Consider the following 69,650-nt stretch of genomic DNA (forward strand, 5'->3'; position numbering starts at 1 on the left):
TATACATATACATGTGTGTATATGTATATATAATATATAGATGTGTATATATACATATATTTTTATATTTATATATATATATATATAAATATATAAAATATATGCATTATATGTGTGTATATATATATAATATGCATCTTTAAGGTCCCTCCTAAACCAAGCCACTCTATGATTAATTCTGTGACTCTGTGATTCCACAGCTCCATGATTCTGTGGTTCTGTGACCTGTGGCTGTGCTCCCCTCAGGTCACATGGGGAGCTCCCCAGGACTGGGCTCTGCCTTGTTTCCTTGTTTGTTTTTACACTAAATGTGGAGAAAATGGGAAGAGTTGTGGCTTGGTGAGGGCTGTTGCTGGTTCTGCCCTGCCATGGACACTCTGCCTGCTCCCAACACACAATATTGGTACTGGGACTGGAATGTGGCCATGACAACTTTGTTTTTTTCATTAAACTAAACAAATTAGTCTCAAAAGACACATTGTGAGCCAAAAGGGGCATTACCATTTTTTTGCCAACTTTCTTACTGCTACTGTAAAAGTATGAGGAAATGCAATATAGGCTTATAGTTTAAAACCATGCCAGCAGAGGAATTGAGATGTTGTCCAAAATTAACAAATCCAAGTGTTATTTCTCCCAGAGGTTAGATGGTATAATTTTTAATTTTTTCCATCATATTTAGGTAGCTTTTCCCATAAACTCTGCAGCCAAGGAAACTTTTGAATCACTTTAGCCATTATTAGATTCAATTTTAAAGACAATTATCCAAGCATGGCTGGCACATATAGCAGGGTGAGGGTTTATGCACTTTTATTGGACAGGTAGGAGGGGATGTTTATATTTCCCAGATTACAAGGAGTCTGGGTTTCAAGACATGTCCACAAACACCATTGTTCCTGGGGACAGTCAGCTGTGCATGTCCATGGATTTAGCATCCTCAGAGGCTGCTGCAGCCTGCAGAGAAAGGCACTGGAGGCTCCATCAAGATTAGGGATCAAGCCACGTGGCACCAAAACTATCTAAAGAAAGGAGCAAAGGAAAATGAGAATAAACACCTTGGTAAAGCTGTTCTCACGTGTGAAGAAACAGATGATGATGCGTGATGCCACCTGTGCTGTTCACAGCTCTGTTTTCATTTAAAGTTTTCACTTAGATAGGTGGAGCAGTGTCTCCACTTCTCCAATAAATAATAAAAAAAAAAAGGTTAATCTCAAACTTTATTGCATCTCCAGCCTCAAAATGCTGCCTTGTGTCAGCGTGTGCATGACCAGAGCATTACTTCTTGTCACAGTGCCAGAAGGGCAGGGGAATGTTAAATTGAAATTTGGTTTGTGACTGCCACAGTGTTTTCCCCTCTGCTCACCCTGTGTTGACAATGGGTGTTTATGTCAGGAGAAAAGAGTCTGCAGATAGGCCAGCATCTCACTTTTCTCTGTCCATCCAAATGTGTTGGCAAGTCAATTTATGAAAGCTAAATTATAAGCAGTACACGAGAGACGGGAAAGTCTTTATTGGGTAAAACAGGCAGTGCAGGGCACGGCTCTGCCTGAGAATTTATCTGATGCCAGGCTGACAGTGTTCCTGCCCGCCGGAAATTACAAATCTTTAAAGGGGGACGTAGTGAAACAGGTGAAAAAGGCAGCACAAAAGACATGCTGCCTGCTCCAGAGTTATCACAGGTAGCTGCACCACGCTGTGACAGCAGTGCAGGAAACCCACGCCGGGCTGGAGGTGTGCCAGCCTCCAGGACAGAGCACAGAGCCGTGTCTGCTGCGCGTGGGTGTGACTGAGCACAAAAACAGCCATGCTGGGGGACACCAGCACCATTCGTTTCCAAAACTCTCAGGGTGTACGTGCACAATTGTATCCAATTAACTAAAATTAGTTTTGTACATTGCGTGCCAGCGGTGTTTCTGAGGCTCTGGGATGATCACTCTGGTTCAGCAGACTGTTAGGGTCTGAAGCCCTGGTTTAACAAGGCACTTCAACACATGCATAAATTTAAACATTTGAGAAGTCCTGTTGCTGACAGTGGAACTACTTAGGTGCTTCAAGCTGAATAACTGCTTAATTTTATTTCTTTAAATGTCAATGTTGAGTAAAGTGGCACAGATCTGGAGCTTTTACACATCCTGTCAGGCAGAGCAAACACCATTAATGAACACCATCCCTGTCAAAAGGGTACCCCGCTCCTCCAGGGCAAGGGAAATTTTGAAGTGGTGCTGCTGTGTGGGAGCAAAGTCAGATCTGACTGTAATTCACTGCACACTTTGCTTGCTGCAGAGACTGCCTCCCATCTCCTCTTTGGTAGCAGCTTTTTAGTAGAAACAAAACCCAAAAAAAGTCACTCATAATCTAAGATCAAATTCTTCCAATTCTTGTGCAATTTCATTCAAATTAGGGGCCACTGTGTGTTTGATCCCACTTAAGAGTTGGACTGGTGATCCTGTCCCTTCCACCTCAAAATATTCTGTGATTCTTAAGCTTTTGTGATTCTTAGAACACGTCCAAGATGTATTGATCTGCTGAGGAACCTCAGAGGCTGAAAATCCAATGACAATTCATTTTTTGTTTGAACAGATTGAGTAAGAAGCCAGGGAGGGGCAGGGGTGGAACATTTCCATGGCTGATATTGCATCCATGAATCCAGCCCTTTGTTCAGCTGGGGGCTGAGTGCTGACAAATGTGCTGTTTCCTGAAAGCCATAACATCTCTGTCCTGTGTCCAGGTGTGGGAAGTGGGATCAGACTGGGGCAGCCTGTTTCTAAAAAAGGTTTGAGGGGTTTTTTTTTAATCATTTTGAGATTAAGAAAGCAACCCAAAATCTCAAGACACGCATAAGATCAAAAGCAGTCCAGCTCAAGAAAATGTTAGAGCCTCTTTTCATCCCCCAGCTAGCCATCGTTCTCCCCCACTGAAGCCTGCTTCAATCAGCTATTATCTATCCTTTTTCACAGACACTGCCTTGTTTATTCTTTCTGCAATCTTCGTGAGCATTAGGTCCCCTGCAAGCTACAGATTAGGTAGCTGTGTGTGTACTGAGATGTGTGTCAGCCTTCTCCTTGGCCGGACACTCAGTTCGTCAGGAATGGTAATACCCTGAGTGCTGACTTCTCACATATTGTCATTTTACATCATTTCACCCTTGGGTTGCCTCAAGGCACAGGATAACACCCAGTCAGCCTCTCAGTTTCATACAGTTCCCAGTTTCAAAATCAATAGGAGGTAAGGAGAGGGTAGCTGTGTCCCATGGAATTTGACAGCTTGCATTGAAGCACAGCACACATCTCTTAGCAAGAAAATGTGGTACTTGGCTTGAAATAAACATCTTTTTTTCTTTTTTAATGTAGTGGCAGAGCTCAAAAAATTGAAGAAAAGAGACCTAGTAGGGTTTTTTTTAGAGAACAAAAGATTCTTTGAGGGTATTTTAAACAAGAATGGAGGAGCTTAGAAACAAAATACTGGATCACAAGTCTTAGACATGAGCTTAGACACTGTTCACAAATTATTGAGGAAAAGCTGTTCGTGTCTCTCCAGCTTGGTCTGATCATCCACACTGCAGAAAGCCACTTGCCTGCCTTCCCTCCTGATTCAAACCTCATGGGCACTGCCCACAGCAGTCTAGCAGGGAACCCAGCTGATGTTTGAGATCTCCAGCACTTGGACCAATGAGTCTCTTCATTACTGACTTATAAAGAAATTTATTTTTTTCTCCTGTTATAATGGATGTTCAGGTGTTTCCTTCTGCTGAGTGCCATAGCTCTGCCAGGACATGAGAGCACAACCCTCTGGACCACTTGGTGGCCAGAAGCTGCACCTGGCAGGGACCAACCAGATCCTGGTTATAATTTTTATCCTAAATAAGCAGACAAAACTTGCAATATACCAAGTGTGCCATGCTCTGTATCTGTTGAGCCATCATGGACCAAAGGCTACTCCAGGAAAAATAACAAGATGGCTTGGATACGTCAAAATGTTGAGCCATCATGGACCAAAGGCTACTCCACGAAAAATAACAAGATGGCTTGGATATGTCAAAATTTCAACATTTCCTCTGCCAGCCTTGTGTCACCAGAGAACTCGCTCAGGAGGCATCTGCCCTCAGCAAGTCCAGGTAGGTGACACCAGTTTCTCTTCCCTCAGCCACGAACACCATAACCCCATCACAGAAAGCCACTGAATTAGTCAGGCATTACCATGCTCCCAGGGAAGCCACACTGGCTGTCACCAATCCCCTCCTTACCTCCCATGTGTCTTACCAGTGCTCCCAGGAGGATCTGCTCCATGATCCTTCCAGCCACAGCAGTGACTCTGACTGCTGTGCATCACTCATTTTCCCTTCAGGAAGGTTGCCAAGGCTCCTTACGCCCGCGCAGCCCTTGTCATTTCACTGGTCTGGTGCACATAGGGTTCCGAGGTACACTGAGAGTTAAATGCTGGCATTTCAGGACAGGACAGCTGCAGGGGGGGAGGATGATCTGCTATGCAGGCACTTGCCATTAGATGTCTCCAGCCCCCTGGCCTTGGAAACAGAGGGAGCCAAGAGAGGCAATCAGCGGCAGCAGAAGGTGGAATTGGAAAGTTGGTCACTTATCCTCCCAGTGAGCGAGCAAGGGCTGGTGTGAAGAGTCCACTTGCATGGGAAGGAGCTCTTGGACTGCAAACTAAACTTTAAATCAAGATTCTCTTTGACCTCTGGTGGACATGGACTTTCTGAATGAAGCAGTCCAGTGGAAACAGAGAGTGGTGGAACACATTCTGAGGTCAGAATGCTCTGCAAGTTATGAACAGCCGCCTACAGAATTTGCTTCTCAATGGTTCAGAAGGCTGCAGTTATTTTTCTCAATTTAGTTTACTTATTTAAACAACACAATGGATTTTCCTTGTGTAATTAACAGGGATTTTTCAAAATAATAAAGCTCCCACTCTCAAAGATACTTACCAAGCCAAGCAAAGCAAAGCAAAGCCAAGCTTTATCTTAGTTTGGGCTGGAATAGGATTTCAATATGGATCAGTTTGCTATTTCTATTTTCTATATGAGTAAAACAGCCCAAAGTGAAATGACTTGCAATGGACACTGTGCAAGTTAGTGGCAGAGTTGGAATTTGACTAAATGCTCAGTCTGATCAGTCTTTTTCTAATATTTCCAGGCAGCTGATCACAGAAGAGAATGACAAATCTCTTCTTTGTGGTGGGCTCACTGAAAGTAATTTAGAATGGCAACGTGTTTTAAGATTAATTAAGATCTCAAAGGTAGCAACACAGGTAGGAAAAACTGCAAAGCAGTGATTGCATTAATTGTGATCAGTTAGAGAAAACTCCTCTGGGCAGAAAGGTTTTGGTGAATTTGCCTCATGCACTTGCCTCAGGTGCTCAGCAAAACCTTGAGGGCCCAAATCTGAGTGGAAGAGCCAAAACAGCAGAACTAGACCAGCAGCAGACATTGGAAGGGCTCCACCACCTCAAACCACAAGTCTGTTTCCCCGAGAATGCCTGAAATTAGAGGTCTGGGAGTGGGAATAAGCCCATGGCAAAGGTCTGCTCCTTCCAGAAGGCTCTCGTGCTGCTCTGGCTGTGCCCAGGCAAAGGGAATTCTCACCCTGGGCATTCACACTATGATGTGTCTGTACCATCTGCCTGGGCACCCCAGCACAGAGGAGCCACAGGCACCATCAATGCTCCTAAGGGCAGGTCCCTCACGGGCAGGCTCAGGCCAGTCCTGCTCTGCTGGGCTGCACCAGACTTTAAATCACCAGCCATGATCAGCTGAAAGGCCACACAAATAAAGAACTTCAAAATTTTCTGATAGTTGCTGAACTCCTTGCAAAAAAAGTCAACAAAGACGAACGAAGCAAATGCTAAATGTTTGAGATTTATGGTCTACATGATGACCTCCCTTTGAAAGAGTGCCAGTGTCATTCCCCTTGCTGGCTGAGGGCACACACACTGCCTCTGCAGCCACTTCTTTCTGGTTTCACTTTTTCTCCACCCTGATTTATAAGGATGTGTCCTGTCCTCCTGTCTCAGGGAACACACTGGACTTTTCAGTAAACATACACAATGCAGTTCCTTTTTTCCCAAGAGCCAAAAGGAAAAGGCTCCTCCAGACAAGATAAACAACCCACCCACCCATTCCCTCAGGGAAAGGATGACCAGCTTTGCGTTGTGCCCTGGAGGTTTCCAGCCTGTCTCCTAGGAGAGCTCTATCAGTGGGGGCTGTCTCTTGAGAGTGCCCTGCCTTGGGCCACCCCAGGCTGGGTCTGGGACCCTCAGACCCAGCAGTGTGTGATGCCTGGCTCCTCCCTTACCCCCTCACCACGGAGACAGATGTTTTCCACCAGGGCAGTATAATGCCCAAGGAGCCAGGCATTACAGACTGCTCTCCATGGCCAGTTCCTGTTGCACTGGTATCAAGTGATTTCTTTGGCTGATGGCTGAAATGTCTTTTAGACTAATAGCGTGGCATGGTTTTGATTTAAAAAAAAATATATCCATTGACCTAGGGACCTTGAAACTTGTCAAATTTGTCTTACAACCTGACCCCAAGACCATTAAAGTCAGTTTAAAGTCCCCCTTTGATTCCATCGAACTTTAGATTGGCCCTTGGCAAATGTTTCAATTAACCTTTGCCAGGTTCCATGTTTGTAATGAAATCTAAATTCATGTTAGTTTTGTGCAGTTCCCATTTCTATAACAAATGTCTTCCCTGCCTTGTTTCCAATAAAGAGATGTCCTCAGGCCCTACAGACCAAGAACAGCCTTAGATAAGAGATAAATCAGTGGCCACGTGGGACCTGGGTTTAGAAGGATGCCATAGCAGTGTCAGAAACAAGGTGGTTATTTATCAGAAGATACCAAAACCACTTTCCACCTCATCTGCTTATCCCTTTACCTCTGTAGAGGAACAGTCCAGTTATTGGAGAGCACTGGCCTCACTGGCTGGGTTACCTGAGGAGGGAGAAAGAATTGCTTGGAAGTAAGAAATGCCTCTAAGGCCAAAAACCAAGCAGTGAGACACTCATCCAGGCTCAGACAGAGAAACAAGAGAGCACAGGAGAGCCAGGTGCCACCAGTCAAGGGGTAGAAGACAGCTCTCTACATGGCAGCTCTTGAGCTGCAGAAAATGTGAGGTCATTCACACCAGCACAGACCTCCCTCATCTTCCAGAAGGATGCAGAGATCTCAAATTATCCCACATTTGCCACCTTGCAAATCATCAGGACAGTTGCCATGGATCAGCAGACACCTGATAACTTGTTACCCAGCAGTGAGTTCTTCATGTGTTCAAACTCGTGATCTCCCTTGAGACTGAAAGGTGCTCTGCAATGTTTTGGAGTGTGCAAAGCTTTCTGTCTAGCACTCAAATGCTGTTTACCTCTCTATGATGCCCCTTTATTGCTATTTATTTCTAAGAATACCTTCAAAATTGCAGTTCCTGCTATTTTTTTATTAACTGGAATTTCTTGTTATTCACCTGCTGAGTGGAGTGATTATTTCAGAATACCCTTAGTGCTTGCCCCTCTCCTCACTGCAGCTTAAGGACTATCTTTTTGGAGGCTACTTTTTTCCTGGGATGGCTGTGTTTGGTGGTACCTCTGAGTGGGAATAAATTACTTCCAGATGGGCTGTGAAAACTGGTCCTTCAAAACACCAATATTAATCAGGCTCCAGCACTTATCTTTTGTATTGCAGCTGCTTGTCTCCCTCATCCCACCAGAACCAAGAGAGCTTAAATTAGCTTTCAAGGACACAAGTCCTACATCATTTTCACTTCCATTCAATTTTGTTTACTTTCTGAATAGTGTTGGCTCAATAGCACCCTGGTATTCCCATCCAGTGCTTGCTCAAGATCAGTCTGCAGAGCACATCTTCTGATGATAACTTGGATTTTCGATTTGTTGTCCGCAAAAGGCCACAACATGAAAGTGGTGACAAGCTTTGGTGCCTTCTAGAATAAAACCTTGCACAGGCAGAAGCCACAGGATGTGCCAGAGCAGAAAGGCAGGCTGGAGAGCACAGAGCATGTGGGAGACCTGGAGAAATGGATTTGGAGCAAATCTAGCTTCCACGGCAGCCAGAAGCAGTGTCGGGTCCTTGGGGTGTGTTCTGCCAAGGAAGCCTCTGATGATGATGGAGCTCAGATCTTACTATCACAGAAGAGTTTCCCAAGGGCTGAAAGAGTGTGGCACTTCTGTTGCCATCCTCACCCTTCTGCTTCTGAGTGCTCTTGTATTTACGGGTTCCCAGAAGAAGGAAGAAATTATGCATCTGACTCCATGTTCTTAGAAGTATATTTTATTATTTTATTATACTATATTATATTAAAGAATACTGTACTAAACTATACTAAAGAATACTAAAAGGATACTTACAGAGGGCTAAAAGATACTGAAGAAACTCGTGACTCTCTCTTCAGAGTCTGACACAGCCTGACTGTGATTGGCCATTGAATCAGAACAATTTACAGCAGAAACCAATAAAACAATCACCTGTGGGTAAACAATCTCCAACCACATTCCAAAGCAGCAAAACACAGGAGAAACAAATGAGATAATATTGTTTTCCTTTTTCTCTGAGGCTTCTCAGCTTCCCAGGAGAAGAATCCTGGGCAAAGGGATTTTTCCAGAAAATATGACTGCCACAGAGTGCCATTTCAGTCCTGTGTGCCACGTTCAGTGCACATTTCCACAGAAGCAATTGCACATGCTAATAGTAGTTCATGCTTATAGTAAAGGCTTTGTGTTCTGGAGAAGGATGACTGAACACACTGAAATCCCTTCCTGAGGTGCACTTTTGGGTGCCTTTCTTTACCTGGCAGTCAACTAGTAAACTTGCACAGATATCAGCTGAACAAAAATTCCTTTCATTCATGGTTTATTGCCTCACTTCTTGAGGAGTGTGACAAATGTGGACTAAAAAGCCATCTTAGCCAGTAACACACTGCAAAAGATGGATTTAAGAAAAATATGGTATTCTTTACCAATCCCAAGATAATTGTGTTTTGTTAGAGAACTCCTTTCAATAAAAAAAAGGCTTGATATAAGGCAAACCCTTATGTCTGACTCAGGGTGGTTAAAATAACAACAACAAAACCCCTATAAAGCAAGAACTGAACTAGAAGGACAAACTGGAGCAAAGGGCAAAAGCAAATGCAAAACATACAGAGCCTTGGAAAGGCAGAAAAAGGCCATAAATACTTATGTCAATAAAACAAGCCACTGGTCCTCATTTAATTAGCAATTTTTATTAACAGTGGTTTGTTGACTTGTGCAGTGTTTACCTAGGGCCCACATAAAAAGCATTACAATCAGGAGACAGTGGCATTCTAATCCCCCTACTCCCAGGGTGGAAATGAAAGTGCTAAACTGGTCATTTGTGTCCATCAATAGATCAGGGGCAGAGAGATCACCAATCTTTGTGTTTTCCTCAGGAGTCAGGGGGGTATAGCCATGGGCCCAGCTGAGCTGCAGCTTGCAGAGAGGCAAGAGGTAAAATAGCTTTGGCAGATGTCATTTCATCTGTTGCACATGGATTCATAAGAGCACAACCAGCAGAACAACTGCTGGTTCCCAGACCCTTCTCTTCCTGCTAGTGGTGCAGCAGGATACAAGCCTGAGGTCACATATTTTATTTCCAGTCTTTGAACTCAAAACCTATTAAAGTTGTGTCTATATTTAAAATTTAGAATTCCATTCCAGTAGAGCAAATCTGCTGGAGGTAAGGGGCCAGGACCCACCTCACCTGGTTTGTTTACCAGTGTGCTGAGTAGTAGCGTGATGTCTCTTTCTCTCTCTGTTGGCAAAACAGGAAACACGATGGTCCATGATCATTTATTTCAGCAGGTCCTTTCTAGAATTCACAAAACATTGCTCTCTGCCCTATTTCTGCTCCCCTTAATCTGAGGTCAGGCAGGGGCTGAGCCACATCCAGAGCTGTCTTTGAAGGTCAAACAGAAGTGTTGGATGAGGCTGCTGAGGGTGACCCGAGGCATCAGTGCACTTGCTGGTCCCTTCACTCTTGCTAAGGGTGCTGTGCCTGCCCAGAAAGGTCACCAGGGGCAGGGGCCCGGTGACAGGACCTTGTGGCACTGGCCGTGGGTGCAGGGCTTCCCCTCCATCCTCTGTGCCAGGTGAGCTGTGTGGGAGGTCAGCCACGGCCACCTGTCCGGATGGTGTGGGAAGGGACCAGGATGTTGTGTGCAGTCCTGGCCTGCCCCCAGCAGTGGATCATCCCCGTCGCTGCTGCATCCTCAGCCAGCTGGGGACTGCAGGAATGAGTGCACTGGGGTGGCAGGAATGCAGCCTGTCTGGGCTGCAGTACCTGCAACCCGTAATTAGTCAGATATTTCCAAGTCAGACGCTGCTGACTAAGTGGGTGTGGACTGAAATGCTCTTCCTGGTGAATGGGCTGGGCTGAAGGGGCTGGCATGTGTCTGGGACGGCAGCCAGTCCCCTGCCTGGTGTGGGACAGCTCACTGGCAGGTCTGCTGACCCCTCACAGGGGCTTCTTGTGCTGCCCCATCCCAGCTCTCCTCCCTCAGCATGGCAAGCTCAGCCAAACCCAGCAAGGCTCCCCTTGACACCTGCCTGGCCCCCTGTGGCTGCTGGCCCTGCCCCAGGCTCGCCGTGGCACAGCCCTGGGATCTGTGCCCCTGGAGCCTCCAGCCAGCCCAGAGCAGGCACCCATCCTCCAAAGGATGCCTGATGCTGACATCTTTCCACTCCCTCAAATAGCTCAGCTCTCACACCTCAGCCCACTGCAGTGGGCAATGAAAACACAACTTTTTTTCCATCTTATGGTTTCCTCAAGAATGGAGGAGGCTTGAGCTGTCCCTGGCTGCAGAAGCCAGTCAGGATTTCTGACGTGCTGCTGGGTGTGAGGCATACCTGGTGGCTGATGGCATCCATGACCTTTACCTGCAGGAGCAGGGAGAGGAGGGGTAACTCAGAAGTGGCTTTAAGGGTGACCATAAATATAATAGGAGATTTGCAATCACATAATTATCTGTCTAATCCATCCATCCGTTGTACAGACACTTCACTACACACACACACATATAACATATATCTGCAATATGTATATATATTCGTAAAATGCTCCACAAATCATCCATGGATTGGAAGATTTATCCCACTTGTCACAGCTGTTCAGCCTGCTGTTTCCATTACAGCTATTCTTTTCCAGTTTGTCTAACTTTCTTCAATGTGGTGCTTTTATGCTGGCATTTAAATGTTGTGTTTCAGCAGAGTCCAAATAGGAAAAATAGGAAGAGACCTGATTTAACCATTTTACATTCACTAAAAGTGAAAAATCACTTTTCCCATGTTTTTGTGGTAATAATAAACTCCTGTGCTCTGTGTGACTGATGATGAGGCAATTTACCTGGGAGGCATTGTGATTCTCTCAAAATAAAGCAAGAAACTTCTGTAACTCTCCCTGGTCCTAGCTGCCTCAGGGGAAAGGGAAAAAAAGCAAATAAGACTATTTCCTTCCAAGGGAAGGAAAGAAAATGTATGCAAAAGAAAGAAACCTTTATGTCTGGTTTATTAGCACTATTTGTAAATATTCTCCAAGCTTGAAGCCTTTTCCTTCCTTCTTTTCAATAAGAAAAAATGTGGGGAGGGATTTTGTCTCATTCCATGAGAAGACTGGAGCTGTTCCATTGTGGGTGGGGGTGCCATTGCCCTGCTGCAGTGCAGCATTGCCAGACAAACAGGAGAGCTGTGAGGGGTGCGAGGGCAGGGTGAAAGTTTGAGACAGCACAGTTTCAGAAGGTTCATCTGTACATAAAAGGAAATAAGCATTGATTTGGGTGGTGTGTTTCTTTTCTGTTACCAATACTAACAGAAATACGTGTAAGTAGGGGTGCAGAGAGTGCCCCTCCCTCAGTGTGTGAGCTGGGTGCTCTGCTGTGCTGCCTTGTGCAGGAGCTCAGAGGGATGCTCAGGCAGGCTGCCTACTCTGCAGAGCTTTAGGTCCAAAAATTGTTCATGGGAAAAAACTACAGGTGTGCCCATGGCCAAGATAACATTGCCTTAGAGCCTTAACTCTTACATTCCCCTCTCCTGTAGCCAAAAGCCACATATGTCAGGACAATAGCTGCAAGGCAGGAGATGTTGAGCCAAAGTTTGCTGAGGCTGAGCAAATATTTCTAACTCTGGGATCACTGTGTGCATGTCCTGGGCTTTGCAATCCTCCCTGTGCAGCTGTGGCCAGTTGCTGATGGAGACAAGAGAATGGGTTAGAACACAGCAGAATAGAATATAATTTAATATATTTCAATTGGAAGGGACCTGCAATGATGTGATGGTCTGGCCCAATTGCCTGACCAATTCAGATCTCTGATATGACCTGACACAGCTGATCTTATTTTCTGACACGATATCTGTCAAATCTGGTCCCTCTCTGTTTAGGTATATTACAGTACACAGAGTGCCTGCCCAGTCCTTTTTAAACTGCCTTGGAAAGGTGTGAAATTCCCCAAACTCCTCTGGGAAAAACAAGGTGATGTTACTGCTGCTGCCCCCTGTAGCAGGCAGTGCCTCCAGGACCCAGCTGGTGGCTGGGATCAGGAGGTTGGTCATCCCACAAGGCTGCAGATGCTGGAACCAGGCTGAGGAAGAGGAGATCTGGGGCTTGGAAGGCAGCATGGTATCAATGCAGAAGGTATGTGAGAGCTCAGGGTGGATAGATAGTGAATTTGGGCTTTGCTGTTGATTGCAATTGCTGAAGGATTGCCCTGATAAGAAAGATGTTTCTGGTGAGCAGGAACAGATTGGATTTTTAAAATTTTTTTTAATAATTGGGCTTTCCTGACTTGAGCACATATATCAATCTTTCTGTGGTGTGAATTAGCCTTAGGTGGTGATTTAGACCTGCCGAAGGTCCCGTGCTGGAACAGTGCAGCCGAGGTGCAGTGATCACACAGTCCGGTGTGGCTGGATGGGATGGAGCAGCTGCGTGGTCCTGGGGCTGAGATGGGCTGGAACAGAAGGGAAGAGGGCCAGCACTGGGCTTTTCTCCCCCCTGTGACACTGCAGCTGTGAACCCCCGCGGTGAGAGAGAGGTGTCTGCCCAAACAGCTGGCACTGCTTGTGTCTCTGTCATAGCAGCAGCATCACACGGGAGAGTGCCACAGTCCCAAACTGCGACCCTCTTCTGAAACGCTGAGCTGTGGGCTATCAACCAGCCCTGCCAGTCCCGCAACACGCTCTGGCAGCTCCTGCGGGCTCCATGCGCTGGGGATGGGCAGGGAGAGCCGGGCAGGGGCAGGGAGAGCCGGGCAGGGACAGCCGGGCAGGGAGAGCCGGGCAGGGGCAGGGACAGCCGGGCAGGGGCAGGGAGAGCCGGGCAGGGGCAGGGACAGCCGGGCAGGGGCAGGGAGGCTCCGGGGCGTGCGGGAGCCTGATGCCCGCAGCCCCCCTGGCTGGCTGCGGGGTCTGGGAGCGCCCAGCAGCTCGCCTGGCATGCCCCGGTGCTGGGCACGTAGATAATCCGCGGGCAGGAGCCGTGCTTGAACTGCACGTGAACCGTAAATCCCCGCTCCCAAAGGCCAGGGCAGCTCCCGCTGGCTCGCCCAGCCTGGAGCCCGCACCGCCGCCCCCGGCAGCCGGCTCGTTTAAATTGCTTTATAAATGGGCCAAAGAACTCTGGCTCCAGCCTTCATCTGAGTAATAAATACACAATAAAGCAGCCTCGGCGGCTGAGGGAGGCCAAACAATCAACACTTCCAAAACGGGGAGGATGCTCGTACTGAAAAGAGGTGGTCTTTTGTAATGTTTTAGCCCTTTTCTGCCCCTTTTAGGGATTTCTCCCAGAGGAGATGGAGTAGAGGCTATGTTTAGCCAGCTGTATGCCCAGATGGTCACAACACTTATGAACAACATCCCCTAGGAATAATTGTATTAAGTCTTCTATGGATTTTATACTCTTGAGGGTTTTGGTTTTGGTGGGGTTTTTTTGGTATTTTGGGTTTTGGTTTTTTTTTTAAAAAAAAACCTCTAGAATTAATGGTTTGGCACTTCTGCATTTGATTACTGTATTAAGAAACCAGCCAGGCTTTTGTAACCACCTCCAAACACGAGACATCACAGAGAGCCATGACTTCTTAATGAAAAGCTGCAAAGTGTACCATTGAGGCTGAGGTAGGATGTGCTGACTTGCCAGAAAGGACATTTGAACCCTGCTATACCAGTATGCCCACATGGATTTGCCTCCATACTCACCAGCCAGGTGGGGAGCTCCTCTCACAGGGACAAGAAGAGCCACTGGAGAGTTTCCCTCCTCCCGTTAAGCAGCGCACAAGGGAATGAACGTGTGCTCTATTTGGCTTGCAAATTTTACACCACTTATTGCATTTCCACTCACTTCTTTCTTTGGGGAGAGAGAAAGGAAAGCAACCAGAGGAAAGAAAGCAAGCAAAGAAAAGAAAGCAACAAACAAGAGAGATCAATGGACCATGGCAGAGCACTCTGCTGCACACACACTTTGCACCTGCGCTGGGAGAAGGAAGGGAAGGGTGGGGGGAATGAGGGATTAACGAAGGCAAAGCCACACAGTTCAGTTAAGGAACGTGCTGAGGGATGAGAGTGGTGGTGGGAATTAGTTAAAAACTTTCCAGGGAGACCATTTGTAAGGTAGGTAAGTTTTAAAAGCTAGCATGCCTTTTCCTGGTGCATCCCAGTGGATCACGAAGTGCTTGGCCAGATAAAGCACTGCCCTCTTGTTAGCAAACTCCTGTCTGATGACACCCATTTTACACACAGGGACATTGAGGCACAGAGAGGTTATTGCAAGGAGAAATTAACTTCCATTAGGGAAAGATAGATAACACCTGTGATTGCAGAGATCTGACCATAACAGCCAGGAGGCCCTTGCCCAAAGCCTTACATTTCTGTTTGTTGTTGCAGTGTCAGAAAAGCCATGAATAGAGACACAAAAAGATCTGCAAAACATCCACCCCACACCGGGATCACCAATTCTTCTCTGCAACCCATCACAAACTGTCGTCAGTGACCTGAAGCCACAAGAGTTATATTCAGCAAAAAGCAGCTGAAAAGGGCATGACTGGTGGTCTGGGTCCTTGTGATAGCAGGGAATGTATAAAATTGCTAAAACAGATGTGAACACTGCCTATTGCTCCAGTGAGATCCTGGACACCAAAGATGCCCTGCATGTAGTGCATGGGAAATTAGATCTGTGCTTCCCTGAAGCCATAGCAGCCTACAAAACATCACACCACAGGAAAAACCAGCTGCTCCTGGCCCAGGAGACCCCTGCAAAAACAGCTGCATGGTGTCAGAGGAATGGCAGTGTTGCTCTCTGCCTCGTGTTTGAACTCTGAGAAGTGGCTGGTGCAGGAGTGCCCGGGCTTGGGTGTGAGTGTGCCTCAGTCCCGAGGCTGCTCTGGCAGCTGGCAGCAGCAGGAGTGCAGCAGCAGCCTGTCGGTCCCTGCCACGGCCCTTGTTCGGGTGCTGCGGGGTGGTTTGGCAGATTCCTGCCATTCCTCCATTCCTCAAGACCCTGGTGGAATGGCTTTGCTGCCCCTCTCTGTTCCTGCGCCGCTGCAGGCAGCTACAGCAAACCCCATAAGTGAGGCTGCTGGCATTATCCTCCCACCACACAGGATTCCTGCCTCTAAAACAGAGCAGGGATGAGATTAGCATCTTCTCCCTCTCTTGCTACGCCAGCTTTTGACAGACAGAGGGATGGGGGAGTAGAAAATGGGGTAAAGATAGAGCTGTGTGTTTTGATAGGAATTGTCATTGCCCTGATAGCAGTGAGGTTATGTGGGGACACAGTGGCTCTGACTTGCTGCAAGCCACTGGCTGGAGGAAAGGGTGCCAGAGGAGCTCAGCAAGGGGTGGAGAGGTTTTACCTTAGCACAGACCATGGAGTGCATGGGGATAACAAACCCCTGCCTCTGCTGGCACCACAAACATGTAATGCACAAACCCTGCAGGCTCAGGTCACGGGATTCATCCTGCTGAACCCCACAGCCCGCAGGACCAGGCACAAACTTTTAGCCTGTTCAATGCATCATTCAGGAATGAAGCAGGTCTCTCTCTGTCTTTTAGAAGACACGTATTTTCATTGCATATGCTCCAAGTAGAAGCTAAAGATCCAGAAGCTATGGCCATGGAGTTTTGGCGTTCCCTCTCATCAGTTTGGTTAATTGCTCGTTTCATTTACTAGCTGGGTTTTAACTTTCCTATGGATCACTTGGCTCTTGAAATTCTGTAAGTACTGAAAGTCAGCAAATTTTGGGAAGTGTTCTCTGGAGGAAAGTCCTGGAACTCTTACAACAGGCATAATTTTCATTTGTGCAGGTTTAGTGCTCTCACAGAATAAATAAGCATTAACTATCCCACAACTGCGCCAAAATGTAGTCAGTTTGTAGCCTGCTGTGTGCTGCACTAGAAGGCTGAGCATTTTACCTTGCAGGCTAAATGCCTCTGTGAACAGAAATTGGGATCATTACTCAGGAGATACTTTCCAGATGAAACCTCACTCAAAAATAGCTATGCCTGAATTTAATACCTGTAATACCAAGACAGTGGTATTTGCATTTAAACACTGACTTCAGTGTGAGGGAACTCATGTGGGAGAAAGGTGTATTTTTAACTAACCCTTCTAGCCACTGGGTGCCACTAGTGACTTGTTGGGTTGAGGGAAGTGCAGCTATCCTGAAACTTTAAGGAAACAGCCCACACATAAATCCTCACAATATATTAATACATAGGAAGTTGACCTTCAACTGATTCAATTTACTTAAAAAGCATCCACCCTGTGTGTCTCTGATTTCCCTGTGTTCCAGCTCCCTGTGGCTGTATTTCAGTGCCAGGGTGTCACTCAGGATGCTGGGTTAGAGGCTGTGGAACCAGCTCTTGGAAAGCCTGATGAAGCAACAAAGCACTCAAGCTTACACTTACGCTTGTGACTGCTGAGCAGCGCCTTTGCAATCAGTGACACTGCTCACGTGCTTACAGACACACACATATTTGACTGGATTAGTGCATGAAGGGACTGGAACTGAAGGCATGGTCAGCAAAGAGGCCCAGTGAGCTACTGCTCTTGCTGCTGGTTATCCTCCCCAAATTCATCCTTTGCAATGCAGACACAATTCCAGACCCTCACATATGATACATATAATGACTGCTCTTAGTAGGGGACAGGATTAGACCCCTGGGTTTAATGGTCTGTTTTTCATCTCTGTAATCCCCATCCCACCTCTCATTCTGCTTTTCGCTTCAAAATTATTTTGCCTGCCTGCCCCTCCTCCATTCTCATTGTTCAGACGTTCCTTGCCACGATTTCTCCAAAGACAGGTTGGTGAGGCAGCTCATCTGCAACAGTCCATTTCCACAAATAGGCGCACACAGGTGGAAATATGTACATGAGTTTATTCTACACCTGAAAACACACAGGGCAAAATAAACCCCTGGAATCTAGCTGAACACTGTACCTACAGAGAGAGCTCCAGTGTTTTATTATCTGATTTAAACCAGAGCGATTCAAATTCTGTGTAGGGACAAGCCTTAACGAGCCGGTAATTTGCACATGTACATGAAACCCCTACAAACCAGGCTGAAATAGAAACTGGGACCTCGAATAAGAAATGCAACAGAGAGGAACAGGTTTCTGGGGCCAATGAGCTACTGTGTGTCAGCTACCTCAGAGCACCAGCCTGGTTGAAATGCCCTGAGCAGTGGTACCTGCAGTGAGCGTACCCTGTGTCTGTGCCAGCCCTGCTTCTCACATCTCCAGTGTGACAGCAGCCACACCAGCACTGTGTTGCCCTGGCTGATGTGCTGTACATCCACCCACTGGTGGATCTCACAACAAGAATGCCCACAGACCCCAGTTCACCTTTTTCTTCCTTTCCTCCAGTTCCAGGGCTGTCCAAAGCCCACGGGTGGCTCTGCTGGCCCTCTCCTCGCTGTGCTGCTCCAGCGCAGGGGCTGGCTGCTCCCACGCTCCCCTTTGTATGTCACTCACGCCTCTCTCCCCACTTGGAGCTGTCTTCTGCTTCCTGCTGCCAAGAACCGTCTCTATTTGAGACTCCATTTCCAACCCGTGATTACCGGGAGCCTTCCTCTCATCTCATCTCTCTTTAGCTCTTTCTTGCTCTTTGCTTCTTCGTCTGCATTTTATTTTGGTCTGTGAGCACGTGCTCGGGGCAGGGAAGCCCCACACTCACTGCACTGCAGGCATGATGTGACAGTGTGATCCTCACTGTGCAAAAGTGACCTGGAAAAAAAGGCACCTCATCATCTGAAGGCAGAACAGTGTTGTGATGAATTTTTAACTATTATCCCCGATTCCGTGGTTGGGAATACTCCCGTGCCTTCCTCCTGCCACTGAGGCAGCCCTCTGGATCGAGAGTGGGAGAAGAGCAGCAGAAGTGTCACACAGCTGCCTCAGGTCCCAGCTGATCCACCCTGCTCTGGGCACCTCCGGGCAGGGGCTGGGGACCAGGCTGGCAGCAGCTGGGTGTGTCAGGCTGCAGAGGAGCAGCTGACGGGAAGCCGTGGGTGCAGACAGGCTGCTCAGCAGAGTAAAAAGGCTCCAGCCAGAGTTTCATTTTCCAGTAGCTGTGCTGGGTAAATAGGGCCAGGACACAGACCTGTAATGTGCATTGCTGAGGCCAAGTTCATGGACTGTGTTCAACTGCTCATACTCGCTAGGACTCTCTTTTTAATTAATAAAGATTTTTCTTCTTCAGACATTTTAAAAATTATTCAGACGGTTCCTTCCAGCTGCAGGTTTCACGCGAGAGAAGGGTTGCAAGAAATCACCATTTAATTAAATAAACATCTCTTTGAACAATGACCCTTCTCCAAAGCAGGAACCTCCTTGCCATCATTAGAGCCCCACATAAACTGTAGCAGTTAGCAGTCTGCTCCGGGATTACAGTGTTCCTAGCAAGAGAAATTGCTCCTGAGATCATTTAACCTCCCTGGGGAGACGACAGGAAGGAATTAATCTTCCGCTGCTAATCCGCCCTGTGCTGCTGGATCAAAAATTGGCATCGATGGGGGTGCCTGCGCAGGGGAGGCTGCGGTGGCATTTACCATCCGTGTGTGCTCCCTCCCACCTCCTCCTCCAGCACGGCTGAGGAAACAGGGGGCAGCTATTTCAGGAAGTCTACGTAACGTACTATTAAACCATTTGTGCTGGCTGTGAAGGAGATTTGGTTTCTGGCGCTCCCGTCCAGTCCTAGCTGTGTCAGCAAGGTGAACGCTACAGAAGGGCTTTCACTTTAGTCCCAGGAATCAGGCTGCTCATGGGTTTTGTCACTGCTTGCCATCTATTTTATTCAACATCAATTTGGTTTATATTATCGTTGTTATCATATTTGTTAGTGATTTATATGGATTATTCACCAGTGCCCAGGTAACCCAGGTTTTATCCTCCAGAGTGCTTGTAGGAAATAGAATGTGCTGGGGTGACCCTCTGCCCATGACAGCCTTTGTATCAAAAAGCAGTTCTGCCTGGAATGGAAACTTCCACTTTTATTTGTTTTTTCTTTTCCTGGTGAGTAAAACAGACCCAAGAAACAATTCAATATATTTGTGAGCAATCTGTGAGCAGAGGTTCAGGTTCACAGAGTTGAGGTGGGACCAGTCCTGGAATAGAACAGAGACAATTCCTTGGGATACAGCACCCAGCCACACAGTGAGAATAGCAAGTAGTGAACGCCCTTAGCAACTGGCTTGTGGAAAAAAATTAATTTGCTAAAGAGCATCGGCACTAAGTCGCCTTGAAGAGTTGTAAATCACAAGGCTGTACAAAGGGAAACCAGCTCCTGCACAGTCTGTGAGCAGAGACAGACTATTACGGTGGATTCAACTATTCCTAACTAAAAAGAACTTAATAGGAGTTCAGAAAATGCTAGGCTCATCCAAACCAAAGACCAAGCTCCTGCTGATGTTGGCAGGGGCAGGATGGGACCCAATGGGCAGATTTTTCACAGCAGAGGACAACAGCTTGTTTCCTTCTCCACAGCATTCAGGCTTGCAGCCCAGGATCAGCTGCCCCTGGCAGACCTTGTGCTCCCATAGCTCCCACCTCAGCAGGACCAAGGAGATCCAGCAGCATGCCCAGCTCAGGCCCTGGCACAGAAGGTGCTGTGGATGGAAAAGCCAAGCCCAGAGCAAGGCAAAGCTCCAGTGAGGGCTCTCAGGAAGGCTCTCACGTGCTGGGTGGTGTAGGGGCAAAGTCAGACCCTTCTATTGCTAAAACCAACCCTGACACAGGATCTTTTCTCCCTGACTGATCCAAACACTTGCAAAAGACAGGTTTTCTTTTCACTAGCAGCACACCACCAAATGGGATTTGCAACAAGGAGGTGTGAGGGATAACAGCCCATCCCTCATACCCAACAGAGCCTGCAGGCTTCTTCTGCTGCTTTCAAGTTTCCTGTGCATTAATCCCCACAATAACACACGATTACCAGAAAAACCTTAGGAAATAGGGGGCAGGGGGGTATGGACACATTTCAGAGAGAAAGGTATAAAAGGAAGCAAAAAACAATCACAGTAGAAAAACATTGGTCGTTTGCTCTTCCATTTTTCTGTCAAATGGTGATTAGAAGAGAAAATGTTCTTTCTGTACCAGTCAGGAAAGGAAGAAACATGTTCCACTTCTCTCAAAAAAAAAAAATCCAGAGAAATAAGAGTGGTGCCATTTCTCTAACTCAGAGAAGCAAAGCAGTCTCCAGGAGTCTGTGAAGGTTTGTGAAGGTGCCCTTGCAGTTATTGTGTTAAACAGTGAGGAAAGCTTGTTTCCCGAACATGTAGGGTGGTACAGATGGCTCCAGCAAGCTGCTTGTCAGTCCTTGGGTATCCCCAGCTACCCAAACCTGCAGTTTTGGAAAGTTTTCTGAAGGTTTGGAGAGTTTATCTGAAGCTGCTCCCCTACCTCTCTGAAGATCACAGAATACCCAGGTTGGAAGAGACCTTCAAGATCACTGAGCCCAACCCATGCCCCAACACCTCAACTAAACCATGGCACTGAGTGCCACATCCAGTCTTTGTTTAAATACATCCAGGGATGGTGAATCCACCACCTGCCTGGGCAGACAATTCCAGTACTTTACCACTCCTTCTGTACAAAACTTCTTCTTAATATCCGGCCTATTTTTCCCTTGACACAGCTTAAGACTGTGTCCTCTGGTTCTGTCAGTGCAGCCTGGAGAAAGAGCCCAACCCCACCTGAGCACAGCCACCTCTCAGGGAGCTGTAGAGAGGGATAAGGTCACCCCTGAGCCTCCTTTTCTCCAGGCTGAACACCCCCAGCTCTCTCAGTTGTTCCTCACAGGGTTTGTGTTCCCAGCCCCTCTCCAGCCTTGTTGTCCCCTCTGGACATGCTCAGTGTCCCAAGGTCCTTCCCAAACTGAGGGCCCAGAGCTGGACACAGCACTCCAGGTGTGGCCTCACCAGTGCCGAGTACAGGGGCAGGATGACCTCCCTGCTCCTGCTGGCCACACCATTCCTGATCCAGGCCAGGAGCCCTTGGCCTTCTTGGCCACCTGGGCACACTGCTGGCTCGTGTTCAGCTGCTGTCACCAGCACCCCCAGGTCCCTTTGTGCCTGGGCACTGTCCAGCCCCACCATCCCCAGCCTGTACCACTGCAGGGGGTTACTGTGGGCAAAACGCAGGACTCAGGACTTGGACTTACTGAACTTCACCCTATTGGACTCTGCCCATCCATCCAACCATTCCAAGTGCCATTTGCAGAGCCCTCCTATCCTCCAACAGACGGACAAGCGCTCCCAGCTTAGTGTCGCCTGCAGATTCACTGATGAAAGACTCAATACCCCCATCCACGTCATCAATAAAAATATTGAGCAGAACTGGGGCACAGACCACTGGGATGGCATTAAGCCTCAGCAGAGCTTGTTCTGGTGTGTCTTGCTCTGGCTGTGCCCTCCAGATGTTGGTACTGGAGGAAACCAAGGTTCCCTCTGAATCTTTTTACTTCTCTGCTCTACAATAGGAAGCTACAGGTAGGAAATGGGATATAAAGAAATGCATTTGTGGAAAACACAGATTTTTATGTTCTTTATTTCTGGTCTGGGATCATGGGTTATTGTATTCTTGAACAAATGATAGCTCAGATGACACAAACACAGGTTTCAGCTCACCTAACAAGTATGTTTCTAGTTCTTCTCTTTCCCTCAGCATTTCTGCATTGTGATGCCTTTTTTTTTGTACAATGACCATTTTCATGTAAGCCAAAAATAATGTTTGGATGTGTTTAGGATAAACCTATTCTGCATTCTGTTTCAAGGAGAGAAGGAGAGCACATTTGCCTATGCCAAGGCAAGTCCAAGCAGCCTGCTAATTCAGGAGCTGGGGTAACGAAATCCTGTCCTGAGGAGCCCAGAGCTGGACACAGCACTCCAGGTGATCCTCACAGGGCTCAGCAGAGGGGCAGCATCACCTTCCTCAACGTGCTGGCAGTGCTCTTCCTAATGGACCCAAATCCTTCAGCCGAAACCCTTTTGGGATGCAGTTTCAGAGGGAAGCACTGCTGTTTGCACAGTCTGTGCTCTCCCCTCATCTGCAGGATGGCTCCTATGCACAGAACAGCCAACATCCTGCTCCTTGCTGAGGTCTGCACCCTTACACTGCCTCTCCACGGGCAGCCAGGGCAGGACCAGGATGTCATCTCCTTCCCCAGCACCAGAGGAGGCAGGAGCCTCCAAGACAGGGGCTGCATTCCCAGGAGATCCCCAGGGCCTCTGTTGCAGGGTCTGACTCTGAGGCAGGGGATAATTTTGTCTTGGGTAGCTTGCAGCAGGCTCAGAGCAAGCTCAGCCCCAGTACAAAAGTTTTATCATCTTCAGACTGCTCACTCCAGGAATGAGCATTTCTAAAAGTCTTGAGTTGAAAAGTTGTCTGATCTCCCAGCAAATCTAAGAAAATCAATCCCACCTCAGAAACAAGTTTACTAAAATGTTATGATGCTTTTATTATTGACATTAAACCACAGCCAGATTTTACTGGGAGGTGCTCAGTGGTGACAAGGCTTTTTCTGTCCTTGCATTATTTAAAGGTTAAAAGTAGAAGGGTATATCACTTAAGATATAGGACAATGTATGTAAAGATAATGATCCTTCAAATAGAGAACCCTGAAAAGGGCTGCGTGGGTGTAGCCTAAGGAATGACATAAACATCAACCAATTATTTTTACATTTTCTCTTCCTTGGTGTAAGCCTCAGCAGCTGGGTCCCATATGAATATGTCATGACAGATGACAGTGAGATGAGCAGATGAACCCCAAGGCAACCCGCTATCCTGTCAAGGAGAGGGCAGAGCTGGGTCCCCTCAATATGCATGGGCTGTGTCACTGACAGCAATTTACTGTTGTGGTCAGCCGCCTGGAGTCTGTATTCTTCCCCAAGAAGCAGGTTTTGAAATATTTTTAGGCATGAATACCATTAAAGTTTGTCTTCAGTAAGAATCACTGACAAATGAGAGCCCAGTCTTCCACAACCTGGTGAAATTTTGCTCTTTTTTATCTGGCATTTAAAACCGTGCTTAACTAAGCCCTGCCAGCTGCCTTACCTGCCTTACCTAGCAACATTAAGCTGAAAAGATAGGAAAAGAGGTTTCTGGGATGATTTGTAACAAATGTTTACATTTTATAATAGGCTTGCACCTGTGTTTTTTTCTTGCTGTGTCCATGTGGTTCAAGACACTGAAAGTGGAGGCAAATATACAGTTTCCTCTTTTAAGGGTGAGGTTTCCAGCATCAGAAGGAGAGGCCAATCCATTGCCTTCATTAGGAGCTGTATAAACAAAGCAGCCACCCTGTGATGCTGACAACACACAGCCTGTTGCTCAAAAGGTTGGATCAGTTCCTCTCCTGGCTTGCACCACAAAAAAAAAGCACAGTGACTATCACAGACTGTGTTTGACAGTGCAAAGCAAGGGCTGAGTCTTGCTTCTGGTGCTTCTGTAATGTGAGGAATTCAAGAGCCTCATTTAAATATTAAATCTTTCCTTTTCCACACCCCATTTTCAGTCGCTTTCTCAATTTCAAATACCTTCTCTGCTCTTAAGCAGTGACCAAAAGCTTTCCATGGTATTTTGAAGGGATGTCAGTGATTTCTTATGGCAGGGATTCATGTTAGGGGAAGCTGGTTTGCATACCACTGAAATAAACTGTGCTCAATCGAGTCAAAGGGGGATGTTAGTGCTAAGGTCACAGTCAAAGCCAGTCTGGAATTTGCAGCCAAAAGAGGAATCAAATCCCTCTGTATCAAACTTCCCTGGCTGAGTTTAATCTCCAGATTTTAGAGACTAGATCTTGCATAAGGCACAGAGGGTTTAACACTATTTTCTGGCATATCAACTAATTTCTAAATTATGTTCATTTTCTTTCTCATTTACTTCTAAATAACTGAAAATACCAGATTTTACAGATGGAAGATCTGATGGCACCTCAATGTTTCTGTTGTTTTGTACCTGGGGAATTTCAGGCACCACAAATCATTCCTCCTGCCTTGGCTGGCAGGTCCGAATCACGCTGAGTTTAGCCAAAGGGAATGGTTGGGTTTGCCAGTAAAGTGAGTTTAAAAGCCTTCCACCTCTTGCATTGCTCACCTGATAACACAAACTACAGAGGTGGATTTTCAAGGTAGCAGGGGAGTGGGATGTGTGGGATCCACGTGCTGTGCACATGACCTGATGAGCACTGGGTGTAAGTGCTTAAACCCCACTGAGCCCCAAGGGCTCCAGTGCCTCTGCAGCAGAGGAGGAATGGACTAAGCCTGGCTCTGGGCCCTGAGCTTCTGCACCACATCAGCAGCACTTGCAGCTGTCCTTGCCCACGTCACCTCCTGCTCTCCTGCTCTCAGCCCACGCCAAAGGAGCTGCACCTTTGTGCTGGTGTGTGCCAGCCCTGACTGCCCCAGGGCTGAGGCAAGAGCAAGGGGCTTCCTCTGAGGGCTGACCCCATGGGGTTATGGACTGCTGGGCTTTTACTCCTTCAGGAACCCAGCCCTGGTCCTGCTCCTCAGTCTATCCCTGGAATATTGTTTATCTGCACCACAGGAATCCCAGCTGGCAGGGCCGAGGGTGCAGGCAGCTGCAGGAATGGGATTGTGTGGGGCAGCATGGAAGGGAAGGGGAGGGAGAGCTTACATGGAAGCTGCTCAGGGTAGAGGGGCTGCCCAGGCTTTGTCAGCTCGCAGTTCCTCTGTTTCTCCCTGCTTGGGTCCAGATTGACTGCAGAGCCAGTTTTCTCACCTCTCCCTCCCCCTTGGAGCTTGTCAGTCCTGCAAATCAACAGAGAACATTACAGACAAGCCCCCACCTACACTTCAATATCTTTACCACCTCTTCTCATGCTGCCCTCCTTACTGTCCCACACATATCCCCTGTCTTTCTCTTCTCCCTCACTGCCTTTATTTTTTTTCTCTGTGCCAGTAACATATCAACTCTCCAGTGGTTCTGTACAAATGAGCAGTGAAAGAGATGAGCAAAGAGAAAAGAGTCTGGGCTCTAGCAAAATATAGAAATAATCCAGGACATTGTCTGGAAAAGGAGAGAGAGAAGGGGAGTCCAGTAAAGAGGTCAGACAGAAAGCAAGGTGGTATGTGAAGACTTAGGGCTTTGCAAGGCTCTAGAGGAGGAACAGAGATGAAAATACATGAGCTACCCATGCCATCTGTCAATGTTTGCACAGAAATCCCACCAAACCAAAAATATTATTTAAAATCCATTAAAGTTGCTCGTGGCACATCCCACCAACAAAAACATTAGAAAGCCATGAGGTCCCTAGCCAAGGCTTCACTTGGGGTTTGAAGCCCTCGACCGCAGTTTCACGTTCAGCATGTCACCCCACCGACTTCTAGAACCCACAGGCTTCCTCCCTCCTCCCTTCCCACTTGAAACCTTCAACCTGAACCCTGCACACAAACCTCTCCTGCCAAGAAAACAAAATTCAGCATCGTAGTTCCTCAGTGCACCACCTAACTCACACCAGCACAGGGAGCAGGGGAGGACTTCTCCAAACCATCAACCCCCCTGCAACAGAATCCCACTCACGAACAAACAAAAAACTTTTGTGCCATCTCACATAGCTCCCTCCCACCAGCTGCTGGGACCAGACACCCTGGATTCCTGCTGCTTCTCAGGACACCACGGATCCACACAGTTTCTCCTCCTGCAAAGCACACTGCACAGTTTGGGTTTATGGTTGTGGGGACGGAGGGAGGAGGTGTGTGGGTTGTGGGTGGTGGATGTGGCTGACGTGACGTGGAGAAGGTGAAATCCTGCTCTCAGATAGCTGAGGGCTACACTGGCAATTTCATTGATTTCTATGGCTTTGGAAGTGCCTGGTGTAGGTAAGACACTTTTTTTTTCTCTTTTCAGTAAATTCTGAGAGAGGATGACAGTGGTGGTAAGGAGTAATCACTAAAACATAACAACATAATAAGTTGTCTTTCTTCCAAAATTGTTGTTTTGTTGACACGTTATGATCACAACTGTTGGCTTCGTTCTCCCACTGTGAATGAGAGTGCCCTTCTGTGTTGGCCAGGACGTGGCCCTATCATCTCATGAAGATCTGGGCTGCTGCAGCATTGGGTAGGAGGAGCAGATGGCCTGAGAGTGCAGTCATTGGTTAAAAAACAGAACTCAAGTGCATTTAGCAAATGTAGTAAAGTAAATTACTCTAAAATGAATAATCTCACGGTGCAGAAACAGTAGAAAATATCTTGAAGTGCACCCTCTGCTCACAGTTTTCACAGTCTTCCAACATTACTGCATGTGCATGTTTTAGCATTTTTATCCATTCTTGGCTGACCAGAATGAAGCTGGAATTTTTCTAAATAGCTGCTGATTGCAAAAGCACCCACTTTTCTACACAAGCTGTAGCTGAGTGCCCAGAAATGAAGGCCTTTATAATCAGTGGCTTTTTCTGAAAGTGTCTCCCATGAGGTACCTACCCAGTGCTCTGGGCTTTGTCTTCAGAGCTCCTACAACACAGGGAGGGAGCAGGAGCACCATTTTTCTCCTGGTGTCTGTGTCTGCAATGAGTGTTGTAGTTTGTGTTAAACCAGTGGTGCAGGAGCACCATTTTTCTCCTGGTGTCTGTGTCTGCAATGAGTGTTGTAGCTGGTTTTAAACTAAACAAGGGTATCTCTTTGCTCATCAGTGCTTGGCTTTTTCTGCCAGGGATTCCCCAAAAGATACCAGTTGTAATTATACTGGGTCCCCAGTTCAACTTACCTCATTTAACAGAAACCGTAAGTTTAAAAAAACTTTTAATATAATCATGGACCTGAACTTATAGAGCACAGATTAGAAATTACCCTGCATGAGAGCTGATTTGATGGCCCCTGGGAGCCAAGGTAAACCTTTCCAGCGATCCAGCAACTGGGACAGATTTCTGGGAGACTTTGGATCGAGCCAAAAAATTCTACATCTGCTCAATGCTACTCACAGGTGCCAAATATTGTGCTGGTATTACAGGGGCTGGATCATTATGCACAGCACAGGAAGGGTCCACTGTTTTGAAGTTAGTGTTTTACCAGATGGCAACAGAGAAGGAGAACACAGAAGAGCATTTGCACCAAGTGACTGGTGTGGTTGTTGGCGCAGAGACCACTGACTGATTAAAATAAAATAAAATAAATTAGAATAAATTAGAATAGAATAGAATAAAAATAATAACTTATAGAATAGAATTTAATGGAATAGAATAGAATAGAAAAAATAAAATAAAATAAAATAAAATAAAATAAAATAAAATAAAATAAAATAAAATAAAATAAAATAAAATAAAATAAAATAAAATAAAATAAAATAAAATAAAATAAAATAAATTAGAATAAATTAGAATAGAATAGAATAGAATAAAAAATAACAAATTATAGAATAGAATAGAAAAAATAAAATAAAATAAAATAAAATAAAATAAAATAAAATAAAATAAAATAAAATAAAATAAAATAAAATAAAATAAAATAAAATAAAATAAAATAAAATAAAATAAAATAAAATAAAATAAAATAAAATAAAATAAAATAAAATAAAATAAAATAAAATAAAATAAAATAAAATAAAATAAAATAAAATAAAATAAAATAAAATAAAATAAAATAAAATAAAATAAAATAAAATAAAATAAAATAAAATAAAATACAGTATAGCATAAAGCCACGTTACTCAAATTAATGAAATCCCTCGCGTGTTGAGAGGGTTTCCCATCCAGCAGGAAATCATTTCTCCAACAGGAGGAGCTCTTTGCTTTGGTGAGACGATGTCAAAGGAGTGGCCACAGTTTTACTCCAAACCCCCTCCTCCTCCTTCCCCTCCCGCCCCCGTTCTATACGAGAGCGGCAGCTTAATTGATTTGATAACAAAATAAACAGCAGCCGAGGGCTGCCCGCGGGAGGCGGCGGAGGAAGGTGATGGATGCGCGCCGCGCGGCTTTCCCGGGCCGTGCAGCGGGACCAGCCGTGCCTGCGCTCCGCGGGGCTCGCAGCGCTCCCGGCGGCCGCGGCAGCGAGGCTTTCCCCGCCGCTATCCCCCCGAAAGGGGATGCAAAGGGGATGGCAGCATCAAATCCTGCCCTGGGGGCTTCTGAGCGGAGCAAAGGGTCAGCGCCTGGGCTTTCTCCCGGCGCCAGCGCGGGTGATGTTTTATTGTGCTTGGATCCCTTCGAGGGGGGAAGCGACCCTCGCATCTGATTAGTCTGGGGGTGGATGCCCGACCTGGCTTTGTAGGGTAACTCTCGCCTCCAGGGCGGACGCTGCCGGCGCCTAAAACGCCCCAAAGTCACGGCGGGGAGCAGCCGCCTCCTGCCTGCTCGCTGATCCATCCCTCTAACCGTCTAACCCGAGCAGTGCAGGGGATCGCCGCCGGCCTGGCATCTCCCACCCGTACAAAAAAAAACCCCCGCAGCCGCCCCAAGCTGGCTTTGCAGAGCGAATTAATCTGCTTTCCGTAAAGGCACTTCGCTATAATTCTGGGAACCAGCGGGCCGAGAGCCCGCCTAAAGGTTGCCACGGAGGGAAACCGCCGTGGGGGCTGAGCTTGCCCGCAGGGCATGTTTGTGACGGGGAAAAGTGGCTCCCGAGCAGCCGCAGCAGCAGGAGGAAAGTGCCGAAATAGCAGCGCTGAGGGCGCTCAGCCACAGCCGTGCCCTCCCGAGGGGACCGCCCGCGACCCCCGGCTCCCGCGGGCTGCGCTGGGAATGTCCCCGCACTGACCCTCGGCTCCCCGTCCCTGCGGCAGCACAGTCGCTGCTCCTGCCCCTGCACAGCCTGCGGTGTCCCTTGGGCTGCGGGATCGCCGCAGCTGCCCCCGCGTGTGCGGGCGGCGGGGCGCGGGGGGCAGCGGGCACGGGCTCCGTCTGCTCCCTCCTTCTGCGATCAGCGCAGCCTCGAGCAGCACCAGCCTGGAGTTTCCAGCGCCTCGTCCGCAGTTTCAGCTTGTTTTCCTTCCTAATTATTTTTTTAAAGACTCGATGACTTCTCTGTGTGGGTTGTGCCTTTTTTTTTTTTTTTTTTCTCTCTGGGTGATTTTTTTCTGGTTGCTGGGGTTTTTTCCCTCTGGTTTTGTCTGCTCTGCGCTGCAATGGGGATTTTTTAGCTGTAGAACCCAAAACCGGGAACCGTGACTAATTTAGGGGTGTATTTCTTCGGTGCATTCATTTTAAGACAGTAAAACTTCAAAGATGGAGTGGAGGGGCTATGACAGGGAGAGGGAGGCGGGGGGAAGGCGGTGCTGCGGCTCTGGTGGAGTTTCGGACACCGACGGTCGGTGCGCGGGGCTGGGGGCGCGGGGGGTGGGCAGCAGCGGGGACGAGCAGATTGCCGTATGATTTAGAGCGATGATGAGGTTTATCATTCGAACGCTGATGGATTCAGGGAACATGAGAGCCACAATTGACATTCCTAAAAACAATTAAATCGGTGGGGAGTACTGCAGGAAAATCGATACGGCCCAAGGTAATAGGGTTTGACTATAAACAGATTCCTCCCGTAGTAATAAACCACGAAGTGAGTGCGAAGTACCGCGATTCCCTGTCTGAAAGGAGCTCTTCTCCCTTCAAAACACATCCCCCCTCGCCCTCGGCAATGCTCCCCGGCCCCCGCCGAGCGCCCCGGTGAGCCGGGGCGACGGTACCAAACACCTTTGTGAAATTCTCCAGCAGCAAACGCTCATAACCCCGAGGGGAGGTCGGGGGAGGTATTTAAATAGCTTCCCGAATAAGTAGCGAGCGCCTTTGGTCTTGGACGAAAATAAACTGGGAGTTAAGCTTTAAATATCCAGGCTTGATTTAAGAGCACGATGCACTTGGCTGAGCGCGCCCTGGGGGTGGCCCCCCGGGAGGAGGCCAAGGAAAGGAAGGGGAAAGGGAACTGTGAGGGAAGGGAAGGAAAAGAGGAAGAATGGGGAATGGAAGGGAAAGGAGGCCTCGGGGCCCCGCTCGGGCTGTGCCGCCCCCGCTGCTCGCCGCTGAGCGCGGAGCCGACGTTTCCTGCGTCCCCTCGGTCGGGTTTAGGGGGGCGTGGGGGACCTCGCCGGCGCCACGGCCCCGCACCGCGCGGAGGTTTCCAACAGAGGGCGAGGGAAGCTCGGCTGCGCTCCGAGTCCGCGCGGGGACCGGGATCGACACGGGGCCCCAGGGGACAGCTCGGCCCCCGGGACCCCCCCAGGCCACCGGCGGCTCCCACTGGAGAGAGGCTGCGGGGAAGAAAAGGGGAAAGCGGTGCCAGGCGAACCCCGGGGGCGTTTGCGGAGCTGGCTTTCATTTCGGCTTTGGCCGGCGAGCGGAGCGGCCGCCGAGCCCCGCCGTGCCCGCGGCTTGGCACGGGCGGGCAGCGCCGGTGCCAGCGCCGCCCTCCGCGGGCACAGAGCGGTCCGCAGAGCAGCGGCCGCACGCCGGGAGCCCCCGGCCCCGGGAGGGAGCCGGGCCGAGGCCAAGCCCCGCAGGGGACGCCTGGCAGCGGGCGGGGCCGCGGGCGGGGGCGGAAAGCGCCCGCTTCCCGCGGGAGCGCCGGCTGCGAGGGAAACAGGATCCCGCCGCCGTGCGCTGCACGGGAGCCTGTTCCTGGCAGCCGCCGGCTTCCCGGTGCCTCCAAGGAAGAGGATACAAGTTGAATATTGTTTGTGCGGCCGGGACAAAATATCCAGGGCTGACGGGGATGGGGGGAGGGGGGAGGGATTGTGTTCGTCCGCCCATGATGAATAATCCGGGCCGGCCTCCCGGCTGTGGCGGCCAAATCGCTCTCGGATCTGCCAAGAGATCAGCCGCTACCTCTGCCCGCGCCTCGGGCGCCGTTGGCCTTTCCCCGGCTGGCTCTGGCAGCGCGCACATCGCAGCCGCCGAGCGCACGGCGCTGCCGCCGCCGGGGCCACCCGGGGCCGGGCCGCGGCCGCGGCATCAGCCCGGGACGGAGAACGGGGGGCGGGCGTGGAAAGCGCGGCAGCGCAGTCTGGGGAGGAGGGGGGGTTTCCCCGGCCCGGGGATGCCCGGCAGCAGGTGGAGGCTGCGCCCTGCCCCGCGCGGCCCGGGGCGGGGGCGCCGCGGGGAGCGGAGCCCGGGGCTGCGCCGTGCGGGACCTGCTGACCCTTCCTCCCCCCGCCCGCCCCGCCGTCTGGTGGGAACAAACACAAGCTGTTCCGGACCGGGGCCGCGCAGCTGGCCCGGCGGTGGCGGCGGAGCGCTGCCAAAGAGGCCGCAGGGAAGCTCCTCGGGTTTCCCGCAAGCGCACACGCGGGACCGCTCCCAGCGGCCGGGAGCGGCGGGGCCCCGCGGGTGTGTGCCCCGGGGGGCAGCCGGGGACGGCGGGCGGCTTCGCGCGTGTGGAAGTCTGAGGCGGAGAGTGGCTGCGAGACGATGTGCGTGGGGAGCGGGAGCGCGTGTGCCTGCGTGGGAAACCCTGCGCTGGTGCGATCGCGTGTGCGGGGCAGCGTGACAGCCCGGGGGGGAGAGCGGGAACGGGAGAGGCCCTCGGCGTATGTCCCAGCGGAGCGATGCAGCGAATGTGCGAGAGCTGCAGTGCCCGTGCGAGAGGGCCAGCGAGTGTGCGTGGGGATAAACGCGCGTGTGACACGGAACGTGAGCGTGACACGGCACGATGGAGAAGCGGCACCGCGTGTGCCACACGGAGCGTGTGCGTGACACGGTGTACGACAGGCGGCGTGCCCGTGTGACTCAGCGTGCCACCGTGTGAGTGCACGCGTGGGCGAGAGCTGCCGAGCCGCTCGGGGGGCGGACGCGCTGCGGGGCCGAGGAAGCCGGGCAGAAATGCTCCTCTGCCGCGCTGGCGCCCTGCCCAAGCCCTGCCCGGGCGGCCCCCGGTGCCGTGAGCCACCGGCGGTCCCATCCCTTCGCCGGCCGGAGCCGCGGGCCCCTCCGCCCCCGCGCAGCGCAGCGCGGCCCGCGCCCGCCGGAGGAGGGAGCTCCCGGGGCAAGAGCCGTGGCTGGGCGGGCAGCGGGCCATGGAGGAGGGACCCCACGCCCCTCCCCTCCCGCTCAGCGCCGAGGGCCCTTCTGCCCGTCCCCACCTTGTTTATGTGCGGCAGGAACTGGGATTTTCCATCTGCCTGCTCCGGCGGTCGTGACCTCCGCGCAGAGCTCGCAGGCACCGGCGCTCGGGAGCGGGCCCGGGCCGCTCATCCTCACACGGGCTCCCGGTGTGAAAAGGGGACGGTGGCAGCGGCGGGGGGAAGGGATGGAACTGGCGGTGGGAGGCCCTGGAGACCTGCCCTTCCCGGGGAGCCCTGCCAGTCCTGTCCTGCCTCTGCACGTCCAACCACTTCGGCACAAGTCTGCGTTTTCCCGCCCCGGCCCGATCCCTCCTGCCAGGGACAACACAGGCCCTTAGAGGGGTTTGGGGGGGGAGGGAATCCCCAGCTTACTCACACCACAGGGAGCAGGCAACCTCGCTGTGGCTGCTGAAGCGCTGACGAGAGCAGGGCCCTCAGCTCGGCGCGGAAATCTGCTCCCGCTCCGAGGATCCCAGAAACACGGGCAGCCGCCTGGGAAAGATGCTGCGCCTGTTCCCACTTGCTGTGGTGCGACTCTCGCCCGGAGGGGCTGGCGGGAGGGTGGGATGGGAACACCGCTCCTGCCTGCTCTGGCACGGAGGGACAGGGAACGCCGAGTAGCCGCGTAGCCCCGGCCGTGCCCGGGTCTGGGATCTGCTGGTCCTCGCCCGCTCCCCGCCGCTGGGCTCGCCCCGGAGGGACGGGGGATGCCGGAGGGCTCCGCATGGAGGCGGCAGGGAAGCAGCGCTGCGAGGGAGCAGTGGCTCTTCTCCTCCTGCGCTATAGAGCAGAGGCTGGCTCTATCTGAGCAGCCAGCAGTGATAAGAGCTGATTTACAGGTAGGGGTGAAACGTGCTCTGAAAATCTCGTGACACTTTCCTCCGGTGGATTCAAATAATATATAAAGACCGTGAGGTGGCGATCTCCTGGGTAGCTCCTAGGATGCGTGGCGTTGTTGTTAACACATGTTTCAATTTTGGATTGAGACTGTCAATTACCCGCTGAGCTGTGAGTCTTAGCCTCAGGCGGGCTGGGAAGAGGGGACGGGTGTGTTTATTAACCTCTCAAGCCTGGCGAAGATGCGCTTCCAGCCTCTCACTCGGCCTTTCTCGCACCTTCCCTCCGACCCTGCAGGTGCCGCCCGGGCTGCCCCGGCCGTACTTTGCCTCCTCCGGCCCTGGGGAGGCTCTCAGTCCTCACACGGGCACGGGCACAGCCCCGCGATGAGCCCCACAGCTGCGGGGGAGGAGGCGGTTCGCCCCTGCCGAGCCTGGTGGCTGTCTTGGCCGAAACGACCCCGGACGGAGTGGGGAAATGCACGGGCATCGTTTCCCCTTGTTTCCCAAACACATTCTCTTGCTCGGTCGGAAAAACAGGCCAGCTCTCCTCCATTGGGTTTAGGGTTTTTTTCCCGGGGCGGAAGAGACCCCCATCTCCCCGGGAGCATAAGCACACAGCTCCGAGAGCCCGCTCCAGAGGCTGAAGCGGAAGGGCTGACAATTAACATTTCCTCTGGTAGCAGAGATCTGCAGGCAGATCGCTCGGGAAGCGCATCGCCCCCTCCCGCGGCGTGCCCTCGCCGCATCGCGCGGTGCCTGCTGAGCGCTGTGCGCTCTTTGCACAGGAGATTTCCTTCTGCGAGAGCCCGCCCGCTGCCCCGCACCCTGCCCCGCACCGCCCCGGGCACGCTCGGCTAGAGCAGCCCGGGGAGCGCCCCAGCACCGCGGTTTGCCCTTTTTGTGCCTCCACCGTTCCCCTGCAACCACCTGAAAACAAGCCGCCCCAACTCAGCGCAGCGCCTCTGCCGCTTGCTTTTCCTTTCCCTTTCCCTCTTCCTCCCCTCCCTGACCTCCCAAACTTGGCCGGTCGGGGCCGAGCCGGGCCCGGCGACCCCCGCACGGCCCGCACGCCTCGCTGTGCTGCGAGCCGCGAGTGCGCCTCTCCGCACCAAGCCTCCGTGACGAGAAAGGCATCGTAGGCAGCCTATAAATAATTTCCATTATGTTCAGCTGACAGCGCGAGGCGATTAATTTTAATAGCTGTATATTTGCCTGTTTCTCCTAATGCTCTGTAATGAGATGAGAAGCCATCCAACCCCAGATGGCTCCAGCCGCCTCGTTATTTATTTATTTTGTGTGTGCGTGTGTGCAAAAGAGGGGCGAAGGGGAGGGGGGGCGGCGGTCCCTGCGGGACCGGCAGCCCCCCCCGGAGCTGCCCCTGTCCCCGCCGCTCCCGGTATCGCCCCCGGGCCGTAGGAGCCATCATGACACTGCACATTCGGCCGCCGGGGCTCTGCCACTCGTGCGCGGGGCCGTGGCAGGCAGGACCGGGGGCCAGCACCGGCTGGGTGTTTCGGGAATATTTATTTATTCTCTCCGGTCGCGGGCGCGCCGGGGGCCGATCGGCGCGGGAGTAAATGCGGCGGATCGATGTCGTTCGGGGTGAGGGGCGGGCGAAGGGGACCACGGATCAAAGCCCATCCTATTAACCTAAATTTCGGCTCTGCGTGGCCTGCGGTCCGGGGGCCGGCGGGAGGGGAGCGCTTTGTGGGAGCCGGGAAAGCGAGCACGCCGCCCGCCGCCGGCAGCAGGCAGCGCCGTGGCGGCGGGGTGTGTGTGTGTGGCGGTGTGACAAAGCCTCGCCGCGCTGAGCAAGCTGTCCCTCAGCCCAGGCGGCGGGCGGGGGAAGGGAGGAGGGCGAAGGGAGGTTTCGACATGCAGGAACGGCGGAGCGAGTCCCAGATTTGGGGACTCCGAAGCGGGGGAGGGGGAGACGGGGGCATTCCCTGGTAGGACGGGGCTGCTTAACCAGGTGGAACAGTACCGAGGCGAGCACCTGTGTCTTTTTCTAAAAGGCGTGTACTGATAATTACGAGAGTTAATTGCATTGCTTTGAAGGTCATTTGAAGTTACGGGGCTGTGTTGGTTTCTTTTTTTTTTTTTTTTTTGGTTTTTTTTTCAGGCTAGCAGACAATGCCCGTGCACTGTTTTAAATGTAAATCAGAGGGTATCCGCATAAACCTGTATTGTAGGATCGAGGCGTAATGGATTCACTCCGGCTGTGCCTGAGCTCGCCACAATACAGCTGAGCAGCCGAGCTGCGAGCGCGCCGGGGTTTCTCTGCGGAAACGCAGTTGCCGAAGAACATGAAAAGCATTAAATCGTGACGGGAAGGGGGCGACGGGAAGGGGGCGGCGGGGGGGATGCATTTACGCTGGGTGGGGGGGAATCTCGGGACCGAAAGATGCGTAGCAGCGGCGCAGCCACCCGTCGCTAGCAGCCAGGAAGTTTCTCACCCCGGAGAGACACGGGGCTGGCGTGTCACGCACCGTGGCACCGCCGGGGAGGGCCCTGGCATCGCTCCTCCCGCGGGCGTGGAGAGGCATCGTCTCCCGTTCCCTGGCATGCCCCACCTGGGGCACGGCCGTTCCCAAAGGCGGCTTGCTCATGCGGAGGGCCGGGGGAGAAGGGCTGGTCCCCCCCGGGCCCGGAGGACCTTGTTCCCGCCGCCCCCTCCCCGGTGTGGGGCACGTTCCGGCCCGGCCCGATCCAGAGGAATGTGGCATAAAGGAGACTGGCCCTTAGCCCATCCCCACTGCCTGTGAGCCTTCATTAATCGCACCGCCCGGGGCCGCGGCGCACCGCCGAGCTGGCCTGCCGTGCGATTAGCCCGGCGCCCCGGGGTACGGCTCTTCCCGGCGGCGCTGACAGCCAGCCCGGCCCCCGCTGCCCCCGCTCCGGCACCTGCGAGCAGCTCCGCCGGAGGCGAGGACGTGCGCAGGGGTCCGCAGAGAGCCTTTCTCCCCTCCCCTCTCCCCGCTAATAACAGCGCACCGCTCGCAAGACGGCCGCGCCGCGCGGAACAAACGCTCTTTGATTTGCACCGCGGGGCTGCGGGAGGGACGCGGGCGCCGTGCCCGCAACTGCGGGGGCGAGGGGGGCACGGAGCGGGCAGGGACCCCGCCGCAGCCCCGAGGGGAGGGCGTGTGCACATCCGCCGGGCCGCCTGTAAGGGAAGACGTTCCCAAGGGAAGACGTTCCCAAGGGACGACGTTCCTCTCCCCGAGTATGTGCCAGAGGGGGGCACGGAGCGGGCAGGGACCCCGCCGCAGCCCCGAGGGGAGGGCGTGTGCACATCCGCGGGGCCGCCTGTAAGGGAAGACGCTCCCAAGGGACGACGTTCCCCTCCCCGAGGATGTGCCGGTGGTTCGGGGCTGCCTCCCGGAGGAGCGGAGGGGCCGCCAGGCGAGCGGCGGCCGCGGAAGGTGCGGTCTGTCCCTGCCCGCGATGCCGGGCCACCCTCATGCAGATCGCGCCGTGTCACCTCCCTGATGGCAACCACCACCCGCCTCTCCAGAAAAGTCGTCAGCCCGGTACCGCCGCTTCCCCCGTTGTCCACGGCAACCGGCGTATCTGATTGAACCTCGTTGTAGGCAGTGACACCCGCGTAATGGATCATCCTGTCAGTGCTTTTTTATCACAGGCATTTATTTTGGTCACGGCTGGTGATAACTTTGGTGTTTATCCCTGGTGTCGTTACGGGCCCTGCCGCGATCTCCCTTCCGCCCTCCCTGCCCGGCGGGCGGGCTGCGCTGCCCTGGGACGGCGGCTCCCCCCGCCCGCCCGGGAGCTGCTGCGAGGGGTGCCCCGATACCCCCCGCTACCGCCCCGGGCTCCCGTGGCCTCGGCTGGGGCCGGATCGATCTGTTTGGTTGGGTTTGGTTTGGTTAAGCGCCCTCCCCCGATCGGCCTGGCCTCTCCGGGGCCGGGTTATCTTGGGTCACGCTGGCGCGGAGCGCCGGGTGCGGTGAGAGGCTCCGGCGGAGCCCTGGTGCAGGAGGGAGCCGGGGGAAGAAAGTGCCGTTCGCAGTTCTCCATCAATCCAGACACTTCAAAAGTAAATAAAGCAGGGCAGGGAAGGGCCTCCAGGGAGGGGAGAGAAGAGGCCTCTGACAGGCGATTGTCCAGGGCGGGGCCAGGGCTATTTCCAGCCGGGAATAACAACACTTGGGCTGCGGTGGCTCCGACCCGCGTGTCCAGGAAAGACCGGATCGGGGTGTTTGTTTTGCTTTTAATTATTATTTTGACGGCGGGCTGACGCAGCGCAGGCAGACAATAACCCCGAGCTGTCCGAGAGGGGCACCGGGGAGCAGCGCCGCCCCAGCCGGGAGGGAACGCGCCCGGCGCGGGGCCAGGCTCGCTGCCTCCCGCGGAGGTCGGGGCCGGAGCCACGGGCCCGGGAGGAGCCCGCGGGGGCTGGGGCGGCCGGCGGGGGGCAGGGGGGCCGGTGGGAAGCAGGAGCGGGGCCCCCGGCGCGCTTGCGGGCGGGGGTGTGGGGGGAGGCCGCCGCTCTTATCTGGGTCACTGGGGTTAGAGGGAGCAGCTGATAGAAACAGAGGAGCTGAGCTCCCGCTGCTGCAGAGATAGAGCCGCGATATGGGCCAGGCAGGCACCGAGCTGGAGGAAGGGCGGGAGGGAGGGAAAGAGGGAGGAGGAGGCGGCGGCTCGTTCCGGCTCCCGAGCCGAGCCCAGGTGCGCTGTGGTTTCCCTGCGCTCAGCGCTGTGCTCGGCGGCCCCCCTTCCCTCGCTCCCCATCCCCCGTCCTCCTCCCCGTCTCCCTCCAACGTTTAACCCTTTCCCACCTCCGCGGGGCTGGAGGCTGAGGCGTGCGCTGGCCCGGCCGCGTCCCCTGCGGTTCCCCACTCCCTCCGTGGCAGAGACTGATCGCGGTGGGGGAGAAGCGGGGGGGCCCGGGGGGTTTGGCCTTGTGCTGCCGAGCACCGCCCTCGGGCAGTTCCCGGGACCCGGCTTTGTACACACACACACACACACACACTCACGCACGCACACAACCCAGCTGCGCTGAGCCGAGCCGAGCCGGGCCAGCCCCCGCCTGCCGCCGCCGCTGCCCGTGCGGCCGATCTCGGTTACAGCCAGCCACCCAGCGGGGCTGGCTGCTGCAGCCGCCGCCTTCCTCCTCCTCCCCGGTCCCCGCCGCCCTTTTCCTTCCTGCTCGGGCTGAGCTGCCCCGGAGCTCCCCCGGCTCGCCGGCGGCGGCCAGTCCCCGCTGCCGGGCCGCTGCCGGCGGGGAGGCGGATGCGGAGCGACCGGGGAGGGGAAGGGCTCTCCGAGCGCCCCCATCTCGCGCCCAGCCCTTTAATCAATTTCACCCTATTAATTATTAATTTTACGCCAGTCAAGCTTGCCCAGGAGGAGCGGGGAGGGGGAGGGGAGGCTGATGTCAGTCGGAGGCGGCGGCGGGGCCGTGTGCCAGGCTCCGCGCTCAGCCCCGGCCCAGCAAGTTTCGGCTCCGCTGGCTCGGGCAGCTCCGTTCGCCGGGAACCGGGGGAGGCGGCGATTCCCATTCCGGTGAATGATGCGGTCCCCCCCTCGCACACACATCCACACACGCTCTCCCTCTCTCTTTTCCGCTCCCTCCCCTTCTCTCCCCGCCCGCCCCCCGTGTAGACACATCCATACAAGGGCCCATTGCATCGTAGCGATGATGGATCGTGCCTAGCGGGGGTGATTTGGTGTTGATCGCATATTATCACGGGCAGGTTGGACTGGTTGCTGATGGACGGCTTTCTAGCAAGCCGCTCCTTCCGACGCTCGGGGAAGCAGCTCGATCGAAAAAGCAGCTTGCTTTTAACTCCTTCTCTCACCAGCACGCGTAGGGCAAAGCTTAGCATCTGTCACAACAGCTCTCCGGATAGCACTTTTCCCTCCTCCCGCTCCATTTTCGCCGCCGGCTGCTTCTCCCGGCACCGGACGAGCACCGGGCGGCTCGGGGCGGCTGGCGAGGAGGGCTACCCCGGCTCTTCCGCGGGCGAGCCGCCCTGGCCGAGAGAGCTGAACCTGGGGGTCCCCACAGCCACCCGGGGGGAGCCCCCGGCCCGCCGCCCGGGCTCGCTCCCCGCCTGGAGAGAGCTGCTCTGTCTCCCTCTCCTCCTTCTCGCCTGTTTTTTGTGTAAGTTCCTGCAGATACAAAGGCAGTTTCGTAATGCCTCCCGTCTGCGAGGAGCGGGGACCTTGGCTAACCTTTGGAAAAACTGATTGCAAGTGCCTGGTGGCGGCCCGCGCCGGCGGCAGGAGAGGGGCAGCGCTGGGGTGACAAGCCCCGAGGTAGCCATGGATCCCCTGCCACGGGCCTGCTCGCCGCCTGCCTCCTCAGAAACGCTTCGTGCGATCGCTTATTCTCTGGCGAGAGAGGAGGGCGGTGGAGGGGAGGCTTAACCCTTTCGCTTCCCAGCCGCCCGCGCTCTCCGAGCCGCGCCGTGCCGTGCCGTGCCGGTCAGCCCGGGGCTCGGGGCATCTCCGCCAGGACCAGGTCGGGCAATGCCCCGGGATAAATTGCCTCCTCTCCCCGTGATGGTGCAGGACAGGGAGCCACGATTCGTATTTTTATTTGTTTGTTCAGGACAGGGAGCCACGATTCGTATTTTTATTTGTTTATTATTTATTTGAATTTCATTTTTATTTAATTTATTTTTTTTAAACACAGGACTCGAAAGCGATGGTGCAGCGAGCTGCGGGAAGAACAAAGGGGGAGGAGGAGGAGGCCGAACCAGAGCCAGCCAGAGAGGGAGAAAGCGATGGATCAGCCGGTTTGCAGCGTACATCAAGCTATCACATCTGTATATGCTCCGATCGATGAAAAGGATGGATAATATTTGTCAGCTGCAGACCTTTTTCTTCTCACTTCCCAAAGAAAGGACGGGGGTTGGGGAAAGAGAAGTAATAGGGAGTTTCAAGGCCAGAGGCACTTCGTATTTTTATTTGTTTGTTATTTATTTTAATTTCATTTTTATTTAATTTATTTTTATAACATAGGACTCGAAAGCGATGGTGCAGCGAGCTGCCTCCTTATCTCGCTCCTCGCTGCTAGTTTAACTCCTTCCGCCAGGCCCAGCGCAGGTTCCTCGGGCCGGGGATTGTTTTCTGTTTGGAAACTGGAGAAGGGGGGAGGCTATCGGCAGGAAAGCAATAGCTCGCTCTCTCTGGAGAGCTGCTCTCCAACAGGCAGCGCCTTGAAATCTATTTAAAGAGAGGGAAAGGCGGGGGTATGCTCCGATCGATGAAAAGGATGGATAATATTTGTCAGCTGCAGACCTTTTTCTTCTCACTTCCCAAAGAAAGGACGGGGGTTGGGGAAAGAGAAGTAATAGGGAGTTTCAAGGCCAGAGGCACTTCCTGGTACAGCCAAATAGAAAAAAAAAAAAAGGGCTAGGGATTATTATTAATTATTTTTATTATTCTTCAGCCGTCAAAAGGACGATCAGGGGACCGTGCAGCCCTCTCTGCCCTCTTCTTCAAGCTCTCACTCCTTTTCCCCCCGCCTTTTTTTCCCCTTTTTCTTTTTTTTTTTTTTTTTTTTTTAACTCTGGTTCCATGCAGGGCTCCAAAGATTTAACCCTTTGCTTGGGGCTTGAGGTGGGTGAGGCACAAAAGCAGACCGTAAAAGCCTTGGACTGAAAAAAAAAAAAAAATAAAAAAAAAGACAACAAGAAAACGCACCCCAACGCAAGCTGAGGGAGAAGTCAGTAAAACGCACCGTTACACACACAGCGACGTGGTTTGGCTTTGGGGAAGACAAGGAGGGGGGGAAGCACGAGAGAGAGACGTAGCCTCGCTCTCCACCGCCCCCCCGGCTCTGCCAGCCCCTCGCCTGGTGCCTGCAGTTGCACTCTGAGTAAATAGTTCCCACACATGGTCCACATTTTGCACAGCAGCAGCGTGTTTCCTCTCGGTCTCTCATTGCTGCTCTCGGAGCAAAGGAAATAAAAGAGAGGGAGAGAGCTTCAGAGGAAGTTCAAAATGAGACGAGCTGAGAGAAGACTCTGTGTTACACACATCCTGAACGAAAGCGAAAGCCCAGCACTTCGGCCCTGTGAGCGCCAAGCTCTCACCTCCTTAGTGAAGTCACCAGCACACGCGTTGGCCACAGCACAGTTAATGCTGGCCACAGCACAGTTAATCGCTTGCACCCGGCCAGACGGGCGCTCACAATAGCCGGGCTGGCTGCGGAGCCCTCCGGAGGGGGCCGGCTGCCCGCTCACCTCCTGCTCGCTTGCCGGAGCGGCTGCGGGGTCGCAGCTGCACGCAGGGAGCACCCCGGGTGAGCCGCGCTCCTTCCTCGCCACCAGGGGATTCTTCTTCCCTGGAAATGGGGGTGCCCGGCAGCCAAGCCGTGTGTGCAGAAATGGCCATGTCCTACACTACTTTCCCAGGACACCAAGCATCCCTGGAGGTGGGACGGGTGGACAGGTTTGCGGTGGGGATGCTTGGTGAGCTCTTAGGAAGGTCTCCACCGTTCCCTGCACTGGTTCACCCCAGACCTGCGAGCCGCTGCTCTCCCCTCGCCTGGGGAGCTGGAAGACAGGGTGCCAGAGCGGAGTGTGCTGCTGGGAAACCATTATCCGGCCTTCTCCTTTTCTCCTCCCTGCAGGCCCCGGCTCTGTCCCCGCCCGCCCCCGAGCCGGGATCAGCCAGATGATCCTCCGGCCGCGGCTGAGTGGCAGCCGCTCCGTGGGTAGCGTTCGGGCTCGGCCACTCCGCGCTCCCGTGACCCCGCCGTGTCTCTCTGCCTCCATCGCAGCCTCCCCGAAGCCCGGTACCCCATCAGCTCTCGCTGTGTGATATTTAAAAGAAGGGTTGCATTCTCCCCAATAGAAGCCCACTCGTTTCCTTGTTGCCAGGAACAAAGCGTACATTCAGAGGGGTGGCTGTTGACGGCTCCCTCTGTATAGCACTGGAAAGCGGGTGGCCTTTGGTTACTGGCAAGGAAAATTCTAATCAGGGTGCTTGTAAGCGGGGCTTTATAGAAGCTTAGTTACAAAAGGCTTACACCAGAGTAATGCAATAACTATAATAACAGCCAGGGAGCCCTAAAGAGGGTGGAATGTGCTTGTGTCTGGATGATTTTCCCCGCTCGCACAGAGAGGGACTGTTTACCGCGAGTGCCATTAAGTATCGCTGGAAACTCACCAACCGCAGACTTATTTCAATATACTTTATTGTTGTATCTGCTCTAAAAGCAACTTGCTTTGGACGACTTCTAGATCGTCCTGGAGGAGAGGAGAGGCCGCCCTCGGGTATTGGAGGAGGCTCTGGGTGCAGGGGTAGTGTCAAGGGTGAGGGAGCTGCGGGTCGGGCTGGCCGGAGCGCGTTCCGGCGGGCAGAGCCGCCGCCGAACAAAGTGGCGAGGAGAACAGGCCCCCTGAGCCCTGCGGCACAAAGCTGCCGGGCTCCTGCCCCCGCAGGAGGTGGCTACGCAGCAGCGACTCCTCCGCGGGCCTCCTCGGCTGTCTCGGCCGATAAGGGCGTGGGGACCCCGCGGGACACGGGGGGAAGGAGGGGAGGAAGCATCGCCCTCCCGCCACTCCGTTGGGCACCCCGGGGCGCGCCCTGGCAGCGGTGACCCCGCTGTTCCGGCTCAGCCGCTCCGGCTTGGCGAGGCTAATGGGATCAGCCGCTGCCCTCCGCCACCGCTGCCGCGTGTTGATTTTTCCACCCTCTCCGCCCAGCCCCGATGCCCGCCGTCCCCTAGCCAGACCCAGCTACCGCTTGGCCGCCGGCGAGGGGCCGCGGCTCCGGAGGGCAGGAAATGGCTTGGCCGGGGAGCCGGGGCGGTCACCCCGCCCCGCCGCGGTCCCGGCGCACGGCGGCGGAGCGGGCTGCGCCGGGAGGCGCCCCGGGGACCGCGGTGGCCCCGGGAGGGACGCGGGAAGCGGGCAGAGCTCCACCACCACCCCCCTCCATTGCCAGCCTCCCCCGGCACCCCCGAGCAGACTTTGCAGCGCTTTATTTTAGCGAAAAAAGAGCGCGGCGAGCAAACTGCTGCTCCGCGCAGGGCAAGAGAAATGGGTTTTTAATAGGCAAGGTCGGCGTGCTTGGCAGCCGGCCACCGCGGCCGGGGAAATAAACAAACAGAGGAGCTGCAACTTCAGGTCGGAGCAGAAGTTGCGCTCCCGGCGGGACGAGCCCGCGGGGCGGGGGAGCGGCCCCGCACGGAGCGGCCGCCGAGAGCATCTCCAGCCCCCTGACCCCTCACCTCGCCCCGCGGCCCGGGGACAGCAGCGGGGCCGGGGCGAGCAACCCCCTGCGCTGCCAGGAGCAGTGCCGGCGGGCTGGCAGCGGGCGGAGGGCAGATGGCCACCCTTCTTTATCGCGTTCCGGCGCTGCCGCACGCCCGAGCGCTGCGGTGCGGCACGGCCGGCCCCGGGGAGGCAGGAAGGGAGAGGGGGAGGCAGCGGGAGCGGAGCCTTCCGATGGCGAAGCGTCTGCCGGAGGGTTTGCAGGCGTGCCCGGGGGTTCCGCTGCCTGCACCGGCGGGGCTCGGCCGTGTCGGCCCCGCTGGCCGCACCGCGGGGGCGCCGCGCTCCCGCTCTGGCGGCGCGTTCCGGGCTCGGTGCCGAGCGCTCTCGGCTGCCGCGCATCAGCCTCCCCGCTGCCTCCCGCCGCCGCCTCGCTGCTCCCGGCTCTGCAGGCGGCAGGGCAGAGCTGACCCCGCAGCTCCTCCAGGGGCACGGACCCCCGAGCGGCCTTCGGGTCTTCCCCCAGGAACGAGCCCGGGCAGGGACTGGGGAAGGAGGGGGCAGGGGTCCGCTGCTCCGATCGCCCTTCCCAAGCCTTTCTGCAGCTCGGCCACCGCAGGCCCGCACGGGGGGAGAGGCCTTCCCCGCCTGAGCAGGGCTTGTGCAGCCCCTCTGCTCGCGGAGGGCTCGGAGGGGACATCACTTTTGCAGCCAGCTGCTAACAGAGCCAGAAAAGCCTCAACGCCCTCGGGGTGAGGAAGGGACTCCGCCTGCCCTCAGCAGAGGAGGACGAAAGGAGCTGTGTCAGGAGAGCCGGGAGCGAAGTCCAAGCCTGGGGAAGCTGGACGAGGGCTCGAGAAGAGGCCGGCAACACTCGCCCCAGCGGTCACAGACCTTTCTTTCCCGGCTCGGCGGTGGCAGGAGACGACCTCTTGCCGCTGCCGTGGCTCCCACCGCAGCACGGCCCGAGCTGGGGCCTCGGTACGCCGGGAGGAGGAACGGGAGCGAGCCGCGCCCCTCGAGCTCCCGCGGAGCCGCGGCCTGGGCTCCCGGGGTGCTGCAAGGCCACCATCATCCCTCAGCCACATCACGGCAGAGGGGAGAACCCCCCCGGGGCCGTCACCCCACGCACTCCTGGCAGCTGGAGACAACGGGGGCTGCGGCCGCTGCCAGGGCGCTCCCGCTGCTCTCCGCCCGGGCAGCCGCCAGCTTTGGCAGAGCGCTCTGCAGGCGGCTCCCAAGGACTCCTGCAAGGGCTGAGAGGGGTCACGGGGAACAGCTGAATAGTGCCATAGGCCGGGCTAAAGCGCGACAGATTCGAGCCAGGGTGGAGAGCAGGGACCGGCCAGGGTGAGGAAAGGGAGAGGTGCAAAGGCCCGGGGGATGGGGGAGACAGGCAAAGCCACCAGCCCGCAAAATGCTGAGCTGGCAGCATGCCGAGAAGCTGGGGAGCTCTGCAGTCCCGACAGCCAGAGGAAGGGAACATGAAGAAGCAGCGTGAATGGGGTAAAGACTGCTTCTTACAGACCCGGAGTGACCTATCGTTTAAAAAATCTGGCTTCCCCTTCTAGTGCCAGGGTGTACCTGCAGGGTACTCTCTGCCTTTCTGTCTCTTGTCCCATTATTCCACTACAGTCGAATCCTTCTGTGACCTACAGCAGCGCTCTGATTTATTTTTAATGCGTTCCGATTCCTGTTCCGTTGTCAAGAGATGCATTGAGATTCATTTTCCATCCCCTGTTTTTCATACTTCTGTTCTGCTGGAGGGACCCGCCAATAGAGTTTAATTCGATTTGATATGATTTAATGAACACCTTTATCTTTTGTTTTTTGCAGAAGGATAAATAATACAACTGCATTCAGCTTTTGCTAAATCAGACATGTTTCCCACCAAAATCCTATCTGGTGACACACACTCACTGTAACATTTCATTAACAACCTCCCTGATTTATTGATTTTTAATATTTGTATTAAATGTTGTGTAAAATTGAACTCAGGCGTTAGAAGAGATTGTGCACGTCACAAGATATGACTCCTACTTAATTGTTATTTTTTTTTTCTCGGTCCTGGAACAACAGTTGGAAAGAGGCCAGCAGGAGGGGAAAAAAAAATTAAAAATAAATTATAAAGGGCAGTGCCCGGGAGAGTGTGGGGGAGCTGGAGAGAAAGTGCAGCCCTGAGGGAGGGAAGGAGGGAGGGCAGCAGGGCCTGGCTGACGTTCCACCGAGCCCCCCAGGCCCCTCGGGGGCCGCCCCCTCCCGCCCCAGCGCCCTGGGCCGGAGCGGCCACCCGGCCTCCCTCTGCCTCCCCTGCTCGCCCAGCTCGCTCGTTCCGTGTCGCCTCCCTCCCTCCCGCTCCATATGGTTTCTCCCCTCCTCCTCCTCCTCCTCTCGCCCCTCCATGCTGTCTCCGTGACGCTCCCCACTCCACGCTACTTCTCCATTTCCCGGGGGAGCGTTTCCCCGCAGAGCGGCCCGGCTCAGTGTCTGAGGGGCTCATGCAGCGTGGAGGGGCGAGCGGGAACAGCAGGGGATGGCTGGGGGTCAGGAGAGGGCCGTGAGGAGGGGTGGCAGCCAAAACTCCCGGCCAAAATGTTTCCCGGGTGTGCGGTAGAGGAGCTTGAAGAAGTTCATCTCCCCCACACTCCCCTTGTTCTTGTTTTCTTTTTCTCTCCTCCCCTTCTCCCCCCAACCCCCCCGGCCGCCACCAGGAATACGAGGCATTCAGAGATCAACATAATTCACCTGCATCAAAAAAAACCTCGCGAGCTATAAACTAGCGGCTGATCCTCCGCTTAGACTGGTGTTTAGCCGTTCATGCATCATGAGTGTCAAATAAATGCCTGATTGAGGCCCTCAGCGGAGGAATTAGCTTTCCTTGTGCTGGAAATGCATAATAGAGAAAGTGCTGAGGCATCCTCCCCGGAGTTAGCTCGGGCTCCGCTCCCTGCTCTCATCGTTTCGGGAGTTTTTCCCTCCCTCATTCCGGGTCCGTCCCCCTCCCCACCCTCCAGCCGCCCTTATCAGCACGCCCAGCTGGCCAGGGGCGAGGGAAGCCCTCCGGTGCGTCCCGGACCGAGGGGGCCGGCTGAGGGCACAAGGAGCAGCCGAGCATCGCAGCCGTGCCCCGGGGCCCCGCTCTGCCCCGCGGGGAGCGCTGCCTCGCCCGCCCCAGGGCGGGGGGACCTCAGCGAGCTCCTTGTCGCTTGGCCGCCCTTCCGCGCCGGGGGCCTCATCCTGCCGCCGGGCACGACCCAGCCCCGACGTTTGGTGGCGAAGAGGGCGGGGAGGGAGGCTGGCGAAGCGCTCTGCTCCGCAGCTCGTCCCCCCGGCGGGGCTGGGCAGGCGGCCGAGGCACACAGGGGTTAAACCGCGCCGCGGCCGGGAGGAGCAGTTAAAGAGCACGGGCTCGCAGATGCTTTTCAGGCCTCGATGTCTACCGTTTTAAATTAAAAAAATGCACCCGGCCCGACCATGCACCAGTGACCTGCAATTTCCCCTTCTTTTCAAACTGAAATACGGCCAAACTATCTTCAAGTTAACTTAGGGGCTGGGGACGGGGGTGGGGGAGGTGGGAANGTGGGGGGGGGGAGGAGGAAATCGCTCTGGGTTGAGATCTCTGTGTCAAGTTTCATCCCCTCCTGACATGTCTGGCTCCGTGCCAAAGTCCTGAAAATGGAAAATTGGGGAAGGGCGGGCTGCGAGGGGTGGGTGGAGGAGCAGGGGGGGTGGGGGAGCGGGCCGGAGCTCTCGGCGGAGCGGCAGTAGCGAGAGGCTCCGGCCGAGAGGGATGCATGAACGAGCCCGTGTGAGCGGAGCGGCATCTTCCGCCATCCGTTCCGCCGCCCAGGCGCGTGGAGAGCCGCGGCCGCTGCCATTGTTACCGGCGGGCGATGCGGGGACCGGAGCCGCCGCTCCGGCGAGAGATCAATAGCCCCTGACAGCGCCTCTTCGCAGCCACAGCTCGGCACACTGGATTCGGCGGACGGCCGCAGGTCTGTGTCGCTCCCTTTCGCGGGAGTTCCTTTAAATCACGGCTCCACTCCCCCCTCGCCTCTCCCGGGGGATGTTCCCGACCGTCCCCCACACAGCAGCCCTGCTCGCTCCCCCTCCCGCCGCCGGCTGCGGCCCCGGCTCGGCCCGGCGCGGAGCTCCGCCGGGGGAGGGGGAAAACTCCCCGCTGAAATACTTTCGGCACGCTGCGACTTTGCCAGGAGGGGTCTTGGCGTCGGATCTTTTGTCTTGGGGACTTCGGCTTCGTGCCGCGGAGCGGCTGGCGGCTCTCCCGGGAAGAGACTCCGGGCAGAGCGCCGGGGAGTCCCGGGCTGCCGCCGCGGCCAGCCGTGCCTCGGTGCCCCGCTGCCAGCGCCCGGCCCGCACTTCTGCGGGCTCGCCCGCCCCCGGATCCCCTTTCCCGCCGCAGGAGCCGAGGGCTGGGGCTGGGACCTTCCCTCCGGAGCTCCGTTCCCCCTCCCCGCGGCGCCCGCGGGTGGTGACCGTGACAGTGTCCCCACGCGGGGGCTTGGGGGGGGCGTGTGTCCCTCGCCAGCCGCGGTGCGCCCCTCCAGGGGCCATCCCGGGAAGAGGAGCAGGGGACAACTCCGGGAGCCAAGGCGCTACTTTCCAGCTGCCGCCCTCCCCTGCGGCCGGGAGCGTGCGTGCGGAGCCCCTGGCGCTCTGGGGCCGCCTTCCCCGGGGACACCGGGCAGTGCCACATCGTCCGCGGGCGCCTGCGAGCCCGCGCTTTATTATTTTCCATCACCACTTTCCTCCCCCCCGCCGCCCCAGCCAGAGACGAGCCGGTGTGCGTGTGTGCAGGACGAGGTTATCGCCAGCTCGAGTCATTATTTCCAGGCCGGCTGCGGCGGGAGAATCTCTCCCAGGTGGAGCCGGTGCGGGGGAGACAAAGGCCGGAGTCCGGGGTGCGAGCGACAAGTGCGGGCTCGGCCGGCCCCGGGGCTCTGCCGGGACCGCGGGGCGCTGCCGCCGCCCCGGGGAGCGCGGAGCAGGTCTTTCCGAGTTACATTTGTTGCATTTCCGAGTTGTATTTTCAGTTATACGGAATCTACTTTTAGGCGATTGTTTTTCCCTTTCCACTTGTTTGTCTCCTGCTAGCCTCGTAAACTGCCTCATGATTTATTACCTAGGCTAAGTGCTTAATTTGTGAATATGAAACAGATTAAAAGGAGATCGGCGTATTTTAGCAGTCAGGCCAGAGCAAAGCCCGGCAGCTGTTTCGAGTTTGTAGGCATCTCCAGCCCGGTCTGCAGTGATCAGGGGGGTATCCCCGGGCTCTCTCCGAGAGGCCCACCGCCCGTGCGAGCTGCTGGAGCGGAGACCGCCGCGGGATGGCCGCTCTGGGCTGTTTCTGGGGGGGACAAACATGCGACTGATGCCGTCAGTCCAAGGGAAAGCCGTGGCTCTGGGCTCCAGCAGCGGTCCCCGCCGCGGGCGGGCTCTGCCGGCGGAGGGCCCAGCAGGCACGCAGGGGGTTAACGACGGCTCTGCCCTCTCCTTCAAAGGACTCACTCGAGATAGAGTAAATACGGTCGGGGCGGGGGGGATGTGTGTGTGTGCCGCTCGGGCCACATGATGCAAAAGTAAGACAAGCACACTCCGGAGAACAAAGGCTTCCTACCCCCTTCCTCCCCCTCCCCCCCCAAATCTGTCTTAATTCTGCAAGTAAACTTGAGCAGCTATAAAACAAAGGCGAACGATGAAAGTTATAGCCAAGGGACAATCAAAATAAATACCTTTGATGCAGTCCAAGCACGCACTTGGTATTTTCTGGAGCTCCCTGCTACCCCCAGGCAGCCAGGACATGGAAGGCTCTTCCTAGGACGGGGGTGACTCGCACGCCCGGGGTTTTGGCTCGGGCTGGTGCAGGCCACGTTCTTCAGCCCAGAAAACTGCCCGGGGCCAGCAGCACCCTGGGTGAGGCAGGCAGGGGCAGTGCCGTCGGGGCTGGGGCAGGGGGCGGCAGCAGCGGGACAGGGATCCTCCGGGTGTCCTCCGGGTGTCCCCCGGGCTAAGCCAGCAGGGGCGAGAGAGGTCCCGGTGAGACGTGGCCGGCGCCCCGAGGAGGATGTGCAGCACGGCGAGGGGCTGGGAGCGGTGTCTGAGCTGTGCTCCTGCCTCCCGGGAGCCGGCCAGGGAGGTTTGTCCCCCAGCTCGGTGATGGCCCCGGCCCCAGGTCACGCAAGTGACACCTCCCAGCCCTCGCCCCCCTGCTCCGAACTGCCTTGTGCTTGCAGAGCTGGCCAGCTGCCTTCATGCTGGTCACCAGCACCCTGGAGCGATTCCCATCCCATGGACCCCTGCCTTGTCCCTCTGCTCCCCTCCACCCCTGGCCTTTGGAGGAAGATTTAACGCATCAGGGATGGCAGAGGAAGCCAGGGGGCACAGCAGCAAGCCAGCTGCCTGTGCAGCCCCACAGGCAGAGGTACTGCTGCTGAGCCCACAAGCCAGAGAGAGACAAAAATCTATAACCTGCCCTGCACCTCTGAGCACCAGTACAGGAGCAGGAGCAAGAGCGCTGTGCTGCTCCTGCTGGAGCACAGCACAGAGCATTGGCTGGGAGCTAAATGATTCCTGTGCCCTTGCTGCTCTGGTCCTCCAGAGGTGGCTGGTGCTGGCACAGTGGAAGGTGCAGGAAATGAGGACGGACTCTGGGCAGACCAGGGGGAAGAGGTGTGGTGTGGCACATGCCTGGGCAGGCTGAGCCCTGGCCTGCCTGGGAGCAGGAGAGCAAAAGATGATGCATATGGCATTCAGAGAGATCCCTCTGTGTGTGTGTGTGTGTGGAGATGTCAGAGTTATCTGGGGAAAACGGAATATAAACTGTGGTTGGGAAGCAGTCCTGTGGGTACATGGGAATGATGGCCTGGGGATACCCTCTCCCATGGCAAGGAAGCATCTGAAAGAAGAGTGCAAGAATGAGACAACAGCACATACATGTGTGTGAATACAACTCTTTCAGGCTGGGCTTGAGACAAGGTCTTTTTTCTGTATTTGGGACAAGGTTTGTGGCAAACCAGCACTAAAACTCATTTCCCAGGGGCCTGATGGGGTTTGTGTGTAGTTGATTGGTCCCTGCCTTGTGAGGGGAGATATTGCACAGGTATTACATACAACCACTTTTCTAGCCCTGAGCCTTGCTGTTCACTGTCTGAAGGCAGGACTGAAACTTCTGAGCAACCTGAAGAGCAGTAGGCACAAATGGCCCCAGGGTCTCTACACCTCCCTGTAGGTTCTTCATGGAGCTGCTCTCTGACTAGGTACATCCAGCATTTTAGAGGGGAGAGAAAACACAGGCCTGTGTCATGATGGTAACATACATCCCTTTTCAAGCAGTATGCTTGGATCGAGCAGCTGGAAAACCAGACAGCAGCAATGAAAAAGGAAAACAATCCTTTCCAACTTGTTGGCTTGGCCTTTGCAGTCATCCCTACCTCAGGGAAGGCTGTGGTCACAGTGTTAAGCCTTGGTTATGCAGCTGAAATTCACCATGCTTAAAGTCACCTGGTCCCTTGAGTGCTCCTGTGAAGCACTCCAAGGTCCCACAGAAAATGGTTGGTGTGCACTTGAAACTGTGTGGGTTTGCTCCCAACAGCACATTATGCCACTTTCAGCCTGATCCTGTCTGGCTTTCACTGAATGAATGCCTGGATGGATCTAAGCCCCAGCATCTCAGGCCAAGGTGGCTCTGCCAGTCTTCCCACCGCTGTCCCCTTGCAGCTCCAAAGGCATTTGAAAATCCCCTTGGAAGTGCTGTTACATGGTGATGGCTACGCCTCAGAGGCACAGCAGTGGAGAGCATTACTAAAGCAGAATGGGCAAACCCCAGTGGCTTGGAGCAGTTGGCTGGCACACCAAAAAGTATGAAAGCTTCTTCAGTTTGGAACACAGGTGTACCCCAGGCCCTCCCTCCAAGCTCAGCCCTTTGCTGCCTGTGTGAATCCTGCAAGGAGCAGGCTGCAGGCACCCAGTCCCCACCAGCCTGCAGGCCTTCTTGCAGCCAGGCTTACAGCTTTGGTGCTCTCCCAGTTACAGTTTGTCAAGTCTTGTCTCTCTTTTTCACTGTTTTGACATCTCACCACCTTCACAACACTTGTGAGAAGGGGAAAAACAATTTCAAAAGTCCTGTCACTGAAAGTTCTTAAAGATCACTACATGACCACCTAAATGATACCTTTATATTCTTAGAAACTCTGTTTATGCTGCCTGGTTGTTTTTTTTTTTTTTTTTTGTTTTTTCTTCTTTAGGGTAGACTCTGCCTTGCATCATCTAATATACTGTTTCTATTATCAAAATATAACACAGTAAGGAGAGTTTTTGGACGAGGGTAAGGCTCAGGACACACAGAGATAAATAGGGGGATTGACAGATGCTAAATTTGAGTAGCATTTTATCTTTCCAGGTTCACAAATGTTGTGTTATGTGCCAGGAACTTTAGGGTGCTGCACACTCTGTAGACAGAAGACAGATTGCTCCTGCCTGCCCTAAAAATAGAAGGAAAACTGTAAAGTCTGTAGAGGCAGATGACCACGAGTGCTGTGCTGGTGGTACAGGGAGGCAGGTGAGCTCCTGGACTGAGTCATGGGCTCCTTTGCCATGTCTCACCAAGGCCACCACTCCCAAAGTCTGTGTCCTGTGGTTAGAAGGGAACAGTGCGTGTTTGTGTGTGTGTGCTCATGTGAATGTAATTGTGTTTCCACATAATGTGGATTATCTTTCTTTTGGCAGCAAATCTGTTCAGGGGGTTAGATAAAAAGATAAATCCTGCAGCCGTTCCCTCCCTGGGAAAGGGCATGTCTTCCATCACTTTCTCTGCTCCTTCTTCTGAGTGATCCCCAGACACACTTTTTCCTAGCTCAGCCTCTGATATCACCCTGACAGCCCCTGCTCACTCTCAGCATGACACTCCCACATCAGGAATGGGGGAAGATGCAGGGAATGAGGCACAGCAGGTGAGGTGTTGCTTGGATGAACGGGAAGAGAGAGCAACAAGGGTACAGGGTGCAGAAGGATCCCCCAGCAGTATTCCCCATATGGTGCTGATGTGAGCTTCCACAGCTTCCCAGGAAACTCTCCTGGCAGGGAGATGAGGTGTGCCATGGCTGCAGGACACCTAATGATCTCCCTTCTTTGGAACCCTGGTTCCAAAGCTGAGCTGCTTGGCTCAGTGTGAAGACAGCCTTGTCAGGAAAGAGAGCTCCATTGATTTAAATGCAAAATTACCCTCCTGCAGTTCTAATTTCCCAGGCGAGGGCCATACAGGCTCTGAAAACACAAAAGTTGTTGATGTATTGGTTCAATTAATTTTTAAAATAAGTTTGAATGCCATTTATTTCAAATTTGATAGGAAAGCGCTGTAGATTTTTGCAAGCAAAGAGTGAGGTGAGCGTGGATGGGATGTGTGTTTTGCATGGCCTTGAAAACAGGGCTTAAACGATGCATTCATTTAGTAGCAGACCTCTGCACAGGGATAAGTGAGGCCCGTGGTGAAAGAAAAAGACCTGAACATCTGTATTTGCTAAGTGGCACCGGCAGCAGTCAGCCAGCTCACAGAGAAGGGCAGACAAATGGGTGTGAGGCCCAGCTGAGACTGCTGGGTCCCTGGTGCTTTTAAAAGGAAATAATAGCTTGTGGGGGAACCCTTTCTGGTGGCCTTGGCTCCCGTGACCCCCCTCTGATGTATGATATTTAAACAAGAAAATGTCAACATTGGTTTTTACACAGACAGCCTCCTTCTGCTCTCCACGAAAACCACTGGCAAAGCCCTAAGAGAGCTGGAGGGGAGCACACCCCAAAAGAGCCTCTCAGACCCAAATACTGTTGGGTGCAGCAGCCTGGCAGGAAGCAAGTGCAGGTTGTCATGAGTGGCTGGGTGACATGTGCTTGCAGGTAGATTAGAGAGAAGAGAAGCAATCCCATCCTGCAGTATGCAGTGCCTCAAAGCTGCAGCCCCGATGGTTTGAACGATTATTGCTTTTTAAAATTATAAACTGCATTTTTGTACAGCGAGCGAGGATAATGTGCTGCTTACTAGAATTAAGAGCAACTTGAGGGTGTTTTTGTTATAACAAAGGTGACTTCTCTGTGCCCCCTTATTCGTAGCTGGGTCTAATGGAGAGGTTGATTTGAACCCGATGGCTATCTAGCAGTGGTTCTGGAAAGGAGTAATGCCCATTGTATCAGAGGATATCCATAAACTGGGCCATCAGATGTGTCTTCTGATATATGTGCCCTCTGAGGTAGGAAAGTGTAAGTCATAGGAAGAGAGGGCAAGTGTGTCTGACTCACAGTAAAACGAGGGCACGTGGAAAGTGTAAACGAGGGGAGGGCTGCTACTAGTAGGATTTGAAGGCTGTGCTATGTGTCATGGGAAAAATAATTTAAGCTCATGGATAATTTATGATTAAAGGGGCAGATGTGGTGCAACTGCATGGTGCAAATTGTGAGATGGGGCATAAGCATAAAAGAAATGTAACCCTTGTTCCTGAGCTGAGCCTGTCTTGGTGTTGGTTTATGCAGGCTGGGCTTGGACAGGTATTGCAGCAGCAGCCTCTAGGTTCAATAATGTAATGTGAACTTCATCACAGATCACCTCGGCACAAAAAGTGTAGTTACACTGGCTTTATGCTCTGCCACCACATTCCCAGAGGCAGTGGCAGAATAAGTGGCATGCAAGTGCCCTGAGCAGCTCTGTGCCAATGGAGAATCATTCCTCCGTGGGGACCAGCTTTCCTGGGCAGGTCACAGCTGCTTTCCCACTGGGAGGTGACCAAGGTGCAGGACCACTAAGCTCACCCAGTCTCCAGCATGTGCCACAACCTCTGCTAAGGCACAGATCTCAGGAAGGACAGCCTGGCAAGCCAAGGGAGCCAGAAGAAGCCAGTCTGATTGCCCTTGGTAGGAAAAGCACCTTTGGTCTGATGTGTGACCATGACCAACCTGAATCTCCAATCAGAGCCATGAAAAAATACCTATAATTTGGGAGGAAAATAAGTAAAGGAGTGTTGCTGTGGTGTGACTCCTGCTAGGAAGCACAGAGATAGAGTATGAAGCTGGGGCTCAGCCATGTCCTAGAATGTGCCTATCCTACATGATATTCTGCTTTTGAGGATACAAATAATATGAAAAGAGATTGCTGGGTCAGAATATTTCATCCTTGCTGTACAGAGCCCAGAACAATACAATCCCAACTACTGCTGAGGCTTTTGGGAGCCTGTCTCACCCAAATAATCCAGGGCATTTTGGCTCCAACTCAGGCCACCTCTTGTGCAGGAATATGGGCTTGCAGCACCCAATGCAATGTCACTCACAGTCTCACCATGCTCAGTGTCCATCTTTTGGAGCAGATGCCCATGAGAAGGTGGATGGGCTGAGGTGTGAGAGCAGACCCTTGACATGGTTGAAAAAGCCTTCATGGAATGGCTCTGTGAGCTACCTGGGGAGGAGTGTCCCAAAACTGAGCCCCATCACTGGGACACTGAAAGGACTGAATTTTGAGTTCTCAGACTACCCTGAGTCTTGGAGCAACTTGATGAGGGCTTTGGTACCTCAAGAGAGGAATAGGGAAAAGAGGGAATGGTGTAGTGAAGCTCTGCCCTTGCTTCTGTACTGCTGTACATCCAGGGCCAGTGCCATTGTGAGAATATGCAGCAGTTGCTTCTTACAGACAAAAGAAAAAAATATGAAGCCCTACTGAAGGCCAGGGCTGATGGAGCACTGAAAAAGCCCCAGCCAGAAAAACTAAGCTAGCTCTGCACTTTGGTCAAGCTATGCTCAGCACTGTGATTTTGATGAACAACACTAGTCTGCATGAAGACAGGTGACTTTTTAAATGGGGTTTTAATAAAGTCAGTATTGCTGAAGCTATCTATAAAAGTAATCTGCATAGGGTTTTAAACAAGTAAACTTAATTATGCCATTAGTGCTTCCGACAGGAATGAGGCTGTTGCTGCAATGCTGTGTCCGGCTCTGTTGTGGTGTTTGCATGTTAAAAGTGCATTGGCAAATTAATATGGGATCAGAAGAGAGCTGGGAGAGTGATTCAAGGTCTGGGAATCGCATCTTATTGCAAAAGACTAAAGAAATCCCATCTATTAATTTATCCAAGAGGAGGCTATGACTTGGTTTGATCATAGTCTTTAAGTGCCCTAAGTGTCTCTATGGGGAGATTTCTGATAGTCAAGATCTCTTTAATGTGGCAGACAAAGGCATAATGAGATCCTATGTTGGAAAATGAAGCTCTATGAATTCTGAGCAGAAATAGGTACTTTAAAAAAAAAAAAAACACCAGCGAGGGGACATAACCACTGGAGCAACTGAGGCAAGCAGTGGTTTTTCCTCTTACTTAAAAGTCTTCAGAGCAAGATTGGATGCCAAGCTAAAAGCTCAGGCAGAATTTATGGGTCTGATACAAGAACGTCTGGCTGAAATTCACTGGCCCATGATATGTGGCAGGTCAGACCAGCTGATCATAACAGTCCGTTCTTGGTTTAAAAAATCTATGAATTAGGTATTTCCAGTCCCCTGAGTCCTGATATTACTGGAGGTCTCAAAGGAATGCATTATAAGCTGTCATCATTTAATTGTAAGCAAGCGGGGGCATTGCCTTTTTCTTTTTTTTATTAATAAACTTATTTTCCAAGAGCTTGTTAGACACTGGAGTTAAGCAGCTGTTAACAAACATGACAACATTTTAGAAACAGTTCAAATAATTCTCCTTCTCCCGTTTGCTCAGCTTTGTTTTGCAGCAGCACAATTTCATTCACGCCACATCTACCAGTGCTTCTCTAGACGAAATAGCAAATTCCAGCAAAATTAAAAAGACAACCTCCATACTTAGGGTGGGCTCCTTACACCGTGTCCTGTTCCATGTGCATCTCCTAGTCTCACAGATACATGGCAGGTTTTCCCTCAGCACCGTGTATGAGCAGAGCAGGGAAGAAGTCCATCTGTTTTCTGGGGCAGGCCCCTCAGACAGGGGCATTCAGGTAGGAATCCATTGTCTGCCTCGGGAGTGCCTGGCCTCCAGAGCTCCCGGTTTGTCTGAGTAAATGGCAGAGAATGAGAAGGAGGTATTAAGGAGAGACCTGGTATTCCTGAAATTATGCAAGCTATTAACCTCCTTGAGGTTTCATAAAATGGCCTCCAGCAAATGGTCAGAATGTTTTTCTTACAGAGGAGTAGTTTTCAAGACAGCATAAACTTTCTCAATATCCTTTCAAAGGGGAAGAAAAAAAAAAAGAAAAATAGAGAAGAGAGAAAATAAGACAAGAGCAAATCCCAGCCGTGGCTCCTGGGAGTCTTGAAAACCATCCCCACGGTCGCGTAGACACTCTAAACCTCTGATACACCCTCGTTAGCCTCGGTTATCAGAACTGGAGCAAGAGGCGGCGAGGGGCGCAGCAGAAGATGGAGTTTAAAGCCGCTCGAGCACTGCTGTCCCGTCGAGGGGAGCCCCGAGCCGCCTCCCTCCGCCCTAAGCCCGCGGTGCAGGCAGTGAGTCACAGCGGCGGGGGGAAAGGTGAACCCGGAGCCGAGCGGGGCACAGACCCATTAGTCGCACATAACTCGGGAAGACGCTCGGCCTCGCCATGACAACCGGCGGCCCGGGCTGCTCCCACGTCCCGCCGCCTCCCCCGGGAGCCCCTTTCCGTCCTCATTCCCGGCGCTTGGGGAATGCGGGGCTGGAGAGACGAGCCCGGTGCGGGTAACAAAAGGGAATGAAAGGAGCTCTGTAGCTCACTTTACACGTCCGAGAGGCATTTTCATGCCCCGTAATGAGAAGGGATCATTCCGAGGAAGTTCGGATCAAAGGGGAGAGCGTCCCGGGCATTTGCATAATTGCCGGATTTCGGAGCACGGGCTGCAACCTGGGCACCTCACCGGGGGCCGCTCCTCGCCCGCCCGGGAGCTCCGGGCAGAGGGGAGGCTGCAGACCATGCTCCCGGGGGTCAGAAGAGAGGCCTGCCCCGGGAACGAGACACGGAGGTGGCCGGGCCCCGAGCGGGGTGCTGGGGCACGGCTGCGGTGCCCGACGGCAGGGAGCCCTCGGGGGCTCCGGGGCTGCGGACCCTCCGGTGCGCGGCCAGGCGGTGCCCGGGTTCCCGGAGCTGGTGCCGCTGGGGATCGGCTCCTGCTCCCACCCGGCGACATCTGCGGCGCCGAGCCAGCACGCTGCCTCCCCGGTGGCTGGCGGGTGGCTCCGGGCCCGGCGGCTCGCACCGCCACCAGCGAGCGGGGATAAAGGGATTAAACGGCACGCTCGTTCCTCCGGGCGGGGGAGGGAGGGCACTTGGCCGGCTCCAGCCTCCCGTTCCCCCCGAACGCCTCCCCGGCCCCGCGGCGCTGCCCCGGCAGCGGGGAGGCACCGGGAGCGCCCGCGGAGCTTCATTGTTCCCGGAACCGACCGCGCTGCTCGGGGCCACGGGGTTCGGGCTGCTGCTCCCGGGAAGGGGATGCCCGGGGACACCCTTTTCAGCCATTTTAAAACAGCTAGGCTGGCGTCTCGCCGCGGGTGCCCCGTTCCCCCCAGCTCTCCTGGGAGCCCGTTCTGCGCCCGGACGATCCTGAAGGAGATGCGGGGGTTCCCCGCATCCTGGAGTCAGCAGCACCCGCATATTCCCCGCACCTGCGGGCCCCGGGCGAAACTCCACCCTGCGGGGACACCGCGCTCTTCCTGAGCCCTGTCCTGCCGATGTGGCCACTCCTGGCCCCTGCTCCCGTCCCCGTGCAGCCAACTCCCGTTTCAGCCCCATCCCGGGATGCAGCCGGACGCTTCTCCAGCGCTGGCTTGGGCTGCTGCCAGCCCCAGGACGGGCTGCAACCTCCCCACGGGAGTCGCGGCTTCTCCCGGCACGGCCGGGCCGGGGCGGGCTGGCCGGGCGCCAGGGAGGTGAGGTTAGCCCCGGAGCTGGCTGGCGGATGGCGTGTTATTGTGAGAAGCGAAAAGCGAGCGGGGAAGGCAAATAGGAGCATGGCACCGTATAGGCTCGCCACGTGACCGAAATGTGTTTGTCTCGCCCCGGAGAAGCCGGGCTGCCTGCGGAGGCCAGCCCTGCCTTCATGGCACAGGCACAACTCCCGTGGCCGCGGCCGGCTCTGGGCCCTGCGAGAGACCACTTCTGTTTGCTTTTGCTGTCGCTTCGGCTCTTATCATTTGCCTTGTCATTCAGCATCAACCTCTCCCGGGCTCCCTCCCCCTTGCTCCCCCCCACCGCCTCCCCCAGGGTCAGTCGGGAAAAAAACTGAGAATCCATCTGAGGAGTGAGACGCGGGAAGAAGGGTTGGATGGTGATGTGGCGGGGTGGAGGGTGTGTGTGTGTTTGTGTGTGTGTGTGTAAAAGCAGCTGCATGCAGAACAAAGGTGCTGGAGGGTGGCTTTTGGTGCTGGAGCAAAACCTCGTAAATGGGAGATTTCCGTTCACAAGACTCCGCTTGCACAGTTTCTGTCCTGCCCTTGAACTGACAAGTGTATATCTGCATTGCATCCAGAAAGTAAATCACACCGAGCCTGGCTCGGGGAGGGCGCGCACGACGCCTCAGTCTGTTGCTAAGTGCGAAAAAGTGGAAGATCCCAGCCTCCCAGCGCAGCCCCGACACAGTATTTACTTTGGGCTCCCAGCGAAACGCGCTCAGTGTTTATTACGGAGAGCGCCGGGGCAAGCTCGCATTTGCGTGATTAGGAGCAAGCGGAGGAGCGGCCGTGGCGCGGAATATCAAAGCGAGCCCGCCTTGGCAGGGCTCCCAGGCAGGGCTTTGCTGGCACCCGCGGGATTCCGCGGGGCAGGGCGAGCGCGGCCCGGGCGGCGGCGGCTGCCGCTCCCCGCTCGCCTCCGCCGGGGCACGGGGGGAGCCGGCGGCGCTTCGCGGGAGGCCACGAGCGAACGCAGTTCCTGCCCTAACGAGGCTCAGGGGCCGGGCTGGGCCGGGCTCTCCCCGGCTCGGCGCTTGCCGGCCCCAGCCGCGGCCAGCCGGCCGGTAATCTCATTAGTGCCGTGGCGTTCGGGGAGAAAAGCGCCCCGCGTCCCCGCCCGGCCTCGGGAGAGCAGACAAAGGTCTGCGAGCGAGGCCCTGCGGCCGTGGCACGCCGGCCGGCCCTGTTAATGTTCAATCCAGAGCGCTGCCTGTCCGTGCCGGGGGGCGCCGACCCCCGCCCGCCGCTGCCGGGCTGCCCGCGACGAGGCCGGTCCAACGCGGCACGCCTGGCCGCCTTGCCCCGCCGGGATATTTTCTCCCTGGAAGTTATGCTAAAATAACATTTGTGTGCACGTTAATGATTTATTTATGTGGCTAATAACGCTCACATTCTCGCTGATATTTGTCTAGGCGAAGGACCAGCTGCGAAATGCCCCGCAGCTGTAGCCAGAGCTAGAACAGAGTGCCTTGGAACCAGAAATCAATGCTCCTGAAATGAACAAGTGGACAACTTATTAGGCTCAGTCACTCCACGCGCCGTCCCCTGATAACGAATAGATGAAGTAGACGCCGGAGAAGGGACATGCCGGGGAAGGCTGCACATGCCTGCTCCTTCCCGGAGTGGCTGGGTAACACCGCGGGGCACAGCCAGCCGCACGGACATCCCCGGGCAGAGCAGGGGCCGTGACACGGCCCTCGCCGGCTGCCTAGGGTTAGACGGAGATAAATACAGCGAACGCCCGGGAGAACGGCTTCGGGGGTCACTGATAAAGGTGTCCGGTTTCCCTGCTGCTCCAGAGAGCACAACCGACAGGTTCAGCGAGATCACGTAGTCGTGGCTTCTCTGCCTGGAAACAGTCACGCTAATTTTGCATTTTTACCATCCACAGGGAGGAAAAATACCTGTCGTCCCGCAATGCAAATCCTTACGCAAATAGATCTGCGGGTGCACAGGGAGCTGCTGGCAGCCTGACCTGCCAGCCCCGAGTTTAGAGGTGCCGGCCAGCAGCGCCACGCCCCGAAAGCACATGGGATCTTGAAGACTCCCTGTTAGTCCCTCGGAACTTGCTGCTGCCTCAGAAAAGTCCGAGAAAGAGTCTGCGGTTAATCTCCGAGGCCTTCATACATCCCTGGCGAGCAGCGCCCCAGCGCTAAGTGCAATTAACATAACAGACACTAAAATAGGAGAGCGGCGCTGAATTTAATTTGCAGGCTTAGGGGAAAAAAAAAAGAAAAAAAAAGAAAAAAAACTTAGCACTTAGAGCGGTCTGGTGATGAGCGCAGTAAGTGATGTGGAAGGCGGCAGGGTAGCCCTCCTGCCTTGGAGCAGGCCCGCGGCCAGTTCCGTGGACCCTCTCCGGGATCCGGGACCACCTTGGTGCTCGCAGGTTTCCAGACAGGTAAACTGCTGGGACGGAGCCTCCTGCCGCCGCATCGTTCCGGCGCGGCTCGCCCCCGCGGCCAGCGCTCCCGCGGCCACCGGGTCAACCGCAGCGCGACCGGGCCGCCGGCGCGGGCAGGCACCTCCCTGCTGCCCGCCCCACAGCCACGCACCTCGATCCGCCTCGCTCTCCTGCCCCCGCTGCCCCTGGGGAGAGGGAGGACATGGATGGGGGGCAGGAGCGACGGGATAACCCCCTCCCCGCTTTTCCTTCCCCCCCTCCCCCCCGCCTCCTGCAAACTGCCGCTGAAGTTCACAAAAGAGCGAGACATAAAGAGATCGAGGTTTCCGAGAAAAGGGAGAGGCGAAAATAGCGAGGTAAAGAAAAAAGGAAAAAAAAAAAAATCGTCGTAACAGAGGGACCCACCGACCGGCTGGGAAGCTGGTGGTATCCGGCCGGGGGAGAGGGGGGGAAGGAAGGAGCAAAGAGGGCTTTAAAAAACTGGAAGGCAAAAGCTGTTGGGGAGGAAGTGTAAACCGAGAGGGAGGCTGGGGGAGGGGAGAGAGCGCCATCTTTTCATGTCACAGTCACAGAGACAGCGCTGGGCTCGGCCACAGTGTCTCGGTTTCTTTTTAACAGCGGAAAACGTGCGATTAGCAGGCAGACGGGCGGAGACTAGCAGCCCTGCGCGCACACACAGCCCGCAGCTCTGTCTCCGCGCCGTGTAATCCCAGCGCTCAGCCCTTCTGCACCCCCTCATTAAAAACCCGGAGATTTCCTCCTCCTCCGCTCTCCGAGGAAAACAACGCCTGCCACCGCCTGAACCCTGGCAGCGCCGCCCGCCCCGCACCGTCCGCCCGGAGGCCGCCCGGGGGCCCCGCGCCCCCCGCGCCCCGCACGGCGAGCTGCGCGCTCCCCGGCACTCGGCCCCTGCTTCCTCTCGGGAGGCTGAATCTCGCCCCCCCCATCGCAAAGGGCCGCCCCCGATGGGACGCACAGCAGGAGCTGGGGGGGGTGTGGGGAAAGCTGGCTACAGTCCCCTCTACCCCCCGTTTCCCGTCCCCAGGGGCTGCTGCTCCCCCGCTGCCAGGGCGGCTGCTCGTTTCCCCCCCACGCCCTCCCTTTATCCATCCCGAGGGCGAGGGTGGGGTGCGCCGAGCCGGAGCTCCCCGCACTGGGGCCGGCGGCGGGGAGCAGCGCCGAGATCGCCCGGGAGCCGGCGATCCCGCGGTGGAGCCGGGCACGGCCGCCCACGGCCCCATGAACAGCGCTTTATTCCGCAGCGCTCAAACCCCTCATTGTGTTTGGCAGAATCACCTGCCTCCTCCGGAGCCGAGCGATTAATTTAATGCGATACAGAGTGCGCTCCCTCCCGGCCCCTCCTCAGCGGGGAGATCTCCGCTGGGCGCTCCGCGCCGCGGAGGAGGGGCACGGCACGGCACGGCACGGCAAAGCGGGCTGGCATCCTCCGAGCACCGGCTCTCCCGGCGGCGCCCGGGGAAACATTCCCCGCCCGGTAGCGGCGGAGCGTCAGCTCCAATCGGAGTAGCACACAAGCATCCGCCGCGCAGACCTGCTCGGTGCCCGGGGGGGCTGCGAGGCGGGCGGGGGCCGAGCCGAGCCGTGCCTGGCCAGGGGATTTGATGGGTCGTTGGCTGCGCCTGGGGAAAGGCGGGCGGGCGGGGGGGGGTTGGCTGCGCCTAGCGATGGGGGATTTGAGAGGAAAGGGGAGGGGGGCTGAGCTCGGTGGAGGGGGTGCTGACTGCCGCGGGGCGACGTGGTAGGGGGGCCGCCGGCTGCGCCCGCGGAGGGGGCATGAGGTGAGGGCGGTGGGAGGGAGAAGCGTCTCCTCTGTTTCTAATAAAGGAAACGACTTTTATTGAACGATAAATGCAGGGGAACGAAAGTCGTGTGGGTGCGCCTGGTGGGGGCGATTGATTTGGCAGGGGAGGGGTGGCGGCTGCCCGTGCCGGCGCGGGCTGTTTGGGGCGGGAGGGGCCGGCTGGCCTCGGCTGCTCCTGCTCGGGAGGGATCTCGGGGAGGGGGCGTTGGCCGCCCCGCTGGAAGGGGACGAGGGCTGCCCCTGTTCCTTGGGGGGGAGTGCGGGATGCTCGCGGTGGGGGGTCCGGCGGGAAGGGGACGGGGGCCATGGGGTGGTGCCGCCTGCCTCCCTCGGGCAGGGGGGGCTGAGGGGGAGGTGTCGGCTGCGCCTTGCCAGTTGGGATTTGATAGGGGCGGTAGGAGACACGTCTCCTGTTTCTAATAAAGGAATCGGCTTTTATTGAAGGATAAATGCAGAGAACCAAAGTCGTGTGGGCTGCAGCCGCCGAGCTTCGTTAGCTGCCGATGTGACTGTGAAGATAAAACGCTCCACAATAACTCGAGCGCGAACAGCGCCGAGGATGGGGACGCGCATTCCCCGATGGCCTTGGCCTCCCGGCCCCCTCGGCCCCGGCCCGGCGGCGGAAGGTGCCCGGGGAGCCTCAGACCGTGTTAACGGCTCGGCCTTGGGACTTGGCCAAGTTTCTCTGACTTAGGGGAACTCTGGGGATGAGTAATCGCGCCAGGCTAGGGTTGCTGAGGGAGTTTTTTTTTTCGCTCGCTCGCTCTCTCGCTCTCTTCTTTTTTCCCCTTGTCATCAGCTGCTGACCCACTCACTTCGAGAGCGCGGCACCGACGGGTTTCTGAGAACGGCGGCAGGAGGAGATGGGAGGTGTGGCGAGCCTGGGGAAGCCCCCCCACCGTCTTGGCTCTCCGCCGAGCCCCCCCTGCTCCGCTCGGGCCCCGAGCACGCTGGGGCAGCGCGGGGTCGCTGCTATCACGTTTCCCGTGCGGTGCCCTCGATGTGTCTTTGCCGGGGGACAAGGGGACACACACGCACACCCCCACTCCACACACACCTCGCTGCCTCGCGTGGAGGTTTCCCAGGGCAGCGAGGACGCGGCGCTGCCGCTCCTTGCCCTCGGGAAGGGGTCGGGAAGCCTTTTCTACTCGACATCTCCATTTATCGCAAGTGGCGACGGCTCGAGGACGGGAGGGGGAAACTCCGGGCCCAGGGGGAGGCCCGCGGGAAGCAGCGCGTAACCCCGGCCGTGGCAGGCGGAACAGCGCCCGCATCCTGCCCGCGGGGCCTTGCCCGGTGCCGCAGAGGGCAGGGCCACCGGGCACCGGGCAGCCTGCCCGCACCGGCCTCCGCCTGTGCCCGCCGGGCAGCGGGGCGCGGGGGCGGCCCGGAGTCGGAACCGACTCGACGCCGAGCACGGCCCGCCCAGCCCACGGCGGAGCCCGCAGCTCGGGGGAGTGTCGCCGTCGGGGGTGCTGCGGGGAAGCGAACCGGGCCAGGCTGCCCGGCTCTCTGGGCGGCGCGGGGCTTTCCCAGCGAGGGGCCGGGTCCCCCGCCTGCCACGGGGACAGCCAGCGGGCACGGCCGGGAGCGGCGGGGAGCCACTAATCTCGGCGCCTGCCGGGTTTCGGTCCTCTGATTACCTGCGTGATTTGGCTTCCGAGAGGCGCTCCGTGAAGCGGCTGCTGCCCTTGTTTGGGTACCGTGATGGCGTGGGGGGGGCGCGGGGGAACGACGATGTAGAGGGATGAAGTGAGGACGGGGTTTTAAATGGCACTCGTGAACGGAAAATACTTTTATTTTCCCTTGGATTTTTGAAGCTGTTTTCGAAATGAACATTTTCCGAGATAAGAGGTGACCGATCAGAATCGCTGGGGGGAGGTTGTAAGCAGACGTTTTGCCCCAGCTTACTGTTATCTTATCTTTCACACTTGCAGGGCGAAAAAGTGGCTTATCTTTATACCCACCCCCCTCTCGCCTTAATTGCTAAAAACACTGTGAAGTGTTAAGTACAGGACTAAAGAATCTCTCCGCGTGTCTGCCATGCGAGTGAAGGGGCGGGAGAGAGGAGGGTGTCCGATTTTAAAAATTAGGGGCTTTTCTCTGGAAAGGTACACACATGCACGCACCGAGAGCCCCTCCCTGCCTCCGCTCTGCTGCTGCTTTGATGTTGCAGGCTCTCATTTCATATGTATGCACCCCAACGAGCTACTCGCCGCTGCCGGGCTTCCAGCCGGGGCGCAAATCCCGCTCGGCAGCCCGGGGGCCGCGCCGCGGGGCGCGGGCGCGGAGGGCGGCGGAGGCCTCCGCTGTCACCTCTGGGGCGGAGTGAATAACCCCAGTGTTTATGAACCCGGGCTCGGAATTGGTATTCAGCGCCGAGCCACCGTCTCCTCGCTTTCTCTCCCCACCCCCTTCGAAACAAAACACAACACAAAAACAAAACCAGAAGGAGGACGGAGGTGATTCATCGACTGTATCCAATTATTAACATACAAGCTGTAGTCTGCACAAACACACCTTCAAACCATGGCGGTTCCCCCGGCCGCCGTATTATGTTTAAACTCGGGAGCACGGTGGCTTCTGTTCCTCCGCCAAGTCACCGCTCGCTACCGCTCCTCCCCGGGCCGCCGGGGGACGGGGACGGGCCGCAGCCCGCGCCTCCCGGGGCTCAGGGACCCCCACCGCGAAAAGGGCTTGTAGCCTCCAGCTCCCGCGCATCGCCTTCAAAGGCGAAGGCTCAACCTCGTCCGCGTCGCTTTCCGCCGGGCCGGGGTTTTGTCTGGCTCCCGTTCCCGTTCGCCCCCCGAGCCCCACCGCTGCTCCCGCTGGGCCGGGGGGAGGCGAGCAGAGCCACAACCTCGCCGCCGCTATTTTTGCTCCTCTCCAGACTTGTGCGGCGCACGCCCCCTCCCCTGCAGGGCCTTGCCTAGCGGCTGCATCTCTCCGCTCCCAGGAGCGGCCGGGACCGCCCGCCTTTCACCTCCGCCTGCCCCACCGGCCCCAGCGCCGGCCCGGCCCGGCCCCGCGCCCGGGGCAGCGCCCGCAGCAGCCCGAGGGGACAGGGCGGGGGCGGGGGACACGCACACGGGCGCGCCGCAAGCAGACAAAATGGCCGTGGTATGCAAGTGGGAGAGGTGGAGGGGGCAGCTCGCAGCCAGCCTGCCCTCCCCTTGCAGCTGGGCTGCCGCCCGCCTTCCCCAGAGCGGGGCCGGGCCGCGCACCGAGCCCCGGTGGGCTCGGCGCTGCGAGCTCCGAGCTCGGCCCGGGCCCGGCGAGAGCTTCCCCCGGCCGCGGCGCGGCAGGCCGAGCTCCCCGGCTGGGGGCAGGCGATGGAGCACAGCGAGTGTTTGTCTGCCTGGCCCTGCCGGGCTGTCCCCTCCGGGGACCGGACGATCGCGGGCATCTCCGCTGTTCCGTGGAGCGGGGACGGGGTGCGGAGCGAAGCAAACGCAACCGGAGCGATTTGTCATTCGCCTTTGTAAGAAAGATAGCGGCGCTTAGTCCGTGAACCGAGCGCATTTCGGGCTCTTCTGGAAAGAAAATTAATGGATCTCCTGTCAACGGAGTAGCCCTGAACTACGAAGTAAAATTATAGTACTTTTGCTATGCAAAACCCTTTTGATTGCACGGGGAGTTTGCATGGCGGTGTTACAATGTGCTGACGCCGTGTCAGGTCTGAAAGCGCTGCAGACCCTGTATAACGCCAATTGAGGCTTGTCTTGTTTTGTTATTCAGATTTCTACACTTCCATTAAAAACAGCCTTACAATAACCAATGATAAAGGTCTGATTTAAGACACACTCAACCAGGGCAATTCAGAGCTTAGGACAGTGATCTGTTATTTATAGGCTTTTCCTAGCACTCATCACCAGGCTGTCTGAGCACCTCGCTCGCATTAATTCATTTTACCTTCGCAGCGCCCATCTCCCCTCTGCCTCATTTCCCGTGCCCGCAGGACTGGCGTGCTCCGGTTGCTGTTTGGTGAGCAGGGCAGCGGGCCGTGGAAGGGCCAGGGCCCGGCCTCGCCGCTCCTGCGCTTTAACCCTCAACTTTCTGAGGTGCGCGGGCCGGGGGCGCGGGGAAGCTTCCAATTAGAGGCGGCGCTGGAGGTAAATGAGAGCCGGCATAAAGCCATCCCACTTGGAAGCCTCCTGCGAGAAGCCTATTCTGCCATTAACAATGGATTTGTCTTTACGAGGAGGTTAAGTACTTAGCATTATCGGAGCAGCCGTTTCTGCGAGCGCATCCTCGCCCCGCTCCTCGGCGGCCGCAGCAGCAGCGCCAGAGCGGAGCCCCCCTCCCCTCCCGGGGAGAGAGCAGTGTGCAGCGGCCTGACCCGGGGGTCAGCTCCCTCCGGGGCGTGTGGGAGGGGGGGAGGCCGCCCGGTAATCCGCAAGGCAAGAGCATGCTTTGAATTTTCCGGGGTTAGCTCGGCGGTGCCCGGCGGAGCCGCGCTGGGGAAGGCGGCGGGGCGCGCAGCCGGCCGGGGCAGGCCGCGGCAGGAGCGAACTGAAGCCCCAATGTCCTCGCCGGGAGCCGCCAGCCTCCCGCTGCAAAGCTCGGGGACCCAGGGAACAAAAAAGGCACAGAGGCGAACAAGCGTGGGTCTGTTCCTCCCCGCCACGAAGGAAGCTGCGTTCACAAAGAAAGTTTACGGTTAAAAATAAAAGCGGAGCAAGTTTACCCCGAGATAACTTTTAAGTCATTAGCGAAAAACGAAAAAAAAAACCCCAACCACCCGTGCCCCAAGCATCCAGCCCCACGCTGTAGGCACACAGTTGTGATCCGGACTTCGCAGCCAGGGGGAAGGGAAGGGGGCGACTTTTGTGATGCAAGTGCGGGCCGCCGGCACCGCAGATCCAGACCTGTGGGGAGAGACAAAGCCCAGATCAATGAAGCCGGGAAGCTGCGGCCACCTCGCCAGGAAACGCGCTAGTTCTGCTTTCATATAGAAAGAAGCAATTTTAATGAGGTTTTCCTAGGAAAAGGAAAAAAAAAAATCCAGCAGAGGCCTCCCCTCCAGCTGTGTGCCTGTAACTCACGTGTGTTCAATCTAATAACTTTTAATGTCTAGCCCTAAAACATCTTTATAAAAAATAGCTTTACAGCGTAATAGGCCAGGTGTCCTTCTGCTTGTTATGGGAGATTAAAAAAACGTGTGGGAGCCCTTTCAGATGCGTGGCCCGCCGCACCGGGATCAAACCCGGCTGCTGCTCGGGGCAGTGCTCCCCGCCGGCCAGCACGGTGGGACCGCTGCCCGTTCCCCATGCTCGGCGGCTTCCAGGGCTCCCCTGCGAGGAAGCGGCGCGGTGCGGCTGCCGTTTCGGGTTTCAGATGGTGGATATTTCACTTCTGCTTTGAGACGGGCGAGTTTTTTTTAAGAGACGCAGTGAAACTCCACAGCCCGTGATGGCAGTTTCATGAAATGCCAACCCTCTGGCCATGACCCGCTGCGTGTGTGTATGTGTGGCGTGTGTGTGCTTTTCTCTGAACTCTGTGTCCTTTCCGCGTGCATTGGGCGACCCCACTTATTTTTTATTTTTCTTTTTCTTTTTCCCCAGACGTGGTATATCTTCTCTATTAAACCCTTCTGGATTTGGGAGAGGGGGGAGCTTTAGTAGGGACAACTTCGGAGAACTCTCATTTTTCCGCCTTCAGAGATAAGCAGCGGCGCAGAGCATGCAGGCAGCCCCGGCCGTCCTGCTCCGCCGTTGAATTCCCATCGCCCTCGGTGAGGGAAGCATTTGCAGCTCATAGCGTCTCTTCAGCCTTTTCGCGCAGGGTCCTGAACGAAGCGATTAAAAATCCCCCCTGGGGCAAACTGTCCGCGTTAATCGCCTGGCGTTTGGCTGGCAGTCGCTCCCACACGGAGCGGCGGCGAGAAGGGCTCGGTGCGGCGCCGGCGGCGCTGAGGTGGCAGAACTCCCGCTTCCCGGGAAGGCGCCGGGAGGTGCGGGGGAGCGGAGGGGCCGGGAGCCCGCCTGGCCCTGAGGCCGGGGCCGCCCCGGGAGCTTCCACGCCGCGGGCTCTGCGGGACCAAACCTGGGAGTATCAGCGGGGATGGGCGTTATGAACGTGAAATTTACGAGTCGAGCTCGCCGAGCCAAAAGTTGCCTTGCCAAAGTAAATAGATGCAGCCGATAACTACCAGCCCGGAGATTAAAGGGCTCCACGATCCGGGCAGAAATCTTAAAGCAGCCCTAAGAAATGCCAGCGAGGGAAACGGCGCTTCAGTCGTGACCCCACCCCGGGTTGCCACACTGCTCACACCGGGTAAAAAGCGCGTTAAGGGCTGCCAAAGCCGGATCAGGCGAAAACGCGCTTTAATAAGGTCCCCCTCGGCCCCCCCGCCCCCCGCAATGCAGACGTTGACAAACGAGTGGCTTTTTTCCCATCCCAATTCAGAGCTCGGAGAAGCGGACCGGGGGGAAGCGCGGAAATCAGCGCGGCCGAGCCGCGGACCACGCGAAGTTGGGGGCGCGGGTGGGACCCAGAGAGGGGCCCCGGCGTCGGGGGGCGACACAGCCCCCTCGGGTTGTGAGAGGCTGCGGCCGAAAGGGTCCGCTCGTGGCATGACCCCTGCGGGGGGTTACGACGGCTGCGAGCCCTCGGCAGGTCCTGGGGGAGCGGGGATGCCTTTGCGCGACGGGGGAAACCCGGAGCCGGCGGGTGTGACTGTGGGCGCGGGTTGCATCGCCGCGGGGTGTTCCAGGCGCCGCTGGGATCACGGGGGAAGCGGGGTGGGGGGGCCNNNNGGGCGAGCGGGGTGGCGGGGGGTGGCAGCGCGGCGCGACCCGCCGCGGAGGCTCGCAGCGATGTCTGGCAGCGCCGCCGCCGCCGGGGTTTTGACAGCTTGGCGGAGCGGAGTGAACGGAGCTTTATGGTAATTGCGGTTCTCCACTGGCCTTCTGGGTAGCGAGAGAGGGGAGTATCGGCGGGG

General features: G+C 55.4%; 1 protein-coding gene across 1 annotated transcript; it reads right to left on the reverse strand.

Annotated features, from left to right (window-relative positions):
• Positions 1-25,191: 25,191 nt before the first annotated feature.
• On the reverse strand, positions 25,192-39,888 carry LOC120511802 (Wilms tumor protein 1-interacting protein-like). The gene is made up of 2 exons (XM_039729331.1): positions 38,159-39,888; positions 25,192-25,286 (listed from the first exon to the last, which is right to left on the reverse strand). Exons 1-2 carry the CDS (start codon positions 38,655-38,657, stop codon positions 25,192-25,194), a joined length of 594 nt encoding a protein of 197 aa, XP_039585265.1. The 5' UTR covers positions 38,658-39,888.
• Positions 39,889-69,650: the final 29,762 nt, after the last annotated feature.

This window comes from Passer montanus, unplaced genomic scaffold (genome assembly GCF_014805655.1).
Source record: "Passer montanus isolate IOZ18808 unplaced genomic scaffold, ASM1480565v1 scaffold69, whole genome shotgun sequence".
Taxonomy (NCBI): domain Eukaryota; kingdom Metazoa; phylum Chordata; class Aves; order Passeriformes; family Passeridae; genus Passer; species Passer montanus.

Coding starts and splice junctions, on each gene's coding strand:
- LOC120511802 (XM_039729331.1), bottom strand. CDS start 38,657: ATGGGGGCGCTCGGAGAGCCCTTCCCCTCCCCGGTCGCTCCGCATCCG. Junction 25,287..38,158: donor CAGCCTCCAGCCCCGCGGAG/GTGGGAAAGGGT, acceptor GTTGATTTGCAG/GACTGACAAGCTCCAAGGGG.